Here is a 72,089-nt window from a genome sequence, read left to right as displayed (position 1 = left end):
AATATTTAACCAAACACCTTGACAGCTATTTACCTTCTGAAGCATAGCAGTTTCTTATGTTGATTTTCAAAGCACTTAGGACTTCACAGAAGTGGTAGTGATCATGCAAATGTAATACAGTATCTGAGTTTAAGGTACTACTATTTCCCTGTGTTTTCATGCTGCTTTCATAGCAAGAAAGTGCTGTTTATCAGTGCAGTCTCTGCAGTTTTCAAACACCACAGGTAGCAATAGGAGTGACTCAGTGCTTCCATTAACATCTGCGGTTTCCCTTTTTGTACCTTTCATGATTTCTGGCTTACATTTAAGGTAATCGTTGAGTGGCAAGGATCTGGTTTTCATTTTGCACTTGTATTTGACCAAGGCATAAGGCTGAACATGATGGAGCTACAGCGATACAGCGATGCCGGTCCCATGGCAGTAGTTTGTTAGTTTCCATCTTATATGTTCTTTTGTTTGCAATAAGCTCCAGCTACTACTGGAGCTACTACTGGTCCCTTACTGAGCTTGTCATCTGGATACATAAAACCAGAATTGGGATCCAAAAATGTAGTGACAATTTTAGTGTCATTGTTTCAATAGCACTAGAGAAAGATTGATATGAAGGCATGGTGTTTTGGGACAAAACAATAAGGGCTGTGACTATCAAGAGCTCTTTCTTACCTGTATAACATCAGCAGTATTCATGTATGTGCACATGTTCATATACATGAACCCCACATTTTTTGTGGGATGGTTTTCTATTTACAATGCCTCTGTCTGTCTGCAAGGGAGCCAAGAACATCCTTATATGCTAGAGAAGGATTCTGAACTTCACTGTTAGTCTTAAACTAGCCATGACAGATGAGAGTCTGTTCTCAGCCTCATATTTCTCTGGTAGTGGCAATTCTGCAGTCTTCTCACTTAACTTGTTCCATTGCCTAACTTTTCAAATAGTTACAGTGTTTTCCTAATATTAAATCTAAATTACTCCTTGCTGCATCTTAAACCCATTAGTTCTTGTTCTGTCCTTGTTCTCTAATGAGAATAATTGGTCTACGTCCTTTCTATAACAACCCTTTACATATTTGTAGACAGTAATGCTTCCCCTCAGTCCTCTTTTCTCTAGACTGAACAGGCCCTGTTCTCTCCAACTTTTCTCAGAGGTCTTATTTACTAACCCTTTCATCATTTTTGTTGCTCTCACATGAACTCACTCCAATTTCTCTGTCTGTTTTAAAAAGTGGTGCCCTCAAACGAATGCTGTTCTCCAAACGAGGCCTAACCAATGCTAAGTAGAGCAGAATAATTATCTTGCTTGTTTAACATGAGACACTCCTGAACACGGCTCTCACCTCCTCTTTGAAAGCTTGGTGATCTTGACTCACGTCCCATTTATCATCCTTTATAACTCCACAGAAAACAGAAGCTCGCCAATGCAACATTTTTACAGCAAAGAAAAATAGATTAAGTACTGAATTCCTAATTATCCCCTTTTCCAAAGGAGAGGCTTTCCCCTCCTTGCCGACTTACACTGCTGACAACCACAAAGTGGACTTTGACATCCCTCACTGCAAGGCACAGATGCTCCTCACCATAAAGCTGGGGCTTCCCATTCCTCCTCCCTACACTTGCATGGGGCCTTAGGCTGCCACTCCTTCCTCTTGCATGTCCCCCATAGCCTCTTTCTGCCATCTGTGGCTCCTCTGAATGGCCCCAGTAGACAAGAGTAGTGACAGTTGCCAGCCTTCACCAGGTTTTGCTCAGCAGTGTTGCTTCAGCTTGAACGAACTTGCAGGCATGCATGAGAAGGAAAGTGCATTAATGCAACTACGTGGTAAGGATGGCTGCTGCAAGCAGCCTGTGCACAGAGGCTGCAAGCCCAGTGCACAGAGTGATGCCTGGGCAGCACTGCTGAGAGCCCACCTGCAAGCATCAGCCATTCACACAGCAACTTTTAGTGAGGACTCACCACTGCTCTTGGGTTTGTTTGTACCCAACCTATCATAAATGCAGGAAACAGCAATGAATTGTATTTGAAAGAAAAAAAAAAAAGTTCATTAAAGAGTAAAAGAATACAGCCTCTATAATGCAAAGGTGCTTGCCTGTTTTTCACATTGATAGAGGAGCTAGCATGCTGATGTTTGAGGGCTGTTCCAAAAGTAATGCTTCTTGTTTTATGATGTTTGTCCACAATGTCTAAGGTGGATGTTGGTGATATGGCAGCAGATGTTGAACCTTCCTGCCAAAATCCCATTCCATTTTGTTGCCGTGTCACAGATAGCAGCAGAGGGGCAGTCTGACAAAGTGGCATCTGAGATGGAAGCGCATCTGAATCAAAGGTGTGTCGTTGAATTCTTCCACATGATAAATTGCACCCATTGGCATTCATCAACACCTGCTGAACGTTGTTGGAAACCAAGGAGTGGATGTGAGCACAGTGAGATGGTGAGTGGTGCATTTCAGCAGAGTGACGGTGACAGTGGGTCACCTCCCCTGGTAAAGATTTTTATAAGTGCGGCATGCAGGCTCTTGTCCATCACTGGTGACAATGCATAGCTAATGGTGATGGCTATGTTGGAAAATCGTGTTTGGTAGCTGAAAATTTGCTCTATCAAATAGGGATATTGTGATTTTTGTATCTCTTGTAGTTTCCACTGAAATTAATAGGAGGCATTACTTTTGGAGTGACCTACATATATTAATGTGCTCCTCATGCTTCTAATTCTATTGGACTGCAATTCGTTCTTTGTTCTGCATAGAGTGCAGGCTTTTAGCTAGGAAATTCAAGGCACCCACCATATGACATTGCTGGTCTTTAGTTTGTTTTCTTCTGGGTTATCTGCAGGTTTGGCCGTTGAAAGAGCTCCAGTTCAGCTGCTTGGTGCTGTGCAAGCACCCCTGTTAACATGTCAGAAGTCAAGCCTTGTGACTTGGCCATCTGTTTTCCAAGTCCACTTCAGCTGTGGAAGCCTGCAATGACCAGATGAGCAGAGGTCTGAGGGGTGGGGAGGTGGGAAGGAAGGGAAGGCTGGAGAGCTGCAGCCAGTGTGCTAGTGACAGAAATAGTAGCAAGAGGAGGAAGAGGCACACTACTGTTTTGAGTCACACTCAGGGAGCGGAGGATGCATTTATCTTTATCTTTACTCTGAAATGGTTATCAAGGCTGTGGTTTTGTTTTGTTTCCATGTCTGTGCTGTGAATTCTTTGCCTAAGCATCGTTCCTGATGCTTGTTTGGGTACTCTAGTAGGAAGGATTTGGGAGGAACTGCTCTGGGCTTTGAGGTGCTGCAGCAAGTGGATGTTTCATCAGGGGAAGCACCTTTGCAAGATTACCTCACAGGCAGCTGAGAGGTTGGTCCTAAATCCTGCCCCAGTTCTCCTGCCAGTGATGAAACTCCCAGAGCTCCCCTGCAGGGAGAAAGAACCCTGATATCCCACTGTAATGTCAACTTGCTACCATTTTACTTTGGAGTCTTAACCAAAACATGGTCTCCTTACCTTCCAATGTATGCATGTGATGCAGGGACAGCAGTGCTTTCCAGAGACTCTCTGTGACATTAAATGCCTACCAGGCTTTGGGGTTGGACCCAGACACCCCATTGCCTTTGCTGAGCTTAGACTCAGCCCTGGAGATCCATGCACCTGAAGACACTGCTGCAGGTTACTTTTTTTCAGAGAGCAAGGCTTAATCTGCTGACACACCGATTTGTCTGCAAATAATTAAAAACTCAGCGAATGAATCCTGATGAAATGTTTCACTTTTGGATTTGGAGGGAGTATGCAAGGGCACAAATCCACCTACCTCCTCGTCCCTGCAGTCAGCAGAGGTGCTGGGCCAGAGCCTTCTCTTTGCTGAATCTGTGTTTGCCAAGAGAGGGCGAGGCACTCTGGTTTCTTTGCCTGGCTCTTGATCTACAGTGCAGCTGCCAGGAGCTGCTCTGGCATGCAGCCTTCAGCAGCTCCTCCAAGGCCGTAGCCACAATAAGTACAGGCAGATAGTGGTATGGGTTGGGTGCTTCCCTGTGCCTTTCTTTCTCCTGCCCATCTCTGCCTGCCCTACCAGTGTGCCCCTCAAAGCAAAGGGGCAAAGGAGCCTGAAGGTGTGCATTGGTGCTGACAATCACTCATGCATGCAGTTAGCACAGCTTTTCCCTTTTACCTCAGCACCTTATAAGCAATGAAGAGAACATGCCCATGATTTACGAGGCTCGTGCTGAATGTAGTGGCATCATTGACTGCTACATTTTTCCAGATCGGTGCACCAGTGTGTTGCTTAATAGACCTCTAGCGTAATGTGCAGCGGCACAACGCTCTGTACCTTGGAGCTAAGGCTTAGGAGATAGAACAGTGCAGTTGCTTTTCATACTGCACACAGTGAAATTATACAGGAAGTAAGCCACCTCGTGAAGAGACTAGATACCAGAGGAGTTATTTTTCTCAGATAAATTAAAAAGAACGATTAAATGCTAGATAGGTAGGATACTACAGAAGTGCTATTCTTGCTAGGGAACTGGCCATATACATTACCTACTGACTCTGAAATGACTGGGAAAGTGTACTTACAAAAATTGCTACTGCTGATTTATTTTCTGATAGAAAAAATAGAAATGAGGTTTGGTTACACCGCATAGTGCTAAAATACTGTGGCTTGTAAAGAGCACCTGAATATGTGAGGACACGATGACTGGGTTGCTCTGCGCTTGACTGATGATCTTGCATGGCCCTAGCAAAAACCTCATGCATTGAGCAAGGAACCATGAAACACAGACCCATCTGTCTGCAGTCTGCTGTCTCTTTTGGCTTTACAGTGCAGTGCCTTGTATGTATGGGATGCTAATTGCAAATAAAACTGACTGAAAGCAGGAAAGGTGTCCCCAAACTTTTCAAATCCAGCATCTTTTTGGCATCTCTTGTTGGCCAAGGTCAATACAACTCCTGGGGAATTTCTCCTGCCATCAAAATTCTGATCCTGTTTTGGGCCAGTCTCACAGACACTGATGCTCTGAAGCAAAGCTGGTGAGGGGTCTGGAGCACAAAACTTATGAGGAGCAGCTTAGGGAACTGGAGTTGTTCAGTTTGGAGGAGGCTCAGGGTAGACCTTATTGCCCTCTACAGCAACCTGAAAGGAGGTTGTGGTGAGGTGACGGTTGGCCTCCCAGGTAACAGTGGTAGGATGAGAGGTATTGGCTTCAAGATGCACCAGGAGAGGTTCGGGTTGTGCATTAGGGAAAAATTACTACCAGAAAGAGTGGTCAGGCACTGGAATGGGCTGCCTAGGGAGGTAGTGGAATCCCAGCCCCTGGAGGTGCTCAAAAAACATTTGGATGTGGCACTGAAGGACATGGATTGGTGGGTAGTACTGGTGGCAGGTGGATGGTTGGAGACTAAGTGATCTTACAGGTTTTTTCCAACCTTAATGATTCTGTGACTATGATTTTTACTCAGAGGATAAGTACAATTCATTTTAAAGACCATCCCAACACTGTATCAAAACCTTTTCATTCATCTCAGCAAATGTTGGCAATTTGTAGTCCTGACTATTGAGGGGGCAGCCCTATAGAGAAAACTTCTTGTGTTGTGCACACTCATGCCATCTCTAAACTCTCTGATTGTGGAGTTTAGCAATTTCCTCTTTGCAAAGATTTGCCTCCCACTCAAAATACGTACCTGAATATTGTAATAGTTTGGGGCTTAACTCAAATTAATCGCCACAACACTAGTTTCTTGAAAAATAGGAAAGAATAAGCGTATCACAGCAGAGTATAGTTGCCTGCACAGAGACATGGTGCAGTGTTGCTGCCCCATATGGGTCTGCTTCATGCAGACACAGGTTATGTTGGGACCTGACACCTACACATGGACTCCCCATTCAGTGGGAAGTTTGGGGGAATTTCTTTACTGCTCTTTTAGACTTTCAGTGTTCAGAGTTCAAATTCTCTGACTCAGTGGAATAGAAGTTAAAAATAAAAGAATGGGCTGTGAATGTGTCTGCCTTGTGTTCTGGGATGGGAAGAGAAGTGGAAAAGCTTTGTTGTTCAAATGAGTAACGTGCAAACACCGTTCTTCCCTGTTTTTAGTTCTCTGACTGTTGTCAGTGCAATAGAGGAAGCAGAAAGACCACAGCCTGGTGCTCTGAGTCCACGTCAACAGCTAACCAAGCCAACTTGGCCTTTCTCCCCACACTTGTAAGTGACAGAGATAACGTTTGTGGAACGGGGAGTGATCAAACAGTTGTTGTATACCACGCTCCTTTGAAATATGTCAGTAATACATACTGGCCACGTCTACTTTGATACTCAGTTCTTAACAACTTGATAGGCAATCCATAACTTTAAAAAAAAAAATAATCTTTAAAGTGTGAGTGTGACAAGAAGCCCCTCAATCTGTTAAAGACCAGCTTCAAAATCTTCCTTCTAAATACAGCTATTCCAGTTATATAGTTAGCTATTCCAGTATGTGTGATGGCACAGCACTGTCCATTCTCTCAGACCTTAAAAGATAACATATTAGAACCTTGAATATTTCCTGGCTCAATGCATTTTTTAATATCATTTGCATCGGTGTCTCTGTTCACCTTGCATTTCATGAGCAAGTAAACTGTGGAATGTTAACCTTTCCTGTAAAAAAAAAAAAAAAAAAAAGCACTTTAAGTGGAAGTCAGTATTGGCACAGTCTACAAAAAAACTGTCTCAGCTGTCTGGGTGAATGCTTTGTCTGGCCTTCCTTGCAATTCTTTGGGTTGTATGCGTTGTTTTTTCTCCTCCTTCTTCTTTTAGGGCTGAAAAAAAAGGAAGTTTCACAAACTAATATTAGTATCAAATTCTCTAAATTGTCAAGTCATGCTCTGGCTAGTTTTTCTCCTCTACAGCGCTATGTGCCACATTGAGCATTTATGCTTACAGTACATCTCTTCTTGTGTAATTTATAGTATTTAAAGGCTCAGATGATCCCGTGGCTTCTTAGTTCCTCAGTGCTTAAGTGGACTCTTGGCTCAGTAACAGTGATTCCAAATCTAACAGGCAGCCACTTGCCATTACAGTGCTTGATGGCTCCCATACTCCAAGAACGTAACTAGCACTATGAAAGATTTCTCCAAAGACTGATGCGTGCAATTAACTGAATTACTTCAACGGGGTGCAGATAGGACAGATTTAAAGTGGAGCCTGTTACTGTGCCAGGGGCTGGATGACAATCCTGCTGTGCCAGTCGAGGGAAAAGAAAACCCTTCTCTGCCAGTCCTCAACGAAGAAATTCTTGCTGTGACAGCAGATCTAGCGTGCATGCTTGATTTAATGCCCTCAATTACCATATCTTTGTAATTATCGTTCGTGTCTGATAAGTCTTGTGGAAATGATCAGGTCTTGAGTAGAGGATCTAGGAGTCTTGTAAGAATATAATGTCTTGAATTGATCTTTGTTTAATGTTTCACCGCTCTGCTACCAATTGATCATTCTTTGAATAAAATGATAGCATAGCTGTATGCCAACACCTGTGATTCATTTTCACTTAGATAATCAAAATGTTGTTTCACAAGACCCTGATGATGTTCAGGATGCCTTTTAGGAGGTATTACCTTACTCCAAGCTGATTCAGATGGTCCGTTTCTTATAACTCTATCAGACTAAATCCTATGGTTTATGAGGCATGCTTTTCTCTTGCAAAAAGTTCTGACAGGGGTACAAAACTGTTTCATTGCAAAGCATTTCAACTACTGAGGAATCACAGTAATTTTGGTTTTTTCTCCACTTGAAGAATCTCAGCATATTCTTTATCAATAACTATATGTTGCAACTTTTTTTCACTAAATTTAAGGGTATGCATCCTGGTCCATGCGGATCAATTGTTCATCCAAGCATCTGTTTTCTCTCTATCACGTTAAAATCATAATGCTATGATTCAAACATTGCCTTTTTTTCAGGAGGGCATCTTTTAGCTCTGCCAACAAATTAAAATTAAGTTTTTCTCTCCTCTAGCAGTTATGAACAATAACGTTCCTGTTTGTAGCTGAATTTTGAAAGCACATATCCATCTGCCAGGTTATGTGCTTCTGTTATTACTGTTGTTTAATCCTAGTTAAATAATTAATTTAAATAGTGCCGTGGATTTTGAAGCTTGCATAGTAATAAAATTGTGTGCAAAGATCACCTTTAGGAGGACTTGAGCTTGGAAGCAGAAAATCCCAATGAATCTGGATGCTCTAATGTAGTTAAGAGACCTTGTAGTTCTCAGGTTGCTGTAGTAGGCAAGTATTTCATAGACTTTAGGTTAGGGACACAAGTGAATTTTACCTAGGAAACAATTTTCCTACAGTTTTATGTCTGAACATAGCGATATGTTCTCATGTTGTAGCACACTTTTTTGATACTACATGAGGCACAGTAGCAGTAGCATCAGGAAAATTGCACTGTAGCACGGACTGCTGTCTGCCTGCAGCAAAGACAAAGTTTGTGTAGGACACAGAAGGCACAGAGCCCCTGCTGACCTTCTGTGAATGAAGTTTTTAGTACACTCTGAGAAAGCAATCTTTCTTCCCGTGGTCTTTGTACTATCTTGTATGTGTCGTCTTTTTTTTCTAAAGAGAGAAGACACCGCTGTAATTTTATAAGAACTATCAGCATCAAAAAGACTCTAAAACATCTGAAAAGGCCACAATTGTGATTTATTATGTCAGCCACCTCCTTTCACATTAACACAGACCAATTGGAGATCAGCCTGACTTGGTGGTTGGTGTGGTCAGCCTGAGTGGTGTGACTCAATATTTGTGGCTGGCATAGCCAATTGTTTGGGCCACGTAGCACGATAAATAATCAATACTGGAGTTTGTTTTTGTGATGTTATTATTATTATTATTTTTTTAACTGAGCAATGTAGTTATTTACATCTGACAAAGAAAGCCTTCCTCTTTGTCTAGTGATTCTCCTGTATTTTCGTGAATGCAAGTAAAATATTCTCACTTGAAATGTCACCATCTGCCTCTGTCAGAGACCGATATGTTGGGCTTCTCACCACTCACCTTTGCTTTCTACAACATTGATGGTCTTTTGAGTTAGTGATGCTTGTATAATTCCAGATGATAGCTTCCCATAGCCACGTGATACCATTTCTTCCTGATTAAGCAGAACAACTGAGCACCTGATTGACTTTTACCATAAATGCTGACATTCTGCAGCCAAAGGGGGACATGGGGAAAAAACACTTTGATAGTCTTTAATGCATACAGACCATTTTCAGCAAAGATTTCCATTTCAAGAGATTTGTTAGTATAGTCTTGGATTAGTGTATGCATTGAAATCTTTACTTAGGGAGATTTTCATCCTCTGAGGCACACACATCACAGCTCCTTGTTGTTCAGAATCCATATGACTATATGCTGAATAATGAATATTTTTAAAAGCTTTCTCCAGCTACACTGTGACACTTTACCAATTTCAGCTAATCTGACACCCTTGCTTTAATTTTTTTTTTTTTTTTTTGACATTTCCTAACATAAAACTTTTAGCAAAGACTTCTAGCTATTTAGAAATTCTTCAGTCCCAGGCCAATGAAGTGCTGAGATGATGATTAAAAAAACAAAATAAAAAATAAGGTATGCTGAATTTGTTTTAGAACAAGCTGACTAGCTGCAATTGAGGTTAATTGACCTTTATAATGGATACACAGGACAGTACTAAAGCTATATACATAAACCACAAGTTTATTTGAAAGCAAATTGTGTTAATTGACATTCATTGTGCATCTTTCTGTTGTTTATTGCTAGTTGCTCATGTGAATAGTTTGTTGATATTACAGATAGGACAAACATTTGTTTCAGACAAATAGGATTTTCAGTTGAATAGGTTTTAATTAAATGATCTCCTGTACTCAATTTGGAAATTGTGAAGTACTGTGCAGTATGTAGTTAATCCTGTTGTCTAGGATCTTAAATTGTTGACTCACATCTCACACAAATTTGTTAATTTTTGGCAAATAATGTCTAACATTTCTGGCAGTTGCACAAGATTCAGGTCTTTTCCCAGAGTTAAACATGAGATTGTGGTGTTGTAGGGACAGAGCTAATGCCAGAATTATAGGTGGCTTGTCCATCTGACAGGACAAATCAGTGATATAGTAAACGTGCATTCACCACTATGTAAAAGCGTAAGTGAAGTAATAAGTAAGTTAAGATGTGCAGCTGCTCTCATATACTGCTGTGTTCTGCTGGACACCGAGCTGTTGTCTTTCCTTTCATAAACCTCGCTAACCATCTGCACAGCTTCACAAACATATAGCCATGGCATTGATGTTTTACTTACCGTACAATATGTCCACTAATTCAGTACAAACCAGTCACTTTTCCTTTTTTTTTTTAATGAAGGGAAACAATGGTTGACAAAGTTGCTATTCATACTGCCACTGCCATTAGTGACACCTTTCTCTTCACTTCCAGAAAGAAATAAGAAGTACCCCTCCAAAGCCCCAGGTAGAAGCCTTTTCTAGGTTACAAAGCACATTTTGCTGAAAAAAGTTGAAGTGAGAAAAGATTGCTAATAAATTTAGTCTAAAAATAAAGCTGAACTAAGAAGAAAGGTAGATGTCCTGTAGGCATGTTCATGGCATTAATTCACTGGCACAGAGCTATCAGTTATGCTAATAATCTAGATCTTTCTGATTCTACTTCATTGTCTTTAAATAGCCACATAGCTAGACATTGTCAAAGAATAAAAGAAGTATTTTCTGTACATTTTCCCCACAGAAGTATTTAAAGAGAAATAACTGTTGCACCACTTCTGTTTGTGTTCCAGTGAGTAGTTTTAAGAGCGGGTAAAATAAGGAGCTTGACAGACTCAGTGGCTGGTTGTCAATCTGCAGTGAGTACGCTACTGCCAGCCCTTAGGCCAGCCCTCAGGACATCATGGTCAAACAAGGAGCTACAGACTGATAGGTCCATCACATGGAGAAAATACTGGAGGAATACGAGCTGAATGCCATGCACATTCACTTTACAGCCTCTTCCACATTCACCTGAGTTGTAGGGGATGATCTGCTCTCATTACCTACCAGACACAAAAGATCAGGGATGGAAACTCCATGCAGCAGGAAATATTGGACAAAATATGCTTATACTCATCCTAAGTAACTTATTCCTGGAATTGATCAAAGACCGTCATTGCATAAAGCAATTGTACAGCATACACAGCCAGCAGGCATAACAGTTTGATGCAGATAACCTCTTCAGTGTGTAGTGTCACCCGTAACCTCAGTTTTGAGCTGTGAATAGGAGGCAGAGGCATTGCCATTCTGTTACTAGATATGAAAGAACCACTTCCCTCTGATATTAAAGAAGGTGAAACTATTCATGATGATATATGAATCATTTGGGAAACTGGCATTAAGACTGTTAGGATAGACTCAAAGCTGCTAACAAAGCTTTGAAAAGGCTTGTTTCTTCCATTATATTTGCATCACAAAGTTTTCCGTGTGTGTTTTTGTATGTGCTCCTGTGGACAGAAAGAGCTAGAGTGACCCTGACTTGTTGGAACAGCTAACTCCTAGGGAAAGGGGCAGGTTGTTCTCAGAACCTAGTTTTCTGAGAAACGAGGCTGCCTGGTCAAAGGCACCTGAGGTATTATTTTTTTTTCAGCGTTGTCTTGGGCTCTCAGCACCACCTTTTGTAATGGCATCATCACTGATCACGCAGGTACCCTGAAACCAGAAATTATTTTGATTGCCACTGTGACTTTGTTATGAAGGTCTTTTTCATTTTATAGACGGTAAGCTGTGGACTTCCCCACATCACAGGAGAAACTGATCACTCAGTGGGAGGTGTCAGGGAACCCAGAAAGTAAGGATTTTTCAAAAATATTCTTTTGCAAGAAAGCAAGTCTTGTCTTCTAGCACCGATTTCTCATCCTAATGTTAAGCAACCTTTGGGTGCAAATGTGTTCATCTACAAAGGGTACAAATTATCTTCTCCCAGCTTCATCGCTGAATGGGAGACAGTGATTCCACTTGTGTTTCTGCCATTATGGACTAGAGCAGGGTACTTTGACTAGCAAGACCCTTGACACAGTTTCCTATGTTTCCCTCACCAGACTGGTGAATTATGGGCTGAATAGCTGGGAGATAAGAGAAATGCAAAACTGACTGGGCTTCTGGGCTCAAAGGGTTGTGCAAGTGTTCCAGCTGGCGGCCACTTGAGTCCCTCAGAGACCAGCTGGTGCTAATGCAGTTTAATGTCTTCATTGATGATCTGGATGATGGGATAGAGTGTGCTCTTAGCAGGTTAGTGGACACCACCAAATTGGAGGAGATTGGTTAATATCCTGGAGGGCAGGGCTGCTTTTCAGAGGTACCTGGATGGCTGAAGAAGTAGGCTGATGGGAGCTTCGTAAAGGTAAACAGAAATAAATGTGAAGAAGTAGTTCAACTCCGTGCAATAGAGCAGACTGTCTGTAGGGGATTTTCTATGGGGAAGCTGCTCTGCAGGAGAGGCCCTGGGTGTCCTGGTGGACAAGAAGATGAATGTGAGCCAGCAAAGAGATCTTAAAATAAAGTTGGTAAAAAATTGGCATGTGTTGCCTAGAATTATGATTTCCACCCTTGAAGATCTGCTGGACATGACCTGAGAAACCAGATCTAGCTAGACTCAGATCTCTGTATTAGACTAGAAACCCCCAAAAGTTGCTTCCTACCTCTGCTGTGCTGTTCTATGACGAGATTAAAGGTATAGACAACATCTGTAGAGGATCATTTGTGGCAGTCTTTGATACCAAACGTACATTAGAAAGTAAGGATATGAACCTCTCATGTAAATTACATTTTGACATTATGGGCATGGTATTGCCCCATAATAGCAGTAGCAAGCAATGTGCTGTTGGATAGTGGAAAGCTGTATGCAGGGAGACCTTGAGGACCACAAGGTAAGTGAAGCATGGGGTTGGGTGCACAATATGCGCACAATTATTGCAGTGGAGTTCAAATAAGCACACAGAATGCATAGTTGGCTGATGTAAGTTTTCTTCTGATGAAAATTCAGTGAGAAATGGAAGAATGTATAGGCTTCCTGGCACTGAAAACATTTCAGATTTGCATATGGACAATGAAGTATTAGAAAAAAATGACTTGCTGAAGGCTGTCAGAGAATATGGAAATCTGCACTTTCTGATCTGATGCACTAGCAATACTAGTACTAGCAGTATTGGTATACTGCAATGGTATCCACCAATACACTTTGTGCTCTGCTGCAATAGGAAAGGGGAGTGATGGGCACAAAGCTTGAAACAGAGATAAATGACATGAATGCAAGAGGCAAGAGTTATGTTTACATTTGAATTCCAAGTGTTCAACTATAATAAATTGCTCGGTAATGTTTGTATGTGTTTGTTTTCATAAGCAATTTCATCAAAAGAGGTCCCTTCAAATCAGCTCTCCCCACATCTGGATTAACTGTGAAATGAAAACACTTACAGTGTATTTTGTATAGCAAGAGAAAGGAAGGTTCTGAATTTCAATTGCATATGATTTATACAAATGCATTTTATTGTATTTCAACAACAATTTCTGGAATTTCAAGCTTAAGAATGACCTTGTTCATTTCACAGTCCTTGTCCTTCCTTACTTAACAACTTTCCGAATACACTTATGCATGCTTCAAGCTTTCCTCTTCAACCTGTTTGTTTTTAGATTATTTGCTTTTGTGTGTTTCTAGCAGTAGTTGAAAAAGAATAAAGGAAAAGCGTCTCCTGTAGATTTTCCTTTGGAATATCTGCATCCAAGTATTCATTCATAACTCTGCAATATGAATGCAAATGCTCCTCACTTCTAACCTCTGTGCCGATCTTTTATGTCTTCAGAATTTTGGTGGCAAAATCTAGAGAAAGGGATGCTAATTCTGAGGACCTGCAGGCCAGCCTGCTTTGACTGTGGGACTGTGGTCCAGCACACTGCCATTCCTTTTGGTGACAGAACAGCCTTGATGGCAAGCAGGGCTGAACATGAGGCAACGCTGCAAACAGCAATGTTAACTTTGACCAGAGGTGGTTCACCCCTGAGGATGTGGGGTCATCACCACCTCAAATTTTTTGCTTTCTGTAGCCACTGGCTTTCTGCTGAGGACGAGCGGCTGCACACGTGCCAGCAGTGAGCCCTGCACCACAGCCCCAGGGGAAGTCACTGCACCTGCACTGCAGTCTCTGTGGTGGGGAAATCCCCACCAGCTGAAGCCCACCGCTGGCCGCAGAGAGATTGGCCTTCTTGGCTTCATCTCTACAGTTCCAGGCTGGTTTTGCATTTTTCTGTATGCTTTATGACTGCAAGGAAGAGCAGACTCTCAGCTACCTCTGAAAGAAAGACTTAAGGATCTTGTAGTCCCTCTCAATCACAGAAGAAGGTTTATAAAAATGAATAGGGGCTTGACACCACTGAGCAAATGGTAGAGAGGAACAAAACCCCATCCACTCGCTTCTTTTCTGAGTCTCTGGGATGTTGCAAAGATTCCTCAAAAGCAGCTCAGTTCTCCTGCAGATCCTAGAATTGGAACAGGTTTAAAAAGAAATACATATGTCTATCTACATATAAATTATACAGATTAGTCAGCATGAAAGCCAGCCAGAGAACTGTTTATGCTCAGACAGCGTAATCCAAGATCAGTGTGATTAAGACGACCACTGAGAGATGAAAGGAGGTTGGTACGCTTCATGTAAAAAACACATTTTTTTCCTTTGTGGTACAAAATTTCCTCTTTTTCTCGGAATAGCTCGAGAGAGCGGAAGTTTCTCACTTTGAGATCTAATCTGCTCTGCCGTCACAGGAGGTTACAGATGCGTTGAATAAGCCTTCAGTTGATACATTTATCTCAACAAGAAGCCCTTTGGACAAAGTCTTGCTAGTTAGAAGCTGAAGCAGTTCAACAAAAGCTTAAGCTCATGGTTAATGACTAGTTAACCTCAGATGTTAGTTAACCTCTTGCCATCAGTCTAAGTTTGTGCAGGGTTTGACTCTGTAAGAAAGTAACAGCTGTTGGGTGTTTTGCTCTGTAGGTGCCTCACCTGTCTCTTTGTAACCAGTTAAGGAGACCTATTCTCGTTTGCAAACTCATGGAAATAAACGTTCCTCAGAGCACGTCATTGCACATCTCTGGTCAATCTGGTGGTTAGTCCTTGATCCAGCTAGCTTATAGCTGTGTCAGAATCATGTTTACATACACCTGAAGGTATTTTTTACACGTTCAGTATTTTCACAGATGTCTAGAGAAGGAGTACAAAGACTGAGCGTTATTTTCAGCAGTACTTCTCTAAGATGAAGAGATGGCAGAAGCTAATCCAACAACATTATTTCAGGAAAATTTATTCATATTAAGTCAGCACAATGTGTGATGACACAATAAAGGTTAGAAATACTTAAGAGAAAATACAGCTGCCTGATGCAATCTGTCACAAATTTCATCCTTTGAAAGGCCTGTTCATTTCCAGGTACAGCTGGAAATGTGGGGTAATTGCTGCTAAATAATGACAACTGTTGACAGCCAAAGCATAAAAGGAGACTTAAAAACAGAACCAAATCAAGCAGCTCCCGAGCTTGTTTATTCTACTAAGCCAAGTTTATTTGCACCAAGTCTTTGAAATTTATTCGATTTTCTAAAATTAATGTTTTTATACTGTAACCCTCAAAGCAGATCTGTCTATTAGGACTCTGACAGCAGTACTCTTTTGAGGAGTCAGGAAACTGCAGAAAGCATTGCCCATGGGGAAAAAAAAGGATAAGAATTTTCCACTTGTTTACAGTTTCTTTAGAAGTACTCTTCTGGGGTGGAACTTTCCGTGCTTCATCTCTTGTGAAAGTGATTTAAATTGTCAGGAGTCTGTGGAAACTTTTTAGCATGAATGCAAAATGCTTTAAATTATGAAAATGGTGTGACTAATTGGTGAGCAGGAAGTTTCTGTATTGATTTGATACCAAGATGATTACACATGATAAAAATGCTCAGTGGATTTGCCATTTACTGTGCTAGTGTTAGAACAGAGCAATCTTTAAAATGTAATGACCACATTAAAAATCAAGCAGTTTTTAAAGGGCTCAAATGTATGATTTTGTTTATTTTTGAAGGAAGAAGACAGGCGGATGTAATGTGTATTCCAGTGCAAAATACCGTGGGAGATGACAATTAAATTCCATATAAAAGACAATAGTGCATGATAACCACGTTAGCTTCTGCGTTCTGTACACAAACAAAAATACCCAGTGAACAAGCTTGACATCACACACAAAAGGCAAGAGTTACACAAAAAAACAATAACAAAAGCATAGCATTGAAACCACTGTGTTTGTTTGTTTGTTTTTTGTTGTTCCAAGCTTGCATTGTCTTCAGAATGCTTGGAAAGAAATGAGAACAGTTGTGAAAATTACAATATACAAATTGGCAGTGCGTGAGGAATTCAGATGGCTACACTCTCTAGAAGGTGACAAACACAAAGAGCTTGATTCAGACTGACACGACAGTGCTTTTGTTCATCCAGGATAAAATGTAAGACAGCCTCTTCAGAGACCATTTTGGAGAAGAATAGCATTAAAAGGCTTTAATACTAACAGGAATTAGGTTAGTACTTTTCAAAGTAGGATGTGAATGCATCCAGTTTTTTATTATGATGGTAAATCAATACAAATATTTTCTGTACAAATCTCAGCAAAACCCATCTGAAAAAAGAGACAATACGATTAATCAATCTTTTAAAAATAAATATATACAGTATTTACATTTTGGAGAGTTCCACAGCTTAATATTTAGACAATGTATCGCTATCCAAAACAATTCCCTATCATTATGCAAAATGCATTTGCTGTACAAATATATATAAATATATATGCATGAACTTTTTCAGTGAAATGTCGGTGGATTCGTTGAAAAGCATGAGATAATGTTATTATCAGCTAAGATTTAGTTCTCAAATGTCCGCATATTAAGCAGTCTAGAGCATTATATATCAGACAGAAGTAGATTTTCGGTGTTGAGAAATATTTTGTGTTCTGCTTCTGTACCAGCAAATCAACTTCACTTATCTGATTGTCTTTTCTGAGCATCTGCAGAAACAGCTTAACAGAATCAGTTTGACTCAGTGATGGTTATTGACTGCACCATGTCAGACAGGGTTTCTGGGTCTACTTCTTCTTTACCATTATCTGAATTTTCTGATGAGATGTAACAGCCGGAATCTCTTGGGCAGTCATTTAACTGTGATTTGTCAAAACTGTGCTGAGGGCTTAAGCTCTGTGTCTCCTGACCACCCTCGCTTATCTGCTCTTGTTCATCTGGAAAGAACAAAATAAGAAAGAAAGAAGCGTCAGAATAAGTATCCTGTAAAACAGTTTGAGACAGCAATGTGGCTGATCTTGAAGAACCGTAGAAACAGAGTTAGTAGTATACACACACTAGATCGATATCTTCTGTCTACTGGAAACAGAAAACAGCATCAAAGAACTAAAAATGTGATGACACAAGCACCTAAGTTGCTGTTGAGGTTGGCTTTGATCCTGTGCTATGCTGCTCAGATGTGAATGCCTGAGGCTTGGCCTGCATTCTTCAGGCTGTGCCCAGATGTGCCAGTCACCATGCACAGTCTGAAGGTGTGTGGCAATTGGATCTTCAAAAGCACTTGACTTCTCAATAGGAATGGATGGCTGATAGGAACTTCCTAGAAATTTCGTTTTTGGTGTCCAAAAAGATATTTTCCAAAACACAAAGTCCTCAGAGAAATCCAAGATACTTAATTCTTGCTGCATGTTTTTTGAACACTGTCCCAAAACTAAGTAGAAGCAGATAAACTTGCAAATAATTTGTCCTTGTTTAACTGCTGCATGTCTAATCTGCTCAGACACAACAATCTGCACCTCAGGAAGAGCTCAGTGAGCCGGCATTTTGTGGACAGGATATCCCTGTGTATCATGTATCAAATGTATCTCGTGGTTAAAATTCACGCTCATATCTTCTGTAAAACACGTGATGTTCAGTCACAGTAAATTTCTTCAGAAAACAAGCTACAAAATGTTACATCTCTCTCTCCCATTCTCTTTCATTCCCTATGGCTCTCCTGTAACTGTGTTTTTACTTCGAGCTGCGTCTTACTTTCCAATCAAAGAAAGAGAACCAGGTAATACAGGAATAGATTGCTTCACCTCAGATTTCAAGCCTCAAGAAAATGGTACCTTTTTTATTTGGGAAAAAAAAAAGGCCTTTTATTTCAGCCAACTTGTTCCTTCATGGCTATGCAGTTAGTTTTGAATCTTTGGTCAAATTTAAGTTGTTTCAATTCAAGTGCAGGCAGTATGGAAGTCCTAGCTGAGGAAGGATTTTATCCCTCCTGAAAATCTCGATCTAGTTCAGTTCCAGGATAACAGCCTAAAATTATTACGTTTCTGAAAGGAAAGTGTCTAAACATTCATTTAAACTGTTAGTAATTACAACATGAGAAAGGTTTTCACTGTGATTTGTTTGTTTTAAATATTACGTAATTAAGAATAAATTAGAAATTAAAAAAAATTAAAACCTGCTCTGAAAATGTTGAAATGGAATAGATGGGGCCTTTCTTTGTCGTGTCCACAAGATCCCAGATAAATCATTTTACAAGGCATTCTGATATATTTGAGAACACTTGCGGGTCCTCACGAACCCACTCTGGTAGATTTGTTAGGACTTATCAATTCTATTTAATATTTTCTACATTTTAATTACCTAATTAAGCTAATAAACTAATCCAAATTTTGAAGAAGAGAATGCAAAGTCTCAATGTAGTCATTTTTGCATTAAGTCTGAGGTTACAGCATAGCCTTACGTATTTTAAAAAATGATTTCTGATTACTTTAAATATTTTCCAAGGAATAAAAGTCCTACTTTCTCCCCACATAAATTAATGGTTAATTGCACTTGCACATACAAGTACACATTTCAGCAAATTCAATAGATGTCTGTGACTATTTGATCTCCTTCTCACCATAGGGACCGTAGCCCACCACATCAAATGCTACCTATCTTTGTAGGGAAAATACGTGACGAGATAGGCCCCGACCGATTTCTGATTTAAGTCAGAAAAGAATTACAAAATGAATTACACCACTGAAGGTATTACTGCTGCTATTAGTAGCAACACCAACAGTTTAGCACAAACAACAGCAGATGCCCCACTAAAGCCCTTCTAAAGTGTGTCATTAGCCCCTTGCTCCCATTCCACCAGTGCCAACAGGTCCCAGGCCGCGGTCACTGTGGGCTGACAGAGCTCAGGTGGTGGCTGCAGGCAGGGCTCCCCTTCCCCCTGCTGTAATCCCCAATCAGCCCTAATGCTGCTTGCTAGGACTTTTATCAGCTTCTGGGGCATCATCTGCTGCCCTGGAAAGCAGTGACCTAAAAAGAGTTAATCCTGTTTGCATTTTCAAGGTCAAAGTGGAATCTCCATTCACTTTGTTTGTTTTGCAGTGGAAAAGAAGACCAAGTAACTCATCTGCTGCTGTCAGTATATTAGTAGCCTGCAAGGAGCTGCAGTCATCTAAGTAGTTTCCTACATGAAGAACAGATTCTGTCTTATTTTTTAGCAATGCTTTTCCTTCTGCGTTCCAGGGAAAAAGACAGAGGCTTCATATGGAACTTAGATTTTTTAAAATCTAAGTTTAAATAATATTCAGGAGAATGTATATTTAAGAAACATGCAGGCATGTAAAACTTCTGTCTCCTCCCAAAATACTATCAGATTTTTTTTTTAACGTCAAAAACTGAAAACCAAAAATGTTCAGGTGTTTGAGAAAGTGAAAATGTTGTATTTTTGCTTTTCATTACACACAGAAAATGTTGAAGAAAAAGAACATATTTCAGAAGAAAGGACTGAAATCACTCTTCAGCTTTTTTCTTGGCTTTTCATTCTTTTAATGACTGGACTTAAATATAGCATAGCAACTGCTAAACAACTAAAAAGGATACTGAGTATTATAAATATGTGTAGCGTACAGCTTTTGGTGTTCTGAGAAAAACAGCTGCTTTTGGCTTCTACATTCAGTTCTATTTAACTCCTCTCCCTAGCAAATACGTGTTCAAGTCCCACGCTAGTAAAGGTAAGTTTACTGTCTTAATCATTTGGACATCAGAAAAAAGATATAATGCACAGGAAACAGGAATTGATAAAATTAAACTGCCGTTAAAAGCTGAAGAATCATCAGAAACCACTACCTTATCAACAAATGGAAGCCCTGGTATTTTTCTACAGTAAAGCAGTTTCATAGAAGATAAGTAGCTTTCAGTCACTGTTATCAATGATATTTTACAAAAGTGTCCAAAATATGCATCATTTTGATACGTATTTTCTAATACTGCTTCTGACTGCAGGATTATATGCAGACTCGTGAAAAAAATGTTAGGGCTCTAGACTTGATAATGAATACGTGACACATGTGTATCTTCCTTGCTATTAAGATTTTGGAAATTAACATTTACTATCCAGTGGCACAGCAGTGTATGACGACAATTTCCCTTTTCCTTCATCAGCTTTTCCCACTTCTTAAAATCAGGTTAGAGTCCTGGTTCTGAAAGCACTTTAAGCTTAGGAGTAAGTCAATGCTGCTCAAGAATATATTGAGGTCACACTAACTCCAGTGCCATTATTATGTCAGTTTAAACCAGATGAGTGGTGGGAGGCTTAGATTTTGTCTTGGAGAAATAAGAAGGTCAGCCTGCATTAAGCTGTATTTCATGGCCATGCCCTCTGAGAGTTTGCATTTATGAGCTTAGCCCAGAAGGTGAAAGGGGCTATGAGCATGATACTTTAGGTTGAGTTGCCTTCCTGGATGGTGCAGTAGTGACCTATTGAGCAGCACAACAGAATAACTAGAATGATACATTTCATTAAGGCAGAAGTTAGACCTCCTAGTGAGGTATGAAGAACACATACCAACCTGCAAGGCCTGTGACACTGAGACCACTCGATATTAGGATGAAACAAAAATAAAGCACCAAACTCAGAAAGTATCGTTTTAAAGTAGTAAGTGTACCTGAAGGAGAGAAATGTGAAGTGGGACTGTATACACATGCAATACTTCAGAGAATCAAGGGAATAAACCTTTGGTAATTACGGACAAACAAGGTGAAAAGAACCACCTTGTGAAGTCAATGTCACATCCAGGAGTTGGATTTTATGACTTTTGGGGGTTCCTTCCAACAGGCTACTCTATGACTTTGTGATTTATGATGATTCTCTGCTTTCAGTAGCAGAGGTTGCTCTGGCATCTGTTGGCCCTTCTCTTCCCACTGGCAAAGATTCTGCAGCATTCAGAGTACAAGAGGGAGGGATACTGAACTGATATGAGGGGAGAGCCTATGGTGAAAACAGAGGTGAGAAGCTTCTTTTTCTCTAAATTCAGGAATCAAACAGACATCTCTGGAAAAAGGTGAAAAACACTAATATTCATACAAGGCTGCTTTTCTTGGGAAAATCTAAGGTCTTCGTGTAAGGAAAGCAGCTGAGAACTGAATGTTGTGTTACCAGCTAACTTGCTGTTCAAATACAATAAATATGAAACAATTCTTATATGACACTGGCAGCGGGATCTGGAGTATGATCAGAGACTTAAAATTGAAAAGGATAATATGGAGGTGGATTTGGGGAGATAAGAGTAAAATAATTATCCCCAAGATTGCATGTACATATCTTTTTTTTTTCTTTCTATATATGAACTGTATGCATATATCCAAAGGAATCAAGTCTATTTTACACACACAAAAATGTGCGTCTCGGGAAGCAGTCAAGAAAATAAAAAGTTGCAAACTTCTTTTATTACTTTACTCATTAACCATTCAGCAACTGCTTCACTTTAAAAATAGCATCCTACAAAAGCACAGACATCCATCTCCTGTCTAGAAGCCATCTGGGAGAAGAATGAAAAGCTATTAAGAAATACTTTATGAAAAAGAACTTTTTTTTTCTTCTCCAGACATGAATTCATGGAAGCCAACCACTTTGTGCCAAATATATAAGGTCTGATCAACTCATGGCAGATCTAAAAAGAGATCTGTGGGGGTGGGGGAAGGTCAAGAGGAGCTCAAAAGACCTTGCAGTTTTACAGTAATCTTGCTATATGACATACTTGAAGATGGTAAATTTGGTTCTTGTCTCATAGGAAAGGTAAAAAGCAGGCAGTGCAGTATCAGGAAGAAAAAAACTGTTTTAAAAACACACAGAGTAGTGGCATTTTCTAAATAAAAGTTAGTTTTTAACTCCTGTTGTGAGACGAGCAAACTTATTACTCTCAAATTCATTTGGATCTAAACCAAATGTAAGATGAAAAATTCTTACTGCCCAGAATACTGTGTTTTGAACAGTCTTAAGAAGCACATAATATGGAAACTATTTGTGCAAGTACTGTTGCTGGAAAATACTGTAACTTTATTCTGCAATATGAATTCTACAGTTCCAAGCCTACAACATAAGGAAACTACTTAGTATAACATACAATAAATGTCAAGAAAAAAAAAAAGACAAAAAAGGAAAAAAAAAAATGAATAGGCCTGTAAAAACAACTGTCCGTTTTCACTACATCAGGTATTGCATTGAAGAAATACTAAATCATGTTTGATTACATTTATAATAGAATCAGGAAGAATGAGGCTACCTTCCTCCATACTTAGCCTTTATGAATAGTGATAGAGTCACAAAAACTCATAAACCTTGCATTTCAAATCTGGAGCGTACCTTCATGGATGAGACTCCATCCATGAATTAAACACATGCTTCATGGAAGCACAGATATAGTCCAAAGACATGGAACTGTTCCAAGCTCTGTGAGAAAGATGGGATTAGGATAGTAAATATAATCTATGACCTTAGAATTATTATTATTTTCTTAAACAAAGCTCATTAGAAAAATCAACTTTTGCCTGGAAAAGTGCGGAACTTCTATCCAGAACACTCTAGGCCAGTAAACAGATTACCTTGTAGCTGTGGGTAATTATGCTGCTCACTTCTAAGCAGTGCAGAAAATCAATTTTAATTAAGAAATCATTTATGCTGGACTCAGTCATGCCCATTTAGGAAAAAAAATATTGACCTAGGAAAGTTCAGTTCAGATGCAGAATTCACTTTCACAGTAACACTCAGCTCTTTCAACTCAATTTTCCAATTGGACTGACAGAAGCACAAAGAGGTCAAATGATTTGGACAAGGTCAGACACATGCTGAGCTTTTGCCCAAGATCATCTTGACTCTCCATCTTTCATTATAACTACCTGACAGATGGCTTCCATCAACTTTAGTCTTTAATATCTTCTTTTTTTAGAGCAAGCTGTTAAATGTTGTTGTTGTTTGTTTGCTTGCTGGAGAAAAGTGACTTAATCCCATGCTCCCAATTTGTAAGAACTCTATTTTGATAACTAAGGTAAATTTGCTAATGTTCAATGTACAGGATACATAAGGACGTTCTAAAATGTGCTCCTTGCATGAGTGTATGTAGAATATTAAATGGTTAAGACATTTTCAAAAGAGGAAAACCTTGGTGTCATCTTTTAAAAATGCAACATGCCTGCTTGCAATACTTTTTGCTCTACAGGGAGTATAAATAGTAAACCACATCCTCAGAGTCCCAGAATAGTTTGACACTTTGGTTGTCTGTTAAAAATCATATGTTTTGTTTTTGTTTTTCACACTGATACAGAACTCTGTAAATTCACAAATGAGCATTTTTCTCTAATTCCTCTTGTTAAACACTGATACAGAAACACCTGCAGTAAAAGGTGCAGAAAATGTGGTAAAGCTGTAACTAACAAGAAGTACATACTATTCAAGGGCAAACTAAGGAAATTAATGTATTTTTACATGATTTCCAGCTCAACCTCTGCAACACAATACCTGGGAAATTTAACCTTTTCTTTCCCACATTCATTCTATCAGAGCCTCTATGTAGACAGACCTTCAAGAGTTCTCTTCTAGCCACACGTCTCACAAAGCTATAGACCAGAAAGTAGTACTGATCCTGCTGGGCAAAGAACACCATTTAAATGCTTCTCAAATATTTTTTTCAAGAAACTTATATTTCTGTGGATGCTGACATATGACGTAGAAATGGGGAACAGAAAGACCTCAATGTAGAATGAAAAACATGGTCAGCAAAGAAACCAAGAAAATTAGAGAAAATCTATGAGGGAAGTTGAATGGATGAGGCAGCCAGAAGTATTCTTAGAAATTCAGAAAGATTAATGTACAGAAGAATTTGAATATATCTGTGTCTTCAGGTATGTACACATGTATTGCACATGTTCTGGAGTGAGAAATGGAAAGCCACCAATACTGAGGACAGAAAAACCAAGCAGTAAACAAGAACTAATATTAAAACATCCCAGGAAGGAAAGGTATCCTTTTTTCCTCTTCCAGATGCTTCTCAGTTGAGAAGAACATCGGAGAAAAGAACTGCTCATGATGGAGGTGAGTATGCACAAAGATTAAGAAAACATCTTTTTTGGCTGAGTATCTAGTTAAGCTGAAGTTTCTAGCCATTGTCATAAATTCTTTATTGTACTTATTCTTGTTCAGTACTAAACTCAGAGTTTGGAAAGTTTGATTTTCTGCAGTTGCAGAGATCTTTTGACTTTGGGGAAATCATTTAACCTCTCTTGGGTTTGGTTTCCCCATTAGAAAAAGAATTGCTTTCAAGCAGCAGTTGCTGTCAACCTTTAGATTAGGACCTATCAATGGAAAATCTTAAATCATTTATGTGTTACTAGGATAGCAATCATGTATATATCTGGAAGAGATGTAGTTATCCATCAGGACAAATAAGGAAACTATTCAACTCGATTTTTCACATTTAAAAGAAAAATCATTAAATAGATCAATGTGAGAATCATTATTTCTTTGTCTTTCTTCAGATAAAATGGGCACATGACTCTTAATGCTTAAACACTTACTGTCATTGTCCTGTAGATTTTCAATTGCTGATAACAATCTTGCCCTGTCCTCTGGGTTTGAAATATTCAATTCAATCAGGTGACTCTCGTGTAGATCTTTTAAATCCTCAAGAGTTTCATAGCCATTTAGCAAGAGAGTTGAGGTGTATTCCTACAAAAAGAAATGAGCAAATCCATCACTTAAACAAGCACTATGTTTAGTAGACGAATAGGCACAATTTTTCTTTTCCTCTTCATCAGGTTGAAATGGGCTCTACTTTTCAGCCAGTTGAAAATGTCTTTCGAACAAAATTAGAGATTGAGAGTGAGAAAACAGAGGCAGAGATGTCTTGAGATCCTCTTGACCATCCTTCACCTGCATCTGAGTTATCTACCAGAGCCTGGCAGCAGATTGGATCAAGATAGGGTCTGGACCTAGGGAGCCACTGAGGGAGAAAGGCACAACAAGAGCATAGTGCAAAAAAAACCTACTGCTCCCACAGTTCATGCAAAATTGGAAACCTAAATTCTAAACATTAGCAGCTGAGTTGCACTGCAGTTCTGCCCAAGATTTCCACATAGTCACAGGTCTCCTGCCCTAAGGCACACAGTCACAGGCAAGTTAACGATGATTTAGCAAGTCATCATTGTGTCTCCCTGCATGGAGTATTTTAGCTTCACAAAATCTTGTGATAAAATGTAGTTATATATGCCACATATCAGAGACAAAGCTTCTTTGCATGGCTGCCTGAAAAACTGCTGAAATCTGCCATTCCCATTCTACTTCTGCCTGTAAATTACATCCAACCCAAGCGCACAGAAATTAAAGATTTCAGATACAAGAGGGCAATGTTTGCTGACCTGCAGATGGACACGTTCCAAGAGTTCTTGCAGTGTTTTAGGCTTGTTCCTTTTGCTTCCTCTATGCGGTTTTATCTTCCTGGGTGCAGTTTCCTCTTCCATAATAATATCCACATAAATGAACTTAAAGTTTCCTACTTTGTTGTTCAGCATGCCTGTCCATATCCCCATGGGCGTTTTACAGATGATATCTATAATGTCTCCTTTCTAGAACAACAGAAATAAACACAGCACTGCTTAACTCCTGGTTTATGTGACATTTCCTCTGTAGACCAAAATGCACACAGGCAGCACAGAATCTTAACTAGGCATTGTGAAGTAGCTTTTTAAAATTATCTGCATGTAGTTTATTTGCTTTTATAAAATCCCAGCAAAGTGTTACAGGAAATAGAGCTAGTCCTTATCTCCAGAGCTCTGTGAAGGAGAAGACAGCATAAGCAACACCTTTCAACCTTTTGTGCTCCACTTTGTCCCTGAAAAGGCATAGCATTGCATCCAGAAAGCAACTTTTGGCCATCAATAATGGGCATAGCTTTGGCAAAAAGCAGGGGAGCACAGTGAGGTTACTTTCCAAATGCTTTACGCAGTTACTCACCTAGTTCTTTTACCCTAATCCACTTATGCAATTATCTTAATATCCATTGTCCCAGGGATCTTCTAAAACTAATAGCTGAAGTAGATGAAAGATGGACTCTTACCCATTTTTTGGTAAGAAACACCAGCTACTTTTCTCAAAGGCAATAAAGAACATTTAACTCTCTAAATATCTTAATATCTTCAAGAGAATGCTTCCCAAAGGACTGAAAATGAGTGAGAAAATAAGGAAAATACCTCAGCAGACAGACCTAAAAACTTCAGTTCTCCAAGTTTGTTCATGCACTCAAAAAGGCAAGGGAAAAAGATGAGTAACAATATAGCAACTTCAGAAAGGCTTGTTCCTAAAAGTGTTCACACCAAGATGTGGGAATTGGATTGTCCTGAAAGAAAGGCCATGGGCATGTGTGGAAGTGCAGGGCATGTGGTGAAAACTGCAATTATTCACTGAGCAATTGTTGTAATATAGGCCTGAGAGGAAAAGAAAAAGACTGCAGTGAGATATGAATGAGGATCTGGATGAGAAGAGGCTATGAAGAAGAGAAAAAGATGTTGAAGTATGGATGCAGTCTTGGTAGGAAGGTGTTTACAGAGAGAAAAGAAAGTTGTTCAGATTACATAGCTGTGCACAGTTTGAACAATAATATTACTGATCGTATCTGTGCACGGATGAAGAAGAAAAAAGCTGGATCTTCTTAGTATTGTTCATGTATCTGGATCTCCTTTTTCTCACTCCCTCATTCTGGACACCCCTGCCATGATATCAGAGCCAGAGAAAATCCATAATTCAAAAGTATGCTTAAATGAAGGCCTAGTGGAAAGATGGGCTGTTTGCATTAAAATCAATGAGTACCACCACGATTTTGAGACATCCTAGCTGGGGAAGAAACTTCACACCCCATGAAACTCATGCTTTTCTTCCTCCAGATCTCCTAGTGTGTAGGGAGCAACATGAATTTTACCCAAGGAAAGCCATGGTGAGGTGCCTGCTGAACCTATGCCTTAAAAACGTGCAGTCAGAACTCAGTCATTATAGAAGCTCAGCAGAAGCAGATCTGTTCTGCTTTTAGAGTGGTACATGTGTTTACCAGTTAAAAATGTTTTTGTTAACGTGTTCTCAGACATAAAACGTGCATCTCTGATGTTCTCACCAGAAAAGGAGAAATCCTGATGGTTGTCTTACCTTAATTTTCAGAGAGTCCGTGTCATAAGGACTTGGTGTGAAGTCAGTGTGCACTTTGGCTCGGCCGCAGAATGGCCCACTGTAAGGGACTTCATCATCAAACCGGAGGCTATCCCTGTTGCTTGTTCCATCAGAGCAGCTGGTCACCCCACCTTAAAGAGATTCAAGTGGAAATTGAGATCTCCTGCACTAACTGTGCAGACATTCCATTCTGTATGGCAGCAGAGAGGGAGGTTTTTAAAGGCACAGAATTAAAAAGAACATACTTCACGTGGTTTTGACACGTTCCAGGCAAAATACATGCAAAAAACCATACTGTAAGAGACTAGTTGGAGATCATCCAATAATCTTTTTCTGGTGATGATACTAATAGATTACACATTTTACACACACAGACTTAAAAATATCACTCTGCAGATAAATATCATGTACTCTAAATTTGCAATTTAGGGAATTAATTCTGCTGAACTTCTCCTGTTTATTGAGAGGAATGAAAACAAGTAGTGTAGAAGTTATTTTATTTCACTACAGAGTGAGCTAAAGCACCAAAGGAACCTGCATTGCAGAGGGAAATTTTAATGTTATCAACATTTCTGCCCGTCATTTTATCCAAGTTGAGCAATAAAATATCAGCATAGTAATTCAAGCAAATTTGAGCAAGCTCTGCAATATCCCATCCAAATATGTTTTTAGATAAGAGCAGCAGTGTGTTGGAAGTAAACTCTCATATACAATTTTCACAAATCACATCATATAAAATTATCATAAAAATGGTTTTGTCTGAAGTGATTGCTTAAGTGTACAGCTCTGTCTCAGGGCCAGATAAAAGACTAAGTGCAAATGGTTGGGACTGCAACTCAGGACTCACGTGAAGCCTGCAGCGATGGCATAGCAACGTCACCATGGACTGCTGTAACTTGCTGCCCAATGACTGTCCACATTTGAGCAATGGATAGACTGGTGGAGGTGAACTCCACTTCTCATCAGAAGTTCCAACAGCTCTGTTGGGGCACGGGATTTAGTGGATTTGCAGAGAAGCAGATTGTGTCAACATCATGATCTGAAGCCACCAGCTCAGGCTCTCACCACTCTTCAACTCAGACTATTTCTCACACTGTCTGTCTCACATCTTCAGAGTGAAGAATGAACTCGTAGACACTACTGTTAGAGAAAATGCTTCTGTGGCTACACTCAGGATTTGTAACTCTGTGGGTGCCAGCACTCCAGCAGTGCTAGCCCTCAAAAACATTCCTGGCATATATACCTGTATCATTCCCTATAATATATTCCATGTAGTTAAAAAAAATAAATAATAATAATATCTCCACTCTTAAAAACACTCAGTTTATTTCAGGAATTTCTTCCTTACCTATTTGATCAGATTATACTTTTGTCTGCCAGACTGAAGAGTGCACTAGTATCACATTTTTAATCACTGGCTCTTATACCTCAGAATTCAGAAATAACCATATTGAAGCTGTGACTGACTAAGAAGTCTGGATATCTTGTACTTACTGGATGAGCTCTGGCCACTGTTTAGACTATAGAGACTTTCCATAGAGTCACTGGCTTTCAGGGAGACCTTCTCAGTGTGTATTCCACCACCAGGATCACTGTCATCTTTTCCTTCTTCATTCTTTAACAAAAAGAATCAGTTGTTAACCACCAAGAGATGTATTTCAGAAAATTTTATTTTACTTTTCAATCGTCACTGCACTTGAGGATTTAATCATCATTACATTTTATTAAGAACCATTTTATTAAGAAGTTGATGTCTGGATATCTATCCAGTACCGATCTATCCAGAATCAAGGATGCCCAGTACCAGCACTTGTCTCTTCTCTACCCCATTCAATTTCATTTCTGTTCAAGTAATTCTCCATCTCAGCAGATGCAATATATGACAGCAGCACAAAGGCTTATAATGAGTAATTTACAGGTAGACAGATAAGATGGTTTTTCTAATTGTCTCTGAAGAAGAAGTATAAAGATTAATTCTGTATGCTCATAATGAAGGGCAAGCTGAGACATCTATGGATTGTGTTGAACTTCTGAAAATCGTGCGCACTTAGAGGTGTGCTGGCACCTGAGCAAGGGCATTTCAGAGACAGTTTGCACGCACATACAGCATCAGTGCTTTGCACCATGCTCCCTACCTTGCTCAACCTATACACTTGCCTCAAAATCCAGGGCATTCCAGAATTAACAGATGCGTGTTTCTCTTACAAAATCTAATGATGTATGAAATTGGTCCCCGGAGTTCGTAACATTAAATCACGCTTCAGAAATCACAGCTTATACACTTAAGGAATTTAAAACAAGAAGGTCTGTTTTTCAATCGCAGCTGAGTTAGGGATGATGTAACAGCTAAGTGAAATAATAACGAGCTTTCAAAAGTAGGACGTTCTTTGGCAGATTGCATCACATTGTCAACATGCGTAATATCTTCATGCAACTGAAAGATCATGCAGTACTTAAAATGTTACATCATACTCGAAACATGTTAATCATTCATCAGTTCACTGGTGGAGTCCTTTTGCATGGAATCAAGCAGGTATGAAGAAGAGACAGGTGCAGGTATATACCAGGCATAGCACTAAAATGAAAGACTAATGTTTTTCAGCAAGGGCAGTGTTTGTTACACCAATCATCGGCACAAGCCATCGATTAATCAGTGGACCAGTATTGACTGCCACCGTCTACTGCAGGAATGAAGATCAGAGTAGATGTGTGTCCGGCCATACAATTCATTGAATTCCTGTCATGTGAATAGTTGCTGTAAATGCCCACAAGTTAAATGTCACAATTCTAATTTTTCTTTTCTATACTATAAAATTCATGCACTGCACCCTGCAGAATTGTAGAAAACAAACAAACAAACAGAAAAAACAACTAAGCAAATGAATTGTGAACCCTTGTCTTTGACCTCTAAAACTGCCTAACAATATCCTGTTCAACACTTTTTATTTTTCAATTTCTGAAGTTTTTTGCTTGCTCTCCCTTGTTATTTGATGTTGACACATGTATGAGATAGGATACAGATCAGCTAGATTTTTTAGGGACATTTCATTTTTCCTTATGTGCTTCAAAATTCAGAACTGAAAGACACAAGATATGTGTGAAATAGACAATGTTTTTATGTTTAACGAAGATAGCTTCACTTGGATTAAATAAGGAAAAAGCAGATAAGTCAAATGAGTTGTCATGCTGTAGGATGCTGGCTGACCTCAATAAAATGGACTTTGGGAAAAAAAACAAAACTGTATTTGAAGATTAATTCTCCTAATGAAATGTTTTGTACAGGTTGAGTATCAGACTGACAACTAAGTTCATCCAGTATTTCCCTGTTTCCATATTAAGAGATTTTTTTTGTGCTTACACAAATGTTCCATGATGACAAAGCAAAATTCAATGATATAAAAATCCTTTGTCTAACTTGATTCTTACCATGTGATGCTGTAATGGTATCTGTGCATGTGTTTGTACGTGAGCATGCATGGGGAAGGAAAGCTATATACTAAAAGCTATTTTAATTCAATACTTGTAACAATGTTTTCATGGAGTCTCATGACTGATAGCTGCCTGAAGCATAAAAAAGTAAAATCCACATAACATTTTCATTTTGTGTGTATTATTAAGGATTCTTAAGCTGTAATTACCATCTCCTCAGAGAGTGCCTTGATGTACTTTTTACCCATCTTTTTCTTCATGGTAAGGGAAATGGCTCTCATCTTCTTTCCCAAGCTTCTTCCATTATACGCTGCTTTGGTTTGTGCTGCATCTCCAATATCACTTACAGTCTCCAACTCAGACACCTGATTTGAAGTAAAAATGTATGCAACATACCATGAAAATAAAATTTGGCACAGAAAAACATGAATGACCGAAAAAATTTAAGGACACCAATGCAATTAAGATGACAAAAGTCAATCACAGCCATTTTAATGGGGAATACTAAAACAAGTTTGCAGCATACCACTGTACTGTGAATGCCAGAAAGAAAATACATTTTATGCTAGGAAATGTTGTTTCCTTTTGCTTATTGTCTTTTATCCAAACAATTGAGGGGACTTATGCAGGTTGATTAAAACAAAAATGACACATTTGTGGGCTGCATCCAGGTTAATTTGAGAATACACCAGACTGAAAAGCACTTTTGCCTTTTTGAAAAGTTGCTTCTGATATTCACATTGAATCAGCAATGTTAAAATGTGATTCTCATGCTCATTTTGGCAAGAACTCAATCATCCAGACAGACCTAGGTACACCAGCAAAGTTCTCCCAGTGTAAAATTCACACAGTGGTTACCCAAAGGTTTTGTACAGTCTTCATGGGGAGGGAAAGAGAACTGAAGAAAGCAAAATTTTGTTTGATACAGACCTCAGCTGAATCATCTGTCTTTGATACTGAGTGATATCTGAAACGGTCAAAGCTTCCAAAACTACTGGTGCGCTGTAAAGAAAAGAAGACAAACCTTGACTCACTGTTGGTAATTTGCTCTGTTATGAAGACTTAAATATTACCTCCAAGTCACTGTTAAAAATTCCTCCCAAGTCAGTGAACCATGAGCTGCTACATCCAGCAGAAACAAACTAGGAGGTGACTGCAGGGAAAAGAATTATGTCTTTACTGCTGGAAGCAGAACAATGAATGAGAGGAACAATACTACTTCAAATACAAATTAGATAATGGGTGCGATTTGCGTTCTTTTTATCCATTCCATATTAATTATATGCAGATATTTATGAGAAGCCTCTGGGTTAGATAGCTGTCTGTGAGCTCAGAAAAAATCCCTACTTGCGTAAGTACAAGAGGAGCCATACAGCTGGTTATGGTGGTGGAAACCATTGTTAAAGTTTATGGTTGTGGCTGGGAAGCATGTCCAGGCTTCTTTACCAACAGGAATTGGCAAGGACTGCTAAGTAGCAGGAATGTGTTTTGGCCAAAAGACATGTTGTGGGAGAGCAGCAGAATAATCGGGCCACACGCTTTTGTTGCTGATATGTCAGAAGTCCATTTAAGTGTGCCCCTAATAATAGCCAGAATTTACCAACTACACAGTGTTTTAATGGCTTGTTTTTACATCTTCACTAATAGTCAAAGCTAAATCCAGAATGAATCCATTTTTAAAAACTCTTCACTCTTGCATACTAAATGAACAGCTTTTAATGGAGCATCAGATTTCTCAAAGAGGCTTTACTATCCTATAATATGCAATATCATTTCTGTTTACTTCTGAACACTCAAAATGCCTTCTAGGGGTAAAAACTACACAGTAATACACAAACAGACTGTATCTTGAAAGATTTAGTTAAGTGGTTTCAGACTGTGGTTTCAGACTTTCCTGTAAGGAAGGGACCTTTTTGAGCTGACATGCAAGTTACAATTTCAGCTTCTGGCAGCTCTGTGAGTGCCAGCTCTGCCCACAGACACCAAGCTGCTGTTTGCTGCTCTGCCTCCTGACACTCTCTTTTCTGGCAGCAGTTAGTCCTCTGAGGGACTCATGGGTAACGCTGTCATACTCCCAGTGCCGTGCAGGGTGATGAGCTGGCATTCAGGCTTCACAACTGTGGTCTTAAGGAAGGAGTTCATCCAAATGATACCGGCAACGCAGAGCACACGCGTACCTCCCCTGGGTATTTCCAGCCAGGAAGGACTCCATCTTATTCTGTCCCTGCTCATAAATCACAGGGTTACTAGCCATATTAGCTTCTTTATCGCTTACACACAGTCACTTTTAAACTAAAAATAGTTACCAGAGGGGAAAAACAATAAGACGAAGAAAAGCTATGGGAAGCCAAGTGAGAATATTTTGTCTCTGTTAGAGAGGAAAAAATCTGCCTCCCCTGAAGCACAGCTGAAAGTAAAAAATCCTCACTGTTGCCATTTGAACATAGCAAGGGCAGAGAACCGAGCACAACTGAATAGGAGAGGATCCACATTTTGGGTCCACGTTTCAACCACTGGAGTTTAAGAGAAAAAGAAATAATACCTTACATCTCTTTTTTTCATGGTAGGGTGTTTTTTTTTTTTGTTGTTTTTCCCCTACTAACATTTCTGGGGCCAATCTGACCTGGAAAATATTTCAAGCCAAAGGTTATTTGTAGATGCTGACCCAGATTTGTGAATATTTTTGGACAAATGGCATTTATTGTTCACTGGAGTGGAGAAAAAAAAAGAAAAAAGAAAAAGGAAAACCACACAGCTCTCCTCTTAATTGATTGCGATTTCCCAAGGAATCTCTGCTAGCTAAACACTGTGGTTTGTTTGTTTGTTTTTACCCCATGAAATTGAAAAGGGCAATTTAGACTGTACACCTTAATTTCATCTAAAATTTCCACGTAGAACTTTACTATTCACTAGATTAAAAATATCCTGTGACAAGGGGGTTAGCTCAATAGTATGATATGAAAACACAGCCCCAAGGATTATGGTTCTATTAGACAGGATTAACACCTTTCACTGGCTTGTCAACCCAGCCAAATGTGCCCTGAAGCACGAAGCAAGAGGCTGGGATTCACAGCAATATTGGGGAAGTATAAAATCGTCTCTCTCACACAGTGATCTCTAAACATACACTGACCTTTCTGTTGCATTCAATCACTTGAAGATGTCTAGTAGGAATAACTGTATATTAAAGTGCAGATATGCTGCAAATACTTTAAAAGGAACAAGAGGAAAAACATTGTTTATTGTTGATCTTACCTATAAACAGCCTGAGCACAGGGAAATCAGTTATTCTTTTTTTGACCCTTGAAACAACCTTATATCCTACACGGGCAGAAGCCTGGGGCTATTTTGTAGAATCCTTCAGTGTTGCTTCATCCCTATTAAATATTAATAAGGGTTACCGGATGATTTCCACTCTTCTAGATAATGGTCTCGTTGCACTGGAGAGTACGAAATAGGGCTGCTTCAGCACTTCTCCATACTAACTTTTTCCATTAAGTAATCAATAGCTACCACCTTTTAAAAATGTATTCAACCCCATTATACTGATAACAAAAGGCTGATTTAGAAGCTATGGGCTGCTGGGGAGCAGGACAGTGACTTTCAGTAGTTTCAGTCACTGCATTAATGTCAGGGAACACCAACCCTGTGAAGATACCACCAGGCCTTATTTCCAATTGCAGGGAAGCTTTTAACGTAAATGCAAAGCTACGAGGAGAAAATATGCATTGACTTTTGATACCACTGTTCTGCATCCTATAAGATCAATTGACTTAACTGGCTGGATTCATGGAAGATCTACCAATGGATACATTAAGCAAATACAAATTTGCTCAGTAAAATCTAATGGAGACATGGCCAGGGACCTGGTGAAGGAACGTATTTATTTTTCCACACGATGACCAATCAACTAATTTCTAGAAGCCAAAGCTCTAATCCTTATCCTTGTCTCTCTGGTATATTTTGCTAGCATAATGAAAAATGTCAAAGGTGTTTCAATATTTCAAATCAGTCTTCTGTCCTTTCCAATATATTTACTTCTCTGATATCCAGGAACTTTAGGTAATAATTTTAAAAGAGGTAAACAGCATCTAATAAGAGGTAAATGGCATCTAATTGCTGTTGATTTTAATTTGGACAGTCTGCAGTTTGTGATCTGTTTTCTCTGCAAATAGTTAATAATTTTCCCCAGAAAACAGTACAGTATACAAATAGAAAAGCAGCAGCAAGAAGAGGTTCTGAGAACCATCTCTTCAAATTATAAAACATTCAAGGCCAGGCAGGATGGGGCTCCAAGCAACCTGATCTAGCTGTAGGTGTCCCTATTCATTGCAGTGGAATTGAACTAGATGACCTTTAAGGGTCCCTTCCAACTCAATTCTGTGATTCTATGATTCTGTGAATGCATCCTTCCACTATAGAGCAAATAATCACAGAAGTCAGGTAGTTCTTGTCAAAGGACAACCTTCGAACCAAAACTGACAGAAGACATCATGCTAAGTAATCATTATGGGTAATATTCATCTCATATTTTCCTTTGGACAATTTACACTGCTCAGAAATCTGGTTCCCTGCTGTGAGAAATTCTGGCTCGTTATTTTTTGCTTCAAGTCCCACTGAAAATAGAATTTGAGTTCAGCATGATGCAATGGTTTTGTATTGACCCTCTTACATGAATAAGTCTCTTCAGATTCCTGCAAACATTCTCATTTTTAGCTTCCATTCATCCCTAAACTACTCAGAACACGTAAGCTGTACAGGGGCAAAAGCAGTTGCTGACAGTAACAGAGACTTCAGCCTGTTGCAAGTTTCCTCACCTGCCTCAAACACCTGTGTTCTTCCCTCTCTGCTCAGAAGGAGACACAGCAGCTCCCAGGAGCACAATCACTTGCTTCTTGGATCAATGAAGATAAGTGGAACTCAGGATATGATTCAATTCACCTGTTCCCTCATGCTACTAGTCCCTTCAGAATCAGGGGACTATGCTGGGAATGAAATTAAGAGTCATCAACATAGGGGTGAATATAATCACTATGCTACCTCATCTTACTTCTGTCACAGATAATCAACAAAAATTATCTCCTACATTCCCTGAAGGCAAGGATGTAAATTTCTGCTTTCAGGATGTTCTAAAGAAAAAGAAAAAAAAAAAAACAACACAACAAAACACAAACCACCATCACGAGCCCTTCTCACTTCTTTATAGAGAATGGGAATTTGCATACAAGATTTAGTAACTCAGAAGTGTAATAAAGAAGTAAAAAAAAGAGACATTATGACCCCTCTACCTCAGACATTTTGCCTATTTACACATTAGTTACACATATAGAACATCTGACCACTAACCAGGCTATTAATATAACTTTATAGTCAACACGAAACATGGCCTAAACCTTGTACTTGGCCAGTCAAAAGCAATAAAAAAGATACAGCTTGTTCCTGCTAACTCAAATAGGGCAATCTACTGAAATGGCATTTTTAACTGGCTTAAAAACGACTCCATAAAAGACTCTGGTTGTTAATGTGATCTGGTATTCTGCTCCTGCAGAGGCGGGGAGCAAAGAGAGCAGAGCGGTTTTAGAGCAAGGCTGCTACCTTGGAACTTCAGAGCAAAAATCCTAATTTTAATGGCAGAAAATGACTGGAAAATAAAAGCTGTATAAAACAACAAATCAATCGTACTTAATGCTCTCCCAGCATTTCACATTGGAAGTAAACACCAAGCAGCTGTTTTATCAAGACCTCTGATGGGTACTTGTCCTCTCCAGCCTGCACTGACAGCGCACCACAGCTGGTGATCCATTTGTCAGGGCTTCTACCCAAACACCAGCTCTCCAGTGATATCAGAGGCCGGGTCCTGAGGATGTGGGTATGGGACACAGAGCTGGGGCTGAGCTGCTGTTCATGAGGGTAAACAAGAGTGCAGCAGTTCACAGGGTCAGCTCTGTCCTTGTAAGTTTTCCTTGGGAAGGGGCAAGATGCACGGAGAGGCTGAGCAAAAAAGGAGCGATTTTCACCAGTTCTGCTGGTGAAACTAGTTCGTGAGGGACAAAATGAGGAAGCGATTTAAAAAATGTCGATCGCAGCACTAAGAATGGTCTGTTTGCAGCCAAGTTTTGCAAAATGTGCAAGGGGAAGTGAAGAGGCCTGCGTCTTCCTTTAAATGCACACAGGCCCTGCATGTTAACCAGCAGCACTGCTGCAGAGCGCTCTCAGATCCCATTGAGAAAAGGCACTTCAAGTGCTCTGCTGGCAAGCTGTCCAACCCTGGGAGCGTGCACATGGGTATCTGCAATAATTATGTAATTAAGACTTTATTATTTATATGACATTTAATTAAAAGTGACTTTCAGTGGCACACAAAACCATGAAAAGAAAATGACTTTAAAAGAAGGTTAAGGATGTGTGACAAACTCAGAGAAGCTATGAAAGTGACAGTTAAGGACTAGACATGATGTGCACCTCTCCTGCACTATTATCCCTTTCCACCTTTCACTTGCATGTGGGCAGAGACACCGAAGCCTGGAATCCACCTTCCATAAGCCCGGACTGCAGCAAAGGGGAGCAGCACTGTCTGAGCAAAGAGGGGTTAAACTCTGGGTTAGCATGGCAGGCTTTGGTCTGTAATCTCTTAAATAATGTAATAATATAATCCCTTAAATAACTTTTTTTTTTTTTTCCTATCCTGAACCTTCCTCCTCCCAAATCAGAGAAATTCACACGCAAATTTTTGTATTTTAAAAACAAATTACCTTATTGCAATTTAAGTCCCATCTCTACTTCCATATACAGCATTATTTTATTAATGCTGTGCGTTATCCAGGCCCTGACCTTGCAGTGTTCCATTTGATTTCTCATGTGAGAGGAATTACTCACATGTATGTTTGCAAGATGGGCTTTAGGAGAATATGAAAATATAACTGCCAAAAGAGGAGCTGAAGAATACCCAGGGGGCCAGCTCTGAGGGAGCCCTGTGCCTGTCCTGCACACGATGTGGGGTGGGTGCTGGCTAGTGTCCCTCCCAGAGGTAGGAGTCTGCTATGTGCAATGATCACAAAAGCTCCTGCAGCTGGAGTATTCCTTCACATGACCTTCTAAAGGGGAACAAGATGAAAAAATGACCTCTAAGTTACGGTTAAATCTGACCATCCCGAAAGCTCATTTGTTTTTCTGAAGAGTAAGCAAACTTTTGAAAGCCCTTGTACAAGTTTTACTGCAGTCCTGCAGCCTTACCCTTGACAACAGGTAATGACCAACAATAAGCTAATTCTAAGAAACTTGGGGGGCAGGGAGGGAGGAAAGGGAGTTAGTTTTTATTACTTTTAAATGAGTGTTTGATACATCATGTTGGTTCCTCTGATTAATGTTCACAGCAAAGTCAGCCATTGGAGTTGTAATGTTTCTGCAAGCTTCCCTACAGCAAAGCTTAGCCATTAATTCAGTGGCATATGTCAGCTCAGCAGAGCAAGGTCACTCTTCTCTTTCAAGGGGAACCTTTTTAGAAATAATAAAACTGACAGAAAGTTCTTTTTTGCATGCTTTATGTCACCTGAGGTTGAGTGCTGCAGTTAATATCACAGAGCTTATAAACATTCCCATCTTCAGCAGACTCCAGCCCCACTGGGCTCTTGGAACCTAAACTTTTTCTTTTTTTTTGAGTAATACACCGACAGCTTTATGTGAGGCAGATATACAGTATATAATCCTAAATGAGTAAAAAATGAGTAAAAAATGAACAAATCTTTTCTTAGGTTCTTTAGAGGAGAAATTTTGGAAGTCACTAAGAGACTGCTGATACTGCAGTATGGATTTAGGATGCTAGTGCTTAGAGGAAAAGATTAAGGACTTTGGCAGTTAGGCTCCATCAATGCTTCCACCTCTGGCTAAAAGGGGGGAAATTTTAAAATGTTTCTGGTCCAGCTTCTTTCCATTTCATTGTCAACTGATGCTGCCAGTTGGAAATTTGTATAGGCATGTAACATAAAGGAGAACACAAAGTTAATTGATGTGTTTACAGAATCATTTTGAACTTGCAAGTAAATAAAGATATTTTAGTCATCTGTTACGACCACTAATTGCAACTTGAACTTATTTATCGGTATACGTGTATTATGAGACATGAGAAACAAACTAACTGCTGAAGAATAAGATCCCAACAGTAGGTCAACTTCTATACCCCCTCATTATCTCCCTTCAGACATCCTGACTACACTTGATTAATGAACCCACAGTGAGATTAGCTGAAATTACCTTAATGGAGATGCAGTGCAGTGGAGAAGCAAAACATAGTGTAGTATCTATCATCAGTCACTGTGAATTTTACTGTTTCATCGAAACTATATGTCCATTTATTTATATTAGTTTTATCTTGGAGTACAATTAAAATCAGAGAAAAGACTTTTCTCATTACAGTGGGTTACCTTTTCACTCTTTTAAAATGATAACCAGTGTCACCAATTTTTTTTCTTCCCTTCATATAACCTCCCTTGTCAGAAGGCTGAACTCCAGTGTTGGCTTATTGCCATCAATTGGCCAAAGTTATTTTTATTGTCCACTCGAATAAAGTACGATTAGCATTTCATTACAGCCTCACAGTCTTCAAAAACTAGACAAGCTTGCAGAAAATATGCTTGCAAATCTGTGGCACGCTTATTAGAATTTTGAGTGTAAATAAATAAATCCAATACTTTGTTGTTGTTTTGAATCAGTAAGTAAGCTGAAAAACTGTTTCCAACTTAGATTTTCCAACTGATTTAGCATTGTCTTAGTGTATGAGATACGTAGATTCTGGGTATTCTTTGTAGCGTAAGTTCTGTCACTGCAGTCCTGAGGTGGGTAAAAATGTCTAGTCTCTTAAGGCAAGATAGCATCATGATTCTGTTCAGGTCATTTTCATGCCAGACAGGAATGAATGGAATCAACAGCTCATTGCGAGCACTGGTTATGGCAAACAGTACTCATCTAGTATCATCAATTCCCCTTTCTCTATTTGATTATCTCTGTTGGGTGTATCTGGCAGTTGGGTGATTGTGAGCACAGTTCAGTGGAAAACTGAAATTTTGTTGCATAAAAAACAAATCCACCAAACATTTGGAGTGAGTTTTTTTGTTTTTGCTTTTTTTTTTTCATTCTGATGTGGGACAAAATTAAGGCTAATCTTCTGCACCCTCCAGGAAAACCATGCATAGTTGAGAGATACCAAGGCACAGATAGCAGCAAAGGCTTTGGGGTTATATGAAGTCCAAATTCAAAGCTATGCTTGAAATCCTCTGCAAATCTAGCCTATCACTGTAAAGTGAATTGCATTAGCTACAAGGCTGCAAGCTTTCATGAATGGTAGGAACATCTACTTTTCTCCATGCCTTCATACAATAACCAAAATCCCAAACAAATAGTTCTCAAATTTTTACCCACGTAGACACAATTAGCAAGAGACAGTAATCAAGTAAATATAAACTCCATTAGAGAGAAAAAGAAAATCATGGAAATTCAACCAACAGACAATGTCAGCAGAGCCTTGCCAGGTACTTGTGGATAGAGCTGAATGACCTTTCTGTCACCATCAGTCATTTCAAGCACTCACTACACAGTCTCTGAGCTGTTCATACATCACTGAACCATATCCCCTTTTCAGCTTTGTGAAGCAGTTGTTGGAGTTAACATACGATCTTTAAAAGGAGGCAGACACACAGAAGAATGAGAGAAATAGTGCAGCTGTGGAAAATGAAAGCAGTTCATGAGTGGTAATACTCAACATCCTTTTTGCACAGGTGAAGGCAGCAGAGTCAAACTTTGTAAACTCATTCAGCTGTCCTGGTTACTTTGTCTTCTCATCTTCATGCATCTGTATTTGGCTGTGCTGCCAAAGCAGAGCTGATTTCTTTATCTTATTACCGCAGGCTGACAGTTACAAAGATCCATCTCAATCTTAAACACAACAGCAGAGGCAAAATATGAGACAGCACCATAGCTTTTCCATGCTTTTCTCATCGAGCAATGCTCCTACAGAGCTTTTCTTATCCCTGAAGAAGCCATTAGAAACCTGACAGGAAAACTTAAGCTAATATAGTATTGGCCCCAGATCTCACTTGTGTGTCAACATACACGAAGGCACAGCCAATTTACCACACCTTCTGAATGTAATCAGCATGACCAAGTAGAGGAGCTCAACACTTCCTACAGTTCTCAGTAATTAACCTTTTAGCATCTCATGGAAATCAAGTGTGGGGTTACTTGGTTGTTCTTGTGAAGACAAGAGATTAAGACATAAAAGGGTAGGGAAAGGACTAAGACTCCATTCAAAAGATCTAAAGGTGCAAACATTAGATGGATCTCTAGATCTTTTTCTCAGAGAAGGGCTTTCTTGTTGGCCTCAAAGGTAGTGATGAAAGGTCTTTCACTGCTGACATTCAGCAAACCAGAAATAAGTCAGTAGATCTTAGGACTGGCAATTAAGCAGCCTGAAGTCTGCAAACAAGTGAAATCATCCAATTTTTTGTGCATCTATAGAATAAACCAAATAAAAAGGGACAGTATGGTTTACAATACATATTGTCAAAGAAGCAGCTTCACAGAAGTTCAAAATCTCCAGACATTTTCAGGACTGGAATTTCAGTCTCAAGTTTGAGGAAAAAAAAAAAAAGAAGAAAGAAGACTACGCACGTCCACTGTGCCAGTATAATAAGATATAAACAGCTAGAATTGCATGAGCAAGCAAATACAGGAAAGATTTCACTTGGGAAAAAGGTCAGAGATCTTTCATCCTCCTTTGGAACACCAAAACACATGCACACAAATTCCTTCCTTCACTGAAGTACAAGCAAAGGTTACCATTATGATGGTTCTGAGGACATGTGACTTGCTAAATATTCAGAGCACATATAATCTGTAGCTTGGTACCAAGCAGAAAAATGACTAGAGCAAAACCACTAACATTGCTAATTTGTGGAAGTGAGTAAAACTACTTCTAACTACTGAAATAAAACCACTGTCACTCTTATAAGCTTTCAGAAGATAAAAGTTAAGGGATATGGTGATTTCAGAGGCCCAGAAGACTTTTATTTTCATTTCCTGGAGTGAGTGAGAACTCCTTTAGTAAGAACTATTGGTGATAGGTGGATGGTTGGACTGGATGATCTTGTAGGTCTTTTCCAACCTTGGTGTTTCTGTGATTCTGTATTGCCAGAGATTTTCACAGCAAGGGGTTGATTCTTCTGGCTTAAGTGTTTGTAACCACCCACAAATGGCTCACACCTGCAGCTTTACAATTACTTCAGTGTGGATTTATACAAAACACAGATTACTAGAAGTATTGAAACCTACGAAGAACTTTAGGGCACATCCTCTATCCTGCCCTTACACAGCTACTGCTTTTTACAAGCGATGATGGGTATCCTTACCAGTGTTTCATTTGGAGTACTTTGTGTTTCCTAGAAACACAGTACTGAAGCAATCAAATGCTCAATAAAGATAATTAAAGAATTAGAAGGGAACTAATACTGATTTATATCACCTTGGTGTTTATCCCACCACACTTATCAGAGAGTAGAGTCACAGTTGTTGCGATAGAGTTGAGTTTCCAGGAATATGTGGAGAATGAAATTTTGGACAAGCTTCTTAAAATGCTATTGCTTGGTTGGAAAAAAAACAAAACAAAACAAAACTTGTAGTGTTTTTCACTATAAGCAAATTTCACATTATAGATGCCATAGTAAGGCAACTCTGCCACAAAAGAGGCCAGGATGAGAACAGGCCAAAGATGCCTTTTCTATTATTTTATATGAGAGCTACTCAATAATTGCATGAGTCCTAAAGGAACCTTTATGTTGATCTGAGCATCAAAATATGGTCTGTATATCCTGGTCAGCTTCCCAACAAAGAGGAGGGAGATGGCTGTTGTTTCACCACAAAGACCCTGGACCATTACTTAATGTTTAGTGAGAAAATCAAATTCCAGGAATTTCAAACTCTTATTAGAAGAGATAGGTTAATGTATATGCTAGGACAGAAAAGGTCTGAAACAAAGCTTTCCATGGCTGAGCAAGGACAAAAGATTTTTCTTTTTTCGAAACAAAATGTGGATATAAAGAAGGAAAAAAAGAAAACTGTTATGAGAGGAGCTGCAATATGGTTGGAGAACTTTCCACTCACACAAGAAAAATACCCCAAGGTTAACTCTAACCTTGTTCTTGTTTTTCTGAAGTCTGAGGGAGACAGGAAACACCTTCTGATGTGTGACATGCAATCCCTTTTTCCCCATCTGCTCATACATGGTTATAACAGTATCATTTTTTCTTTCTCTGAACACTTTCTGAGAAAGGCCAACAGGTATTTCCACTACAAACCAGATTCTTAAAACTACTCCCCACATGTTGTTATCTGCTTCTGCTTATTTAACAGTGTTAAAATGGATTTTGACAAACACTCCTTCTTCAAGAGGCAATGGAGTAAAGACCTTTAATGACAGAACTACGTGTCATCTTTGCCTATGAGCATAAATTTGCACAGCGGGCAGTATGGTGCAAACAGCTCATCGCCTCGCATCACTGTTAGAATGTAACGCAAATGGAAACGAACATCACTTCAGTCATGGCTGTGAAAATTAGCATCTGTGACATTAGCAGTAGTTCATTTATGATACACTCCAAATTTCAGGGAGAAAGAAAAGAATTTTAAACTTGCTATATTTTCAGAACTCTGCCCATCCTTACCTTTGAAATAAAATTAAAAACCTCAGCTTTTACCACTCAAAGATAAAACCTAGTTAATATTCATTAGCAAAGAGCAATCTATTCACTGCAGATCTTGTCCTACAAAAGATATAATTATATGCTGAATTATTTTTGGCTTTTAGAGTTGCTGTACCTATCTCCTATTGTCTCTTCAAGTATTTCCCAGTACAGAGTACTGCACAAGCCATCGTCTCAGAAAGCTGCACCACAAAACTTGCTTATAGCATCTGTCTGCAGTACAGACTCCAAACACATGTGATAAACATGACTTAGATTACAAAGCCCATAGAAATCAATAGGATCACAGCTAATTTATTCATTTACGTGTTTTGGGGATCAGGCTTTCTGTGACGAATATATACAAAAGTGAAATCCGGGGCTCATTAAGTCTATGGCCAAAATGTGCATGGATTTTTGTGGAGCAAGGTTTTGTGTGAAGCTTATAAAAAGGAAAATTAATGATATGAAATACTACTAGGGAATAAGGTTGCACAGTAAATGTGTGCAGTTTACACATTTAAATTGTAATGTGTGTAAACACAATGGAAGTAAAAATTGCCTTCCACTGGATTTGCCACTAATTTCTTATGAGGCTGAGAGTAATAGTTTATCACATCAGTAAGAGATTATTGATTTAATTAGAATCTTGGACATATTTTTGCCTGAACAAAATGCACACGCATTGACCCTGAATTGTCTTACACCAGAAGTAAGCTGAGTTTCAAGCATCAAGCACATTTGGAAGTGGAATAAGGAAACAAAAACGTCTCAAACCTTTAGCATAAACATAGATCATCTGTCACGTAAAATAATGACACAAGACTTTCTTCAGTCAAGCCAGAAAAAAAAAAAAAAGCAAAAAATCTTATTTGCTTCAGCTTGAAGTAAAGCCAAGAATCATCAGGCAGTTCTCAAGTTTTCAGTGTGTAGGAATTTGAAAGAGAGAGACAAAAGAAAACCTGCTGCCCTGAACATTACACTGTGTGAAGTGCACGGTGCAGTGCAGGGATGTTTTGCAGATTATTTGCACCTTTCACTCTTATTTACACCTGGTCAAAAGTGTTAAACAGCGCAAAGTGGAATGTACCCTTGCTGCAAAATGTTTTTCTTTTTTTTCTTTTAGCACTGTTTTGTTTGCACAGTGCTGCCTGAAGTACATCAAAGAGACCATGTTTAATTTCTTCTAAACCTGCTTCGTGCTATTCCCCAGATGCACAGAGATCTGTAGTGCCATAAGTGCAGTGAAGATACAATCCAGGTGATGTTAGGGGTCCTTGACATCTTCTGAGTGAGCCACTCTCCTCTCCCCCAGCTTTGTGAGCACTCTGGGGCAGGCTGTACCAAGCCCTGGCTGAAACACATCTGGCAGCAATATGTTGCTGCAGACCTCTCCTACCAATGCTGCAGCAGTGCAGAAGGAATGCTTTGCCCACAGCACTCCACCTAGCACTGTGGGCACCGACTGCAAGGCTAGGTGCTCCACCTTGTGCGCATGACCTCAGCTGCCCACTGCTAACTGTGCAGCCCAGAGAGCTGCACGGTATAAACTGAGTCACATCTCAGCTGATGGAAAAGGACAGTGAGGGCTGAAGTGAAGCACCAAGAGAGAGCTGTGGTGGATGGGCTGATGGGAAGCACTCAGCTTGCACCATGATATAAAGTCATTTCAGGACTTGGGCAGACAGGGGTGTGTTAGGGAGAGGACAGGCTTGAAATAGAGAGGTTAGCCCTTTGATAAGGTTGAATTTCTTCTATTTTAGACTGAGTATTTTTAAGCCTCAGTACTTCTACTTTATAATTCAGCTACCTGGGCCTCAGCTTCTGTAAAATATATGTGTGCAGGCCCATAGCAGTACATGGAGCTACAAGGACAAACATCAGCAAAGGATCACCCTTTTGGTGCCTCTTTTGAAAGCATTTATCTCCCCATTTTCTCTGGAATGACAAGTGGTGTAGATTTTTTTTGCTCACAAATGAATATTATTTAGTTTCTGCTACATACGAATCATATAGTAGCTGTATGTAAAAACATGCATACATAAAAGCTGCAAGATGTGCATAGAAACTATGAACACAATTGTGGTGCTACAGAAATCCTTGCTGCGTAAGGAAAAACTGCAACACCAGTTCTTCATGGCAGTGGACAGGTATTGAAGTTTTAATAATAAACACCAAGAGTTTCAAGATGTTTCTTTTTGCCTATGTAGCACCTTACACATCTGCAGAAGTCTTTTAAGCAACACAATAATAAAGCAAATGCATTGCACACAGAGAACAGGCAGTTAAATAGGAGAATCTGTATCAAAGGAAATAAATAGGAATATCTGTATCAATCAAAGGAGAATCTGTATTGCTCCACTGGCCACCTTTCCACCACTAGCAGTGGCTTTGTACCATGGGACAGCGAATTGACTGGGGTAAGGTTTCAGCATCAGCTTTACATGGTATTTCATCTTTATCAAAAGGCATAATGTATGCCAGATACTCTTCATGGGCATTAAGGAATTTCACATTAGAAAACAATAAAAACAGGAGGATTAAAAATAAAATCTAGGTGTAACACTTGAATAATGCACAGAACTTGCCACAAACGTGATACAGACCAGTGGTCACTATCAGCAAAACTCAGCTGCCTAAAAAGGTATTTTGGTTGTTCTGTTCGCAGGTCACTGGAAGCAATACAGATTTTCACTGGATAATCTAGACTGATGACTTTCTCCTTTATTATATCCAGGACAGCCACCTGAAGAAGAGGTGAGACAGCCCAAGACCTCCACACTGATGATGACATCCCTCCCTGTGCGTACAGGAAGACGTCAAATAGTGCCTACGCAGAACAGTGGTAGCCAGGAAACCATCCAGGGGCCCCAGTTGTGAAATTTTGTAATTTCTGTTTGGAGGTGAAGACTTGCACCCCATGTTACTCAATTCTGTATTGAGCAAGTTAGGTATTTGCATTGCTTACACAGTGCATATTTCCAAACATGCAACAAAAAACTAAAATTTCTCTTCTATGGGAGGGGGAAACTGTTTCCTCCCATGACATTTCTGTCAATAGCACATTCAGCAAAAGACTGCAATTGTGGAAAGTTTACAGAATTCTGTGCAAAAATGGGACTACAGTAGGTGAAGTGTTTCAAAGTACGTTACTAAGGCAGAAAGAAATCCTGATCTGCTTCACCAAAACCTTGCATTTTTTGCATAAAAATTTACCAGAAGTCAGTGCAGCAAGATCATGCAAGTCTGACAATCAGTCAAGTGTTTAGACTCTTTTTATCCCTGCTTTATACACACAGTGAATCAATATATGTATATATACACCATATTCAGAGACTTTATATTCACATAGATTCACAGATTTGAGAAGCCATAACACTAGCATTTGAGTAGCATGGAGTGAATTCATGAATGAATAACCAGCTGTGTGAAAGGAAAAAAAAATAAATCATAGAATCATTAAGGTTGGAAAAGACCTCTAACATCATTAAGTCCAGCCATCAATTCATCACCACCATGCCTACTCTACCATGTCCCTCAGATCATACCATTTGTTAAGGAAGATGTTATTCTGGAAGAAAAAAGTAACCAAAACTTAATTTTGCAAGTATTCAGTGGGCAGGAAAACAATGCTCATTTACAGGCTCTATTGTGATCTTTTCACCTGACCTACAGCGTAGCTAGATATTAACTATACTTCTTCCCTGCCTTTAAGATATGAACAAAAGAAAATACATACCACAAACAAGCCTAATGCTTAAAAAGCATGTAAATCTATGGAGAAAGTAATTAAAGTATGTTTCATATCCATGAAAAAAAAACACTAAAAACATTAATTGTTAACAAATCATAGTCTAAAACTGCAAGTGGGACACATAAAAGCCAATGTCATGTAAAACCAAATGACATTCCTTCTGAAGAACTGCCTGCAATAGTCTCTTAGGATACAGATGTCACACTGCAAAGTGTGCTCCCAAACAAAGACAAGAAGGATCAGTAAACTATTTCTCACTTATTTCTTAGGATAGCGTCAGTTTGTCATAAATTCAGGGGGTAGAGGAAATTTTTGTGAGTGTCTCTGATAAAAGACTGATGAAGAACATGCAACAACAAACTCCCGTAGCAAGGCTCTTCAACAACACTATATCAGCTTTGTAATGATTTCTTGGATTGGACCGTTACATTTATAAAGTGAGTATATAAAAATAGATTGTTGAAGTTGCATTACTGAAAGAGTGCTGAGGAAATCCTGAAGCATTCAAGGTCTTATTTTTCAGCTTCACATTTTCTGTAGAAGCTGCAAAACCTTAGGAATTGCTCCACTGCATTACAACCAGTCCTGGGCCTTTCAAGTACATAAGCCCTCCTTTAAGGAATTCCTGTTATAATTTACTGGCAATAAAAATTAAACATTCTTACCTTAGGTTTTTGACTTTTCTCCTTATCAGACACATTAGATGGTTTTCTCTTCAACATTTTAAATTTAAGATTGTCTGACTGATGTGCAAAGTCTACAAGCTTGCAACTTAACAACGATAACAACGCGTACCGCACAAGGGTACACCGCTCACTGCAGTTCCTTGTTCAGTCAGGATGTGACCGTGCAGCTGCTTTGTAGAAAAGGCAAGCAAGTTGAAATAGCAGTTTGGGAGGGAGTGAGGAAGGAGAGGAAGTGACTGCAGAGAGAGAGGTGCACTAAGGACGAGTTGAGAATGAGAACAGAGTGCAGAGTGAGAAACTCTTTAATATGTATTCTCCTTTATGTCACCATCAGACCTCAGGAAGACTTTGCACAACCTCAAGAAATCAGTCTCTTTTCCCCTCTCATTTATCCCACTCAACCTCATGGCACTAACAGCACCCTTCATTTCAACTTGTGCTGAGACTCGAATGGGAAGGAGTGCTGCACTCATAAGCATCCAAGGATTTTATTCCCCAGCAGGTGTGTGCTATGCTGTGACACATGGTCCAGCTGGTTCCTAATTCCTCCCACTCACTGCTCTACAGCCATTCAATAAATGTAGTGAGGTTAAAGACCACTAAGTGGGAGAGAAAATTTCTAAGGCTGTCTTCTTTTCCATGGTCAAATAGTTTTTTGCCTTTTTTTTTTTTTTACCAGAGAATTTGGACATCCTGAAATAGCTTTTTCAGTTCTCTGCTGTCACTGATTAGGTGAAAAGTAGAAGGGAGAAAGAACATCTCCAGCAGGAGGTTTACAGCAGAGAGGCTACAATGAAAGTAGATACTAAGTGAGCTCTGATTGTCTGCTTCATCTTGTTTGATATTATTTGCCAAATTCAAACAAACAAGTATTGAGTATCCTACTGAAAACTAGTTTGTTGTGAATCATGGAGTATAAAATCTGAAACTACAAAAAAAAAACATTGCCTTTTTATTGAAGATTCAGGCAAATCTCAAAACATTTGAGCCACCCACAGAGTTTCAATGCTGCAGATGAACAAAGAAAACTATTTCTAAGTAAGTTGCAGAGCTGAAAAAGTGAAGAAGTAGGTAAAAAAAATATATATTTTTCAAAAATTTCTGACATTTTTTCAGGAAAAAAAATAGTTTTCAAGACGATCTATTTGAAGCAATTTCCTCATACATTTTGCAGTTAAAACTTCTTTTAGCAAGCCTGTGAAAACGTCTTCCAACAGATAGCAATTCATGAATCCTTGTGGATCCAAACACTCAGTGCACACACCCTGGTAAAGCCCTGTCTGTTTTTTCTGTGTATGTATTGAACCTTAGCCCAGCACCCAAAATGTTTTACTTCACATTTTCATTAGAACTACATTCCTTCTGTATAGAGCTGAATTTTATTATCAGTATGATATCCCTCAGAGTTCATCAGCATTATTATTAATTAAATATTGATTATTAATAATAATTATTATAAACTCCCAGGGATATATAATTCATCATTATTGTTAATAATAATTAATTGTTAATAAAAACGATGAGGTTTATTAACTCTAAGGTATATTTTTCTTTCATATATCTGATAACAGCACTTGCAAAGTCTATTTAAGTTTCTAACCCTAAGGAGGTTTTACCATTGATATTTAATCAGCCTTAGTAATTCAGTAAAGCCATATGTTATTAAAAATGCTGTACGTATGTTTTACAGTAATTAATCCCTATTATTTATCTACATAGCTGTACATTGCAGTATATTGCTTTTCTTTTTTATCTGATCCAAACCTGAGGATTAAATAAGACTGTGCAGATCATTAGAATGTGATTTCCTGTCTCAGGCCACTATTAAAATCTTCATGATTAATAAAATGGGAACTCATCTGAAGAGTAATATATGAGCTTCCTTTCTGTAGAATATTTATTGTTAAACAGGAAGAAAGAGGCCATTTCAAGAGATATAGTGCCCATCCATATCTATTTCCTTTCCTCATCCACATATCAGAAAAATTATAGCAGCTTGAAAGCTGACCTGATTATGTTCTTGCCCTTGGAAGGTTGACCCACACTAGTTTTAAAAAGTAACTAAGTGAAAAAAAAACAAACGTATAACAGGAAGTTAACCAATACATTTCAAAGAGGGCTCTTCTCTATTAAAAAATAATAAAAAGCTTGGTGCTTGTATTCTCTGTATTTCAAGATGTATTTTCGAAGAGGAATGAATACCTACGTAAAATAGCAATTAAACTTCTCATACCTAATTTTCTATTGGACATGATTGCACATAACTTATTCCATTTCCTTGCTGTCTTTGGACCTCATCCAAACTGCAGCAAAATCAATAGAAGTTTTGAAGATTAATTTTATTGGGCTCAGATTTGAGTCCTCCATCCTGAAATACCCAGGTAATGCTGCTCTCCACTCTGCAAAGTCCAATGGGAAGAAAAGTGTTCCACTTAGTAATTAAGATGACCCCTTGAGAATGATTCCTTTTATAAAAGGCAATATACGTTATAGCTTATTATTATTATCATTATTCAGTTTTAATGAGTGGTCCATGATAAATAGTCCTGGATACTCGAGTGCTTTATGTGTCTTCCACCCACACAGTATCAAATGCCACAATAGTGTCAAAGTCCTCACTGGCTCCATCCAGTTATCTTACCTTGAAAGAAGAAACTACCTACAGTCTACACTGTAAGCTCATGCTTTCAGTATTTGATTATTTTTGTATTACCAAAAAGTAGAGCAAAAATTAGAATAAAGAGTTTAGCACAGTAGCCAAAAAGCAAACAAGATGAAAATTTTGTATCAGTCCATCACAGAAATCTGGCCAAAGTTTAAATGGAGACTTAGATAGCTTACATTGCTTTCCCTTATGCTAAGCAATTCCAAAGTGTGTTAGGCTATTTATTTCAATTAACATAGGGCTTCTATAATGTACCCTTTGCTTTTATGTCCATGCTTATACTTTGTCTGGCCTAGGTTGCCTAGATATAGCAGAAATCCCAGAATAGCAAATGGAACTGAGAGAATAATTTGCAGTGAATAATTTACTTAACAATTTTAGTCTTTTATTTCCTCAAGGAATGTTCAGGAGCAGAACACAATTTCCTTAAGTGTATGTACTAATGATGGGTCATAACACAGCTAGATACTTCCCTCTCCTGGTCTAATCTGTGCAAGAGCCAGTCACGGTTGCAGCCACTGTTACTTGTCAGTGCAGCTCCCTCCATGAACCACCACAGCAAAGATGCAACAGAAAGTAAAGAAACAATTGTGAAAAAGCAGAGTTGAGCCTTCCCACCCACAGTAATAACCCATGAAAAAAGCCAAATATTGCTGCCTGCGTTGACTGTATAAGTATTTAAATTAAACACTGAACCTTCAAGCTCTGACTTTTCCTTGAGCTTCTGGGGAATGGAGTCGGAGTTCCATCTTTGTATCTATCCAGCACTCAGTGCAGTCTCATCACTGTCAGCACCCAGTACTGAAAATTGGTCCGTAACGCCTAGAGGATTTTGTTCATGAAATGAGGTCTGTAATTTCCTAGTGAATAGGCTCCTCGGTGCTTTTTGTCATGAGGAAAAAATGAAGTAATATAAACTCAAAATCTTTGAGAGACGAGACAGGATAAAAATATTTTAGGCTTATGCTCTCAATGTGGCAGAGGATTGACACTATATCAAGAACACCTCACTTCCTGTACTAAATATGATAATTGTTATGAAACCTGTATAAAGTGGCTATTCAACAAACCACAGGGCTGTTCAGAAAGTGACGCCTCCTATTTTATTATGTCAGCCCACGACATCAGAGGCGGATGTTGGCAGTATGGCAGTAGAGGCTGAACCTTCCCACCAATTTTCCATTACATGTTGCTGCTGTGAGACAGATGGCAGCAGAGGGGTAGTCTGACAGAACAGCATCTGACATGGAAGTGCATTTGAAGCAAAGGTGTGTCATTGTGTTCCTCCATGCAAAAAAAAAAAAGGTAGCCACTGACATTCATTTATGCTTGCTGAATGTTTCTGGAGACCAACCAGTGCATGTGAGCACAGTGATGCGGAGGTACCTTTCAGCAGTGGTGACAGCGACAGAGGAGCACTTCCACTGGTACGGCTCTTCACAAGTGTGGCATGCAGGCTTTTGTTCATTGATGGAAAAAATGCATAGCTAGTGGTGGTGAGAATGCCAAAAAATAGTGTTTTGTACCTGATAATTTATCAAATAGTGTCATTGTGCTTGTAATTTCTATGGAAATAAGTAAGAGGCATTGATTTTGGAGTGACCCACGTAATAACTGAAGTTTGCTACAAACACTTTGTCTTCTCCAAATAATTAATGTTAGAAACAGGGCTTTTTTTCTTAATGCCTACTGAAATAGCATCAGGAAACAACAGAGTGGACTCCAAACCTGTTTAAGAAACAGGGCACAGAGAAGCAGGAATATCCTCATCATGTTGAGTCTTGGAAATTGTGAATTCAACTTTCCTGAGACTCTCAGGCTTCCTTTTCTACCTGAAAAAATATTTTTCACAATTCTTTCTTTTCTTATTCTAATCCTTTGCCTTTGAGGTCAATGGAGTCACAAAGAAATATGGCAGGGACAGGCTGTAGAACATCACTACCAAAGCTCCACTGAATTGAAAGACATGTCTAGTAAAAAAAGCTGTGCCTAGTGGGTAAGAAAAAAAAAGATGTTTCAAGGCCAGGCCCTCCAACTATGTCCTTGGCATGCTCCCAGCATTACCTGGCCTAAAGGGAACATGAAGCACCAAGAACTTATCTCAAACTTTGATCCCAGCACATTGTCTTGTATGAGCAGTAGATGAACAGATCAGTCATATCTGCACCATGTCAGCTTAGCACTAACACCAATAAAAATCTATACTATTTTGACAGATGGATTCTCAAGGAGATTGGGTTTCACCTATTGAACAAATCCCTTTCTTATTGTCTTTAAGAGTAGAGCCAAAGTTGTATCTATCTCTTCCAGGTAGTCCTGGTGGGAAAGCTCAGAGTCAGCAAGGTTGGTATCTTGTAAAACAGCCACAGGCTTACCCAGCATCTGTGTAGTAATTTTCAGCAGAAATATGTGCGTCACTGGTGGTTTTCTTGTACAATTTATTGTAAGCAGAGCACAGTTTACAGCCTGTGAATTATAGAAAGTAAGTGGCGAGACGCTGCTGCTGTGGGTTCAGGCATGCTGGTGAATTGCATGCTGTTTCTCAGAGTGAATGTTAAGTTGTAGCTCAAAGCTACATTGCAGTGTTTGTGCCTGGGACATCTCAGTGGATTCTGTTAGTGAACACTGAGATTACTAATCAGACACAAGGACATTTTACTCCACATAATTTGAAGGCTTATACAACTGTTGTTTTATAATTATTCAGCTGATGTTTAGCCTCCCAGAAATCCATTTACAGATAAAGAATGACAGTTGCCTTGTGTATCTATTCAGAAAGCTCAAATATGAGATTTGAGATAAAGGGAACAGATACAACAATAAATTTAGGCTCTCTGTTCTAATCTCTTACACAGAACATGACATGCTTCATTCAGCATTTAGAGGACCGGCTTAATGCATCAGCACTGTCAGTGCAGCAGGGGATTTTCTCAAGGTATGTACATGATGTCTGCCTATCTCTGATTAGAATCAAGATCAACAAAAGTAAATTCCGATTAACTGTAATGTGCAGCCTGCTGTCAGGAAACTCTGTAGTTTGAGCCATCTTTTACTAGTAAACATCTCCTGCTGAATTTCTTCACTCATGTCAGAATGTCAAGATGCTGTGCCACCACAGCATTAGGATGGTTCTTTAGATGCTAACATGAAAAGGAATAAAGGGTGGCATTTACTTGCAGGGCTTCATTTTCATTTTGTTAACCAAAGAAAAGGTTATTTCTCCTTTATTCCTTGAATATGTTTTAAAGTGGGAGAAAATAAAATTTGAAAGTGAAAGAGAGGGACAAATTTGGTTTACATATAAATCTTACGAGCAGGAAGTGGACCAACTTTTTACACAATCTGACAGTGATAGGACAAAGAGGAATGGCTTTAAACTAGAAGAGGAGAAATTTAGGTTATTTGTTAGGAAGAAATTCTTTACTCAGAGGGTGCTGAGACACTGGCACAGGCTACCCATAGAAGCTGTGGTGCCCCATACCTGCAGGCACTCAAGGCCAGGTTGGATTGGGTCCTGGGCAGCCTGAGCTGATGGGGGCAGTCCTGTCCATGACTCTCACTTCAATGCCTGAATCTCAATGCAGGGGTTTCTGTCTTCTGTTCTGGCAGGCATAAAGGTTTCACCCAATCTGTCAGCCACCTCTCCACTGAACGCTGACACACGGTGGGCAATCTGTAGCCAGCTGAGTTTCACCATGCAGAAGCTGAGGCTCTTTTCCTGCTGGAGTTCTGCCAGGTGATGTCTCCCTTTGCCACTCATGGTTTTGCCCTGCTTGTGTTGCTCAGGTCTTCATGGTATACTTCAGGCTGAATGATCACAGTTGAGCAATTTGCCCCAGGCCAGCTGAGCCTCACTGGCAGGGAAGAAAAATGGTCTTAGCCCATCAGTGGGATGAAACACATTCTCATACATTTGTTTCATTAAGATCTGAGATAATGTGTATTATCTGAGGCTGTCTGTTGGCTAAAAGCACTCAAAGGGACAGTCATAGTACTCAGTAGCTGTCAGGTAATGACCTACGTGTCAGTAACTTGTCTTTGGGGAGAGAAGGGAATATACAAGGGAGGATATCTCCAAAACTCTGTGCTGTGGAGAGAGAGATGGAATGTTTTGCCCCTTCACAAACCCCCCACTTTTCTTCAGGATTTCCTTTATCAACTTTGATTTTTTTCAGAGTATTATTCACTCCTTCCCTTCTCACTTTCCTACAAAGAGTATGAGCTTTTAAACTCAATCCTTGCAAATCACGAGTCTTCTAATTACTTCTTATTCTCACTTATGTGATTCCTGTTATTTCTTCTACACAAATTGTCCTGTGTGTTTTCTATCTCCTTGTCCTTGCTGCTGCCAATGAAAGCAGAAGTTGATGTGAAAGAGATGAAACTTATCCTTCCAACAGATCCACAATTTGCTACAAGCTTTCCTGAGCTACACAGCAGGAATTCCTGGAGAGGAAATCTTTTAAACAAGTTTGGGTTCAAGCACCACGACGAATCTAAATTATAAAAAAAAAAATAGCACTCTCAGGTAACATTAATCCATTAGATTGAAACAACAAAAATCAAACCCAAGAATGCAGGACTTAGGGAAAGCAGAATTAAATGCTATCTGTGATACTTCAGTTTCACTCCTTTGCACATGTTCTATGATAAAGTTTTAATAATGTTATTATTTACCATATTTTCTCTGCTGTTTGATTCAGTGCAAAGGACTAATCTGAATGGAGGTGTCAGAGTCTGAACTCCTGCCTGTGCCACTAGTTGGAATGTGCATTCTTGCTGGTGCAACAACTATCTGATGTGTAAAATAACATGCTGTCTCCATTTGCCAAACAAAGCCTGAGGCAGATAAGTTATTTGTCTAATATCACACAGGAGGTCGTAGAAGTGCAGGGAATTGAATTGGCATTGTCTACATCCTTAATAACTGGATCTTGATTCACTGAGTTAAGATAGCTGAGTGCTGCTATGGAGTACCGGAATATTCACTTCATCACTATTTTTCAGTGAAAAGCTAAGAAAGTTTGTTCTTACTTGTTTACCTCACCATTTATCATTGACTGACTGCTGTACTCCTCAGTTTTTGGCCCTGTGGTTGGACATGCAGAAAATTTCAGTGAACATAACTGCAAACAAAGTTTTAGGCGTTCGACTTCAAGGTTTTTGGACTGAAAAATCTGAATAACATCTTGGTTATTTTAAAATGTCATCCATATCAATTGATTTCATCATTTTCCACTTGTATAAATCTATCTGTAGGATGTGAGTGATCGTCTGTGTATATCTGTGATCTGTCATGTGAACCACTGCAGTGGCTAATACAACAGTCAATAACCGAGGCCACATGTACTCCTGTATTGTTACACTGATTAATTTTTACAGGAGCAATTAGGAAGCACAGTTCATTTGAGAGAAAAGAAACTGTGTTTTAAAACACCTACAGAACCCAGAATTAAATATCGAAAGCCCATAAAGATACACAATATAGCCTGCCTCTATCTGAACTCCTGATTTTCCCACTTCCCACACACTATTTGTTGTCATTTCTTATAGTATGCTATTAAGTCTAAGTTGTAAGTAGAAGTGAAAAAGAATTTTCATGTCACTTACCGAATTAATTTGGTTCTTTTGTGAAAAATAGTCAGCCAGATTTCTTCAAATGGATTAGAATGTAAGCACTTCCAACAAGAATTATGCTATCTTAAAGTTTCCAATTCATTTTCCCTGTATATTAGTGAAGGAGAACTTTTTCAAGCAATTAAACATCTACAGAAAGTCAGTCCAGAGATTTCATTACTATAGGTTAATTCCTTTCAAAATAATATTCAGATAGAAGTAATTTGCTATTTGTTTTTGAAAAAAACAAACCTAGGCTCTATCGTTTAATGATCATATTTAAAAGACAGAATTAGAAATGTGTAGCAACATTTCATTTCAAATCTTATTATTTAGAAGCCGTTCTTTATTTTACTCACAATTATTTTTTCAAAGCTGGATGAAAAGCCAGTATTCAAATTCCATTTTCAGTTTCTAAAAAGATGTTTGAAATTATGCAAAAAATGCCCTGTTTTTGGACAGTGTCACAACAGAAGAATTTCTGCAGCTGGACTCAAAAATAGGTAGGTCACTCCAGAAGTAATGCGTCTTAATTTCCACGGAAACAACAGCAGATACAAAGAGTACAATAACGCTATTTGATACAGTAAATTCTCAGCTACAAAACACTGCAACACAGTCATCACCTTTAGCTATGCATTTTCACCAGCAGTGAACAAAAGCATGCATGCCACACTTGTGAAGAGCTGTACCAGTGTTAAGTAACCCACTGTCACTATCAGCACTGCTGAAATGTACCACACTTTGCACCACTGTGCTCATATCCACTAGTTAGTCTCCAGAAACGTTCAGCAAGCATTGATGAATGTCAGTGGGTGCCACTGTTTCACATGGAGGAATCAGTGACACACCTTTGCTTTGTACGTACTTCCATGTCAGACACCATTCTGTCAGACTGCCCCTCTCCTGCCACCTGTCAGATGGCAACAAAATATAATGGAATATTGGTGGGAAGGTTCAGCCTCTACTGCCATACCACCAACATCCACCTCTGATGTCGTGGGCTGACATAATAAAATAGGAGGCATTGCTTTTGAAGCAGCCCTGTACTTTTATTCTAATAACACAGCAGCCCTGGAAATCTTAATGTCTTTCTGGTACTGAAAATCCTTGCTAATCCATTTATGCTGCTGATGAGAACTAGTATCATGCAACATTACCAACACTTCTATGTGAGGGAGACAAAATCAGAGCCAATTTCCTCTAATTTATGAAATTTCACAAATAACCTTTAGCAGAGTACTTTAAAGTATAAAAAGGTGTCTTACCAAAGAGAATAACTAGCCTAATCAACACTCACAAAACAAGACAGGAAACATGATCATCTCCTGAGCCAACTTAGTAGTTCCAGAAAATTAATATTCCCTAAATGGAGTCATTTACATTAGTTGGAGAAGTAGACAAGGAATATGAGACATTTTTATATGCACCTACCACCTATGTATTCTTGTAAATTAAGGCAAATAAGAATCCTTGAGTCATCCTAGGTTGTGGCTTCCTTAGTCCTACATTCAGTCAAATCCCTACCAAGTTTGTCAAGAATAAGATATACTGAATTAATGAAGATTTAATATTTTGACTACAGAAGGGAAGTTTTTCACCAATTTAGTAAGCAGAAAATTGGGCCGAAATTTAAGTTTCAAAAGTGAATCTATGCAGAAGTAAAACTTCATTACGCTGTGTAAGGAGATAAATTGCACTTAAAAAGTTCCAGTATTGGGTAGATCTCAAGGCACATGATGGCTTCATTGGTCAGAACGTTCCTGCCAACATCAGGAGCTAATGCATTAGCACAGCACAGGACCAGAATACAGCCTATAGCAGCTGATTTCAATAGGAACACTGCTCAAGCAGGGTAACATATACTTTGTTTTGCTATGTATGACCTATGGGAAGAAGGGACAACTTTTAATATTTTTTAGTATTAAAAAAAAAAAAGCCATTTATAAAATACTGGACTGACTGAAGATAGCGATCTGCAAGACAGATAATATTATCATAGCATAGGTATATGAAGCAGCAGACAGGCAATACATCTAATTTTCTCTTGGTATGCAAAAATGCATCATTTTGGCAATTCTAAAGAATGCTAACAGGAAGTCATCCTTTCATCAGACAGTTGGTTATCAAAAAATGCACTTAGCTTAATTATATTTTAACTCTTAATCATGTTTCATGAAGCAGGTACTATTTCTTTTTCCTATCATGAATTCATATGAAATTTACAAATAATAAATATCTGAAATGCACAATTTTCCCTGCACTTTTACCAATTACATTTCCTTTCATACTTTACGCACAACAGCAGTCAAAAATAACCTTTCATTTCTCTCTCCAGCTATAGCTCTGCATTACATAACAGCTACACTGAAAGCAACGCCATGAAATCAGTTGAGGTGAAGTGAAATGCTCTTCTGCAGCTATCTGAAACAATATTAAAGATGCTGTGGTATTTTAAAGTATCTTTACTGTGAATAAATTCACTTAATTCTCATTTAGCCATATATATTCTAGCAAGTACTACCTATCAAAACATACAGAACAGCCCAGCAACATTTAGAAGGAGAAGTTTGAAATTGTTAAGCTTTTTAGTAGTTGGGTACATATACTTCTAAGATTAACAGAAAACGTGGCATAATTCCCTACATAGCTATGAAAATTTCAGTAAGGTATTAAAAATATAAAGTAGGACAACAGTTACCATAGTGAAGAGCTGTAGCATCAAATTTTTCATGTTTTTAAAATCCTGCTCTGAGAGTGCATATTCAAGTCATTGCAGAGAAAGACACTACATTTCTAAATTTTTCATACTGCTATGTGAGAAGGTGGCTAGAATCATTTGGGAAGCAGAATGACAGCAGCAGGCATGCCATACCAGCACAGCTCAGTGATGCAACTATAGCTAGGCCGGAAGAGTGAATATTGAGTAATGCCATCCCAAACTCCCATTCCCCACATACAAAGCCTGAGGGATGAGTCCTCCTCTCACTTTAAGAGGTGATTTTCACTTTGTGTATTGTACTGAAGCAATCTATACAATATTTAACAACTTCCTGGTATAACATTTTCTTAAATAAAGCTCCCAATGATAGGAGATGTAGTAAGATTCCATAGATGCTGGAAATGAGAGATCTACAGACATCAGGAAAGACTGCAGACATTAGGAAAAATAAGAGCTCTCAACTTCATTGGTGTTCATGTCTTTTCAGGTAAGTTAATATTTTGCTTAATATTTCTAAGAAAAGTAAACGGTGAACTTTCAGCCATGGATCTTGACTTTTCTCCAATTTTAAAATCAGTGCCACTTCAAGTTCACAAGCATTTGCCTTTAACAGACATATAAATATATCTCAATCCCCATCCTACTCACAGGGCTTAAAATTCAAAATAACCTTTAACAGAGCTATGGGACAGGGCTTGAATCAGGAAACATTGAGTGCCTTTGAATTTAACCACATGATAGATTTAGATGTGGCAATATTCTCTTTTGTCTATCAGCCCCAAAAACACCGAGGGGTTTCTAGCTGTCTCTCAGCCCTGTAAGAGAGGTGCGAAGTAAAAAAGGTAAAAGGCTGAGCTGTGTGCACTGATGGGGAGGTCAAAAAAGAAACAGGAAACCTGATGGGGGCTTACAAGTGAAGATACGACGGAGAAGCAGCTGGAGACAGTTACATTTCTTAGAAAACCAGTCCTGTTTTCTTTCAGGTCTCAGCCACAGCTTACCAGCTGAACACCCATGATGGTCCTGACTGCTTTCCAGCCAACCTTTCAGCAGCTCTTTGCTTCTTTTCAGGGCAAAGACTTTGAGCCTCAACAAAGGTACAAGTGAACTGGACTTCCATAACATCAACAGAACAAGGAATTCATAATAGGTGAGGCTCTGGCTTCCTATTCCACCACTGAAATAGAACAAGAGCTGCAGATTTGAAAAATACCACTTATTAGTGGTACTGAAATAGCTAGAAAGACTGGAACTGTTTAAAACTGGTGTCTCAGAAATGCAATTTTATGTATTCCAGGCATTCTTATGGTATTATGTTTGCACCAAATAATGATTCTACATATAACTGAGAAAACTTTGCTAAGATCTGTATGGGCCTCCCTCAACAGAAGGACATAAACTGAAAGAAATACGATCAGAAAACAGTGAAACTTCCTCAGAAAACTGAGCACGCACACACACAAAAAGCACATTAAAAACAGTAGTTCTAGGGCACAGGAAAAACTGCTGCCTGACATGAAGAAGAAATCCCTCAGCTATTCTCTGAGCAGAACGGGTCAAATGCAGTTTTCAATTTTGAAGCACATTTTGCTGGAGAAGAGCACTGTCTGTCCCTGGTTATTACTGGCTGTCCATACATTCGTATCCTTCCTCCGTACTCCACTAACCTAGAAAATAATGATCCCTAGTACACAAGACATCCAACAACCTGCCTAGGCCTCTAGGCATTACACAGCACCTCTTAGAGAGCCGTGATGATCAGGAGAGCAGTCATGGCACAGAGTGCAGGATGTGAACAATCATACCAAGCAACCAAAGCTGTGAGAAGGGATCAGGAATCAGGGCCTATTAAGTAGACCATGTTTGGAGAAGTCTGAATGTCAGTAAAAAGAGCTGAGGAGAAAAGTGTTTCTTCAACAAAGAAATTAGTGTCAGAATGTGTATGTCTACTAAGGATCAGAGGGTAATGATGAGAAATGGTTTGTCTGGAAAGCAAGCAAGTCAGAACAGAAGAGCAAAAAGCCACGTGGTCAATGAAATAGAAAACCACAGCAGTAATTACAAGGCTATTTCTCTCTCCAGTATACTGTGATAATATAAAACAATCTGCAGCATAGTAGTTTCTTTATCTAGGATAAATTGCATCTTTTTTGCTTTTTTCAATATTTTCTTAAATATATTCATCTACATTCCATTGAAGAACTATTTACAAGTTACTTTTTATACCTAAAATAGCAGTGATGTCTTTAGCGCAATTTCGACCAGTCCCCAATTATATTGTGAACAGCTGAACAATCCAGGAAAAAAATGACCTATGTCTAATCTAACTTTTCAGAGAGCTGCTAATGGTGGCACTGTGGCTATAAAATGGTAACATAGCACATTTGGTTCATTATTTAATTAAAGGCCAGAAATACAGACTTCTAAAATGTTTTCATGTGGGCAGGATGGGTGAGATAGGAGCTAACACAGGCATTTAATGTGTGCTCTGAAGGAAGACTAGCTGGAGGAGTTTGGTGAGTGTTGTAGCTGACAGTGCAGCCCTGTTCTCACAGTTCTTGCTTACGTGACCAGTTTGGATGACCTCTGCCAGCCTTTTGCTGATTTAGGTGAAACAAACGTTGGCAATACAGAACACCATAAGGAAGGCTGTGTAAAGAGCAAGGGAGTAAGAAAGGAAAGAAGTCTGAGGAAGAAACTAGGAGAAGGCAATTAAGATCATTAATTAATTTTTCTCTAAACAGCAGTTTCTCTCTAAGAGATCCAGGTCCTTTTTTTCTTATGATTATGGGAGAGCATTAATGATTTACTATGTATACACCAAGCTTTATAAATCCTAGGCTCCATTAGATTTGTATGGGTTAACAAGATGAGTCGAGATAATATGCATCCTAGAGATTTACCTCTGCCCCAAATTAAATCAGCCACAGTTTGCTAAGAGAATAGGAAAGTCTTGAACCTTAGTCTTACATATACCAGTGTTGACAATTTTCCTTAAGTTAGGATGTAATTATTAGCATTTCAGTATTACCTCAGACTATCTACTCCCTATCATGCTACAGACAACAGAGCAGTAGCCAAGCCAAGATCAACCAAGAAAATGAAATGTTGCTTTACTTTTAGAATCAGAAAGAGTATTATGCAAAATATCGGGTTTACTCTAGTAAATAAATCAACATCAGAAAGAACATCTGCATCATCCTCTGTCCCTAATCCTCTCATAGCAAAACCATCAGTGCTGGCTTTTTTGATTCTTAAAAAGCAAAACTGAAAATCCAGTCTTCATAATCTTCAGTTGAGCCAGTTGGTAGACTGCAAATGCAAAGAATGAGATGTCTTACTATTGCCTGTAATCTAAATCTGAAGAGACTAAGCCCAGAGAGTTACATTAAAGTTAAGAAACAAACTGTCCATCAGGAAAGCAGATGGCAAAATAAACAATAATGAAGGAAAAAAAAAAAAAAAAGCACTAAAGCTCTTGCTGGCACTTAATAGTAAAATGGGTAGGATAAATCTCACCACTGTAGAGAATGTTAACAGACTGTTTGCAGCAAAATGAAATAGAATTATTTGAATCAACATTTATGCTCTCATAAATCTGATCCACACATCAATACTATTAGCATTTTGCCCTGGGGCTTCATTCAGTCTTAGCTTGAGATGCTGAGTTTCTTTCACTAGGATAAAGCATATGATGGAGCCTGGCGTTCCTCACACAAGCTGGTTTCTACAGGGAATCCTGCTTACTTGTAGACGGGGACTCACACAGCACAGCAGTCTTTCATGCACAGCTTCCATCCTATTTCTACCAAAAGTCTGTTTACAGGGCTCTCCCTGGGAGTCAGCACTGCTGAGGCCATCCAGGATTTCACTACAGCACCTTCATTATCTTTTTTGGGGGAACAATTTTCTTTCTGTCCTAATTACGGAATCATCAATCAACGCTTTGGCCTTTCTGTTTCCTGTGCCAAATCCCAGGAAAATCTTCCATGCTACATTTTGCTATTCAAATCCCACATATCAGGTACTGCTTTTTGTTGTTCGGCCTACTACATCATTTAAAAAAATCTGAATGACTACTTTAATGTATTCAAAATACGGTTGCTATATTGACCTACTACACAGCAATGATGTGTATGTGTGTGTACCTTTCCTAATGATATACAGCACACATTAAAGAAAATGCTGTTTTCAGCATATACCAAGTCAGAGCCAGAAACTGATTCAGATCAGGCTCTGGTTACTCAGGTCTCCATTTGCACACCCAACTCGCAGGTGCCTGTGGCTATCTTGACTCCTGTGATGTAGATTCACATTCCTGGGAGCTGGTGTTACTGCAGAGCGTGAACCATCTCTGTCCCTGGAGCATAGCATGAGAGAATGAATGAAAAGGCAAAGGAGTCTGCTGTTTGCTTTTTCCTGATAGTTTTCAGTCAGTTGATCACCTTCCACGTGTTTACAATCACCATGTGCAATACCAGAAGACCTGCTGTTTCCAGTATTAAGGGGCAGAAAAACCTCATTGCAGTGTCCACTGTTTATATATCTCTCCAACTAAAGTTTATGTTTGTTTGTTTTCTAGTTTTAAATTGCACTTAAAAAAACCAACAACAACAACAACAACAACAAAAACCAACAACAGTAGTTGAAATAGAAAAGCCTTCTCTAGATAGCTGTTCAGAAAGTCTGTTTCAGAACAAGATCGAACTCTGCTCTCCTGCATCCATCTCTAAGAACTTGTTGCCACAAAGGTAATTGCAAAAACAGGTTTCACCAGCTGACCTGATCCAAGAAGACAGATACATCAATACTTCTTCAGCCTCTGACCTTTCTCCAAATAACTCTAGTGTCCCTTACTAGAATTGCAGTGACCTCTAGGGGCCTGATCCAACACCACTTGTTTCATTGACCCTTACTGACTTCAGTTTACTCCAGACTTTCAAAAAGTTTTCTAAGTCTGGATGAGTATTTAATGTACAGCTGAAAAATCCAGTGTGTCTGATGAGAAACAAAATGATCTAAAGCCTCGTTCAATGCTGCCAATGCCTGCACAGAAAATGAACAACCTCAGGATAAGGAACCCCTGGTGTTACTTTGACTGACACGTCCATTTACCTGAAATCCAGATCTGATTTATTGCATTTCTGAACTATATGTAAAATGACAGCAGCTTTTAATGCTGAACCAGAGCAAAAAGCTTCTACTTTTTACCCATTTCAGTACAAAAAGAACCACTTCCACTTACCCAAGAGTACTGCAGATCCATATCAGTTAGGGAATTTGTAAGATGTGGCTGATGAGAAGCGCAAGTACATTTTTCCCATTCTTCTATTTTTGAAATCAAGAAATCACAAGGACAGAGCTGGTTATCAGGAAATGGCTTCCAGTCACTCCACAAATGAAATTCAGTTTCTGAATGGATTGAAATCATTCCTAAGTTACTAAATTTGGAAGTATACGATCGGCCCAAAGATGCAGAAATAAACTCTGCCCTAGTCTCAGTCTCTTCTTTTCTCCTCACATTGTCTTTCCAGGCTTTCTTTTCCTGAGGTTTTGCCAGTTTCATGCAGGAAGTTAGTGCCTCTTCATCCTCTTCTGAAAGATAAGTATCTTCTAATGTATCTTTAAAAATACAAATACTTCTGTTAAGATATATTGCAAGACATACAGAAAATAGCATAATACTTTTCTTAAATATTGTCTTTTGCGTTCTATGTAATGAAACAGCCGAAGACTCCATTAAAAAAAAATAAAATAATAATTACAAAGACAGAAAGACATCTGAGCCAACACCAAGATTTATTCTCCTCTTGGCTTATTTGTGTTCCCTCAAAATCCTGGAAATTTTTACTGTTTTTGAAATGAATACGAAAATTTACTAAGTTAATGTCATATTACTGCAATAGTTGCAGAGAGTATATGCTTAGTTTAAATATTGAAAAAGTTCAGAGGGTTTTTCTAGACAATTACTCTCCTACTCCTTTCTGTTATGTATGTTTGAATTAGAAAGTAGTTGCTGAAATCTATCCCACATCTAAATTTCTTCACAATTATTTGATTGGAGTAGTAATTAATTAGATCGCTAAAAGTCACTTGCTGGTATTTGTTTAAAAGATATCATCTATACCAAATGCATGCATGGTTAAATAAATGTTGGCAAAATAAATTCAGATAAAGAACTGCTGCACAGTCAGATCAGTAGGAGGAGACCCAACATCATACCTTAGGCATTGTATCTTAGGCAATCAGGTATGATGAGAGACTGAATGGTGGAACAAACTTTCTTGCGCTCCCAGCTGCTACTGACTCGTGGATGAACACTGACTGTTAACTTTGCTTTTGTAAGCTTTGCCTTCCTGATATGAAATGAGATACAAAACCACTAACTCCTTTTGGAGACACTGTCCCTAGCACGGAGGCCCCACTGTTTAGCTGAAATTCCTACTTGCAAGATATACTGTTACAAAACTCAAGCCAGTGTGACAGGAAACAGGTTTTCACACTATGATGATGTCACCACATAGTGCTATCACAGTAACATCTCAGCTGGGATTTGAAAATCGTGGGTGGTGAATGACAGATCAGGAGAGGATTGTTTATAGTCATGTTCAATACAGTGACATTTGGCCCATATTGGAAAGAATGCTGCTCTGATGTCTTACTTACTAAGGGGGATCAAAACATGTTTGACATCCTCCAAGCTTTGTGCATTGGGTTTTTTGGTTCGGACCAATTTCTGCAATCGTTTTAATGTTCCCATGGACTCTGCTTTATCATTTGGTTCTGCACCCTGCCAAAAAAAAACAAAGATACAAAAGTAACTATTAAAAATTCATAGAAAAAAAGTACCAATTACCTCAGCCTTTCTTCATAAAAGAGGTGCTCCAGCCTTTTGATCATCTTTGTGGCCCTCCTCTGGACCTGTTCCAACAACTTCACATCTTTCTTGTGCTGGGAGATACAGGCCTGGAGGCAGTACTCCAGATTTTGTCTTAGAAGAACAACATATAAGGGGCAATAACCTCCTTCTGTCTGCTGGCCACCCCTCTTTTGAAGGAACCCAGGATTCCACTGGCCTTCCAGGCTGCAGTAGCACACTGCTGGCTCATGCCCAGCCTTTTGTCCACCAGAACCTCCATAACCTTCTCTACAGAGCTGCTCTCAATGAGTTCTTCTCCCAGTTTGTATACATATCTGGGATTTCCCTGATCCAAGGACAGCACCTTGCACTTGGCCTTTTGAAACATCATTAGGTTCTTGTTGGCCCACATTTCAAGCCTGTCTAGGTCCCTCTGGATGCTGTCCCTTTTTTCTGTTGTATCTCAGCTTATAGTTGCTGAGCACGCACCCAATTCCACTCTCTGGATCACTGATAAAGATGTTAAAGAACACCTATCCCAAGATGGACTCCTGTCGTACACACTTGTGACCAGCCTCCACCTGGACATAGAGCCATCGACTGTAACCCGCTGGCTGCAATAATCCAACAGTCTAGAAATACTCAAGTTCTCTTCCAATCTGACTGTGAACTTCTCTTTAAGAGAGACATGTCATACAGTAAATAACTTATCTTCCATAGCCATGTGCTGTGTTTCACATAGGATATCTGATTTTCATTAGAAACAAGGAAAAGTAAATGTACTAGAAGTGCGTAAAAACAGTTCAGCAATGACTATAATGGCTGCCGTGTATATTCATCTATTTACATCAGTAATTAATTTGGCCTTTTTAAATAATATATCTTTACTGATATTATGAGTGATTAAGTGCTAGTGCTGATGTCACCAGAAGGTAGGAATGCAGAAACCTTTATTGCACTCTCCCCAACAATTAGGTCACACACATTAGCTCCTTTCTGCTTCTCATAATCTTTTGAGACAAAGTCATCAGGGAGGCTTGCCAGTACAGTCTAATGTAGATTAGGTAGGCTACTTAGGGGTGGATCTTGAGAGATTCTGAACTTCACAAGCCTGTCCAGGTCCTCTGGACTCTATCCCTTCTTTCTGTCATATCTCAGCTTATCGTCACCAGCAAACTTGTGAGGGTACACCCAGTCCCTGAGCATCAGGTCCTCAGAATGGACTGTTCTGCTGGTCTGATACCTATATTTCCCACTGCTAGATAACAGACAAAAATTGGTTCCTTCAATTTTTTGCCAATTGAAGAATTAATTATTTCACAGACCAATAAGATCTAGTGTCTTTGAGTTTCAAACCATCTCTGTCTTCTTAAGGATCTTGTAGGATAAGGACCAAGCAGATCCACCTTAAAGCTTTTGTCGGCTTACAGTCCTTTTACAGCTTATATCTGAATATTCATCATCAACTGTGGGCCAAATGCAAACATCCTTAGATTAGTCATGACTTGTTTAAAGCCTCCTCTTCCATCCTCCAAATTCAGGAGAGCAGGATTTCAGTTTTAGTTTATCTAAAGATAGAAATGGAGGTGTAATTTTTCAGTCTCCTATTGTGAGATGTCTTTGCAAAATTAATCACAATGGGTTTAAAATGCTAATATGGCTCAGTTAGATAAGAACTCTCATAGAAATAATTATTTGTTCACTTGTAAGTAATGATACAAAAGCAACACAATGACTTATGATCTAGGATTTCCATCACGGAGACATGAAGATAAACAAACGATAATCTGTTCAGATAATTTTATTAATGGCAAACTCTAATCCTCTTTACTTTAAGAGCATTCACTGTTAGCTAGTCTTATGTACTGAAATACAGCAACTCCCCTTTTTACAGAGAAAATATAATCTCATACAGAATCACTGATGGGACAATTTTTAAATTTAAAACAGTTTATTTTGCTTTGCGTAAGTATCAAAATCCAGAATTTTAGCTGCCTACTCATATGGTAAATGAAGTAAAACACCATTTTCTGTAGATAGGTGTACTGATTGTCCTTGTTCTCATTGTTTTGGTATGTTGTCTTGACCAACCTCAGTCAGACTTTTTGAAAACATGCATAAAAGTGAGAAAAACTTAAATTTTATTCTGTGATTTCAAGCAATTTTCTTCTCTGTTTGTGTTATCTGGAAGCTAGCATCTTTGGTTGCTACTGTACAGAATATGACAGAAGGAAGATTTTTACTGACCGGACAAGTAATTTGTTTTACTAATTTGGAGTATGCTACTTTCTAGTACCTTCTTTCTCTATAGAAAGAGAATGATATTTAGCAGTAATGGGGGGATAGTGAAACCTAGTTCGCAGAGCAGTAAGACTGTACTTGCAAAAACTGTGAATTTCAAACACATTTAAAGAACTTTTAACTTTCTTTTTCCTTCAAGTTTTAGGGTCAGAATAGGGTACCTGCTTTAGCAGGGGGTTGATTCAATAATTTCTTAAGGTCCCTTTCAATCCCTGCAATTCTGTGATTCTGTGATTACAACACAATTTGTGGATAAAGGTATCTGTAAGCAAAGGATTCTTTCATGAACAAGAATATTCTTTATTTCCATGCTTAAGGGATTTCAGTCATGAAAAATGGTGTCACATGAATTAAAAAAATAAAATTGTCTAAGAAAATAAATAACAAGCTGCATTTTAGTTGAAAATAATTTGCATGAAGTGTACATGAACAGTTATGGTCAAAAGTGTACATTTTAAAATGTCCTTATAAAAATGGATTGCAGACAGAAATAGCTAAATTGTGTCTGACAAACAGTAGTTTATCCTAATGCTTTCTAAATACCTCAGAAATCTTTACTCACGGAGATGCTACGAGGATTAACCTGGTGACAGAAATATAGCAATTTGAAAGCTTAATGAAAAAGACTGTTGGCCTGACTCCAGTTATCTCAGTCCTGTTGAGCACTCCTTTTCCTGGGTTAACTGCATTAATTTCAATAAAAGTACTTGCACAGCACGTCACTTCTCAGTGTAAAGAATTTAGTCACGGCAGAGCCAAGTCTCTGTGATTTTCCCTGAACTGTTTGTCTTTCCTAAAAAAACAGCAATGATTTAATCATGATTAGTTATGCATTCATATTCAGAGTATAGTATAATAGCAAGAAGAGAAAAATTACTATGTGTTTATCACGTCCGTGGTATTACTGTTACAGTACCACAGAAATTTTTCAAAAGTACCAGTAATATCCCTGCTGCATATAATGAATATTAAAATAGTACACTGGAATAGAGAACATTCTGCTCCATTTATACAAAGGGTCAGCTCTGTAGAATCATAGAATCATAGAATCATAGAATCACTAAGGTTGGAAAAGACCTAAAAGATCACCCAGTCCAACCGTTCACCTATTCCCAATAGCTCCTACTAAACCATGTCCCTCAACACAACATCCAGTCTTTCCTTGAACACCCCCAGGCTCGGTGATTCCACCACCTCCCTGGGCAGTCCATTCCAGTGCCTGACCACCCTTTCTGAAAAGTAATACTTCCTCATGTCCAGCCTGAATCTCCTCTGCCGTAGCTTGAAAAAGGCACTGATTCTGGATAAACTTTATGTTAAAAAATGTCAGTAAAGCCACAGTCAGCCAATAAACAGACAAGTACTGTGGAAACTTCTTTCTTATGCTCTTGGCCATAGATATCAGCCTGACCTTTAAATATCCCCATCATTTCGGTCTGGTTTTCTGTCTGCTCAAAAATTATTTCAGAGTCAAACTAACAGGCTAAAAGTTTAGACAGATTTTCCCTTGGAAAACCACAGAGCAATTATAAATTATTCTATAAAAGATAAAGAAACATCATGATTAAAAGCATGGATTTTGGATAAAGATCTTTCAACTGTTGGGAAAGCAACATGCAGTAAAGGAAACCATTTTAAAACAGCATGTTCTTCATATGACTGCCAGCCACTGTTGAAATAAAGTGAACAATATTCGTGGCAACTCACCATTTCACCATTACTTGCCACTCTTGGATTGTAAACTCGTGGTGGAATCCATTGCTCATAATTTATCACCTAGATGGTAAGAAAAGTTAAAAGAAATCCAATGTAAATAAGATGAATAAGTATAAATTACCATGTTACTATCATGTCATTAAATGAAGGTTGAAAGATCAGCAGTCTTTCAACAAAACACTGTGTGCATACAAACGTGATGGCTGATAGACACCGGCTGACACACACTGAAATCAGTTTGAAACCAAGCTGTCTTCATTTCATCAGGCCTGGGATGCCCTATAAGCATCATGCTGCCTACATTATACCATGGGATGCTTGAATCGCATTCTACATCCTCTTTTTTTCTACGAGCAGGAAAACCCCAATTCTTTCTTCAGCCTCAACTCCTCAGCTGAGGAGCAAATGTCACTGATGCAGTTCTAAAAAGAGCCTCATTCAGTCTGCCTAATTTTGCCTCTGATGCTGAGCCCCAGGGGTGTGAGTTTGGTTTGGATTAACAAAGCAGAGAAAATGGGAGGATCTTCAGAACTAAGCAAAGACAAGACTATACACTCTTTCATCATCTGCTCATAATCCATTTCTTGGTCACAATGTCCTCATGATAGGAACATCAGGAGAATACACTTTCCCTGGGGCACTGATGCAGTCCCTGGTGGGCAAGCCTGACAGTGCTTATAGCTTATCAGTGAAAGTAATGAATGCCAGCCTTTTTTTCTTCATGAATATGAATGACACTTTGAAGGCTGAATGCAACCTAAGAATTTACGTGAGAAATGAGGCATGAAACATTTTTGAAAATGTATTAGCCCAAAGACTGCATTACTTCATATTTTATGTCCTTCTCAATATGCTACAAAGGGTTTGAGCCATGGAGGGAGCCCTGCTAGACTTGAACAAACAAGAGCAAAGAAAAATAAATTCAGAAGGTACAGTTATTTTCTTATGGTAAAGCTCAACTATTACAGCGTTGCTCTTGTGTCAGTCAACCTGTGCTTCTGCTCCAAGCCCCTTTTTGCAAGTGCTTTAAGATGGAATTGAATAGAACAGAATGGAATGAGCATCTACTTAAGAAATGGATGGGGAATCTCAGTTTTCCTGAAGCACTTATAGAAGCCTGTTTGTCTGAGAGACAGAGTGCAAAAATGCTCATTTCTTTAATTGCTCTTTCTTGTAAACTTGGCTCTTTTATGTTTTATAGAATCACAGATGCACTTGGGATGGCTGAGACAGGAAGTTACGTCTGGGGACTTCTAGCGAGAACAAGTCTGCTAGAACAGGTTGCCCAGGTCTGTCGAAGGTTTGAATCATTTCCAATCATTTTCAATGACAGACGTTCCACAGATTATCTGAGCAACCTCTTCCAGTGTTTGTTCAATTTTGTAGCAAAACAAAACAAAAAAAACTCACTTTCTTTATGTTAAAAGGAATTTTCTATATTTCAGTTTGTTTCTATTACCTCTTGTACTGTTCTTGGGTACCCCACCCCTGACAGGAGTCTGACTCTTTTCTTTACTCTCCCAGAAAGCATTTGTACACCTGGGTCAGATCTCCCTGAGCCTTCTCTGCTTCAGGTCTCTGAATTTCTCTATGTATGACATATGCTTCAATCTCTAAATTATTTTTGTGGCCCTTAAGAGGATTTACTTCTCTTGGACTGGGGGGCCAATAATTGGACCCGACACTCACAAGAGGTGGGTCAGCTCACTAATGCTGAACATGGGGCAAGGATCACCCTCTTCAGCCTGCTAGCAATGCTCTGCTCAATGCAGCCCCGGAGGTTGCTGACCTTCTTTTCTCCAAGAACACTTTTCTGGCTCATGGTCAAGTTGGCGTACACCAGGACGCACTGGTCCTTTCCTGTAAGGCTGCTTTCCAATCAGTTACCCCTCAACCTGTACTGGGAGAAGGTGTCATCCATCCCCAGGTTCAATACTTTCACTTGCATTTATTGAACTTGATGAGGTTCTTTTGGGGCCATTTCTCAGAACTGCTGAAGTCCATTTTGAAGGGCAGCATAATCCCTCTGGTACATCACTTTCTTTTCTGGCTCTCTGCTGCTCACTTCTCACCAGCTGATGTGTTG

At 39.0% G+C, this 72,089-nt stretch overlaps 2 protein-coding genes across 2 annotated transcripts in view; both read right to left on the bottom strand.

Moving 5' to 3' along the window:
• Positions 1-16,023: 16,023 nt before the first annotated feature.
• Positions 16,024-48,278, bottom strand: LOC122177853 (SAM domain-containing protein SAMSN-1-like). Its single transcript, XM_042867614.1, has 8 exons — positions 48,104-48,278; positions 31,887-31,958; positions 31,166-31,321; positions 29,022-29,142; positions 27,507-27,658; positions 25,730-25,936; positions 24,890-25,040; positions 16,024-17,265 (listed from the first exon to the last, which is right to left on the bottom strand). Exons 1-8 carry the CDS (start codon positions 48,158-48,160, stop codon positions 17,060-17,062), a joined length of 1,122 nt encoding a protein of 373 aa, XP_042723548.1. The 5' UTR covers positions 48,161-48,278; the 3' UTR covers positions 16,024-17,059.
• Positions 48,279-64,327: 16,049 nt separating this feature from the next.
• Positions 64,328-72,089, bottom strand: part of LOC122177442 — a 38,585-nt gene continuing 30,823 nt past the window's right edge. Inside the window, exons 6-8 of the mRNA XM_042866827.1 lie at positions 69,995-70,063; positions 65,794-65,917; positions 64,328-64,749 (exon numbers count right to left, since the gene is read on the bottom strand). Coding sequence (XP_042722761.1) covers positions 64,328-64,749; positions 65,794-65,917; positions 69,995-70,063 — 615 coding nt within the window. The remainder of the gene's footprint in view (positions 64,750-65,793; positions 65,918-69,994; positions 70,064-72,089) is intronic.

This window comes from Lagopus leucura, unplaced genomic scaffold (genome assembly GCF_019238085.1).
Source record: "Lagopus leucura isolate 7727_CA_CO unplaced genomic scaffold, USGS_WTPT01 Super-Scaffold_100001, whole genome shotgun sequence".
Classification (NCBI taxonomy): domain Eukaryota; kingdom Metazoa; phylum Chordata; class Aves; order Galliformes; family Phasianidae; genus Lagopus; species Lagopus leucura.
This window is presented reverse-complemented; position numbering and strand designations above follow the sequence as displayed.

Excerpts from the sequence above, each read along its gene's own strand:
- LOC122177853 (XM_042867614.1), bottom strand. The coding sequence starts at position 48,160 with ATGTTGAAGAGAAAACCATCTAATGTGTCTGATAAGGAGAAAAGTCAA. Across the intron at positions 27,659-29,021 it reads CAGTGGCCAGAGCTCATCCA|GTGGGGTGACCAGCTGCTCT; the intron begins GTAAGTACAAGA and ends AATCTCTTTAAG. Across the intron at positions 25,937-27,506 it reads CGGACTCTCTGAAAATTAAG|AAAGGAGACATTATAGATAT; the intron begins GTAAGACAACCA and ends CTGTTGTTCTAG.